The following is a 71,937-nucleotide window of genomic DNA, read 5'->3' on the forward strand; positions in this document are numbered from 1 at the left end:
AGAGTACTCCTGGTATAAGGCCCAGAGAGAACGAAGTATGGCACTCCTGAAATTTCTCTCTGCTTTTTGGGACAATTTCCTCCCTCATGATGCAGTTTTTATAACTGCGGCAATCCGCCTGATTATTAATTTCCTTTTAATAAACCCTTTCCTTTCTCACACCTAACAATGTAGCTTTTGCAAGCCACGGCCTACCGCCTGTGCCCAGCTCCTCTTAAGCTTCACTGCTGAACCTAAGTGAACCAGTGCTCGGGTTTAACACTGTCTCAGCTTAGCCCATACCTTCTCCGGTATGAATTTCCTTTATCCTTTAATTATTCCATGGAGCTCCAAACCAGCAGTGTCTCTTCCAAAAATCCTTTGCCGTTTCTCAGTCCCGCGTTGGTTCGCCAAATGTTGTGTCCGGCCAGCAGATCACAGCCTGGGTTCTAGCTTGGAAAGGCATTTTGGAAACCTGGAAGAGAAGAGGGGCTAGGCGGCGAGAGAAAGAAATGTAGCTAAGACAACATTCTGATCAAAGCTCAATTTTACTTTTTTCAAACACTCAGTTATAAAGGAAGGGGGAGGGAACCCGATTTCCCGCCAAGTAATTCGGGGTCCAGTAGCAGGACGAACACGTGTGTGCCTCCAAGCAGCAAAGCAGCAGGGTCGAGCAGTGGGCATGGCAGGACGAATGAGCAGGAAGCTCCACCCTTGAGCAAGCAGGATCTAGGGTGGGGGAAGGGAAACCACACTTGGGTATCCTAAGTTTTGGGCTAATATCCACTTATCAGTGACTACATATTGTGTGAGTTCCTTTGTGATTGTGTTACCTCACTCAGGATGATGCCCTCCGGGTCCATCCATTTGCCTAGGAATTTCATAAATTAATTCTTATTAATAGCTGAGTAGTACTCCATTGTGTAAATGTACCACATTTTCTGTATCCATTCCTCTGTTGAGGGGCATCTGGGTTCTTTCCAGCTTCTGGCTATTATAAGTAAGGCTGCTATAAACATAGTGGAGCATGTGTCCTTCTTACGGTTGGCACATCTTCTGGATATATGCCCAGGAGAGGTATTGCTGGATCCTCCGGTAGTACTATGTCCAATTTTCTAAGGAACCGCCAGACTGATTTCCAGAGTGGTTGCACAACCTTGCAATCCCACCAACAACAGAGGAGTGTTCCTCTTTCTCCACATCCTCGCCAGCATCTGCTGTCACCTGAATTTTTGATCTTAGCCATTTTGACTGGTGTGAGATGGAATCTCAGGGTTGCTTTGATTTGCATTTCCCTGATCATTAAGGATGCTGAACATTTTTTCAGGTGCTTCTCTGCCATTAGGTATTCCTCAGGTGAGAATTCTTTGTTCAGTTCTGAGCCCCATTTTTAATGGGATTATTTCATTTTCTGGAGTCCACCTTCTTGAGTTCTTTTTATATATTGCATATTAGTCCCCTATCTGATTTAGGATAAGTAAAGATCCTTTCCCAATCTGTTGGTGGTCTTTTTGTCTTATTAACAGTGTCTTTTGCCTTGTAGAAGCTTTGCAGTTTCATGAGGTCCCATTTGTCAATCCTCGATCTTACAGCCCAAGCCATTGCTGTTCTATTCAGAAATTTTTCCCCTGTGCCCATATCTTCGAGGCTTTTCCCCACTTTCTCCTCTATAAGTTTCAGTGTCTCTGGTTTTATGTGAAGTTCCTTGATCCACTTAAATTTGACCTTAGTACAAGAAGATAGGAATGGATCGATTCGCATTTTTCTACATGATAACAACCAGCTGTGCCAGCCCCATTTATTGAAAATGCTGTATTTCTTCCACTGGATGGTTTTAGCCCCCTTGTCGAAGATCAAGTGACCATAGGTGTGTGGGTTCATTTCTGGGTCTTCAATTTTATTCCATTGGTCTACTTGTCCGTCACTGTACCAGTACCATTCAGTTTTATCACAATTGCTCTGTAGTAAAGCTTTAGGTCAGGCATGGTGATTCGACCAGAGGTTCTTTTATCCTTGAGAAGAGTTTTTGCTATCCTAGGTTTTTGTTATTCCAGATGAATTTGCAGATTGCACTTTCTAATTTGTTGAAGAATTGAGTTGGAATTTTGATGGGGATTGCATTGAATCTTTAGATTGCTTTTGGCAAGATAGCCATTTTTACAATGTTGATCCTGCCAATCCATGAGCATGGGAGATATTTCCATCTTCTGAGATCTTCTTTAATTTATTTCGTCAGAGACTTGAAGTTCTTATCATCCAGATCTTTCACTTCCTTAGTTAGAGTCACGCCAAGATATTTTATATTATTTGTGACTATTGAGAAGGGTGTTGTTTCCCTAATTTCTTTCTCAGCCTGTTTATTCTTGGTGTAGAGAAAGGCCATTGAATTGTTTGAGTTAATTTTATATCCAGCTACTTTACCGAAGCTGTTTATCAGGTGTAGGAGTTCTCTGGTGGAATTTTTAGGGTCACTTATATTTAATATCATATCATCTGCAAAAAGTGATATTTTGACTTCATCGTTTCCAATTTGTATCCCCTTGATCTCCTTTTGTTGTCTAATTTCTCTGGCTAGGACTTCAAGTACAATGTTGAATAGGTATGGAGAGAGTGGACAGCCTTATCTAGTCCCTGATTTTAGTGGGATTGCTTCCAGCTTCTCACCCTTTACTTTGATATTGGCTACTGGTTTGCTGTAGATTGCTTTTATCATGTTTAGGTATGGGCCTTGAATTCCTGATCTTTCCAAGACTTTTATCATGAATGGGTGTTGGATATTGTTGAATGCTTTTTCCGCATCTAACAAGATGATCATGTGGTTTTTGTCTTTGAGTTTGTTTATATAATGGATTACGATGATGGATTTCCGTATATTAAACCATCCCTACATCCCTGGAATAAAACCTACTTGGTCAGGATGGATGATTGCTTTAATGTTCTTGGATTCTGTTAGCGAGAATTTTATTGAGGATTTTTGCATCTATATTCATAAGGGAAATTGGTCTGAAGTTCTCTATCTTTGTTGGATCTTTCTGTGGTTTAGGTATCAGAGTAATTGTGGCTTCACAGAATGAGTTGGGTAGAGTTCCTTCTACTTCTATTTTGTGGAATAGTTTGAGCAGAACTGGAATTACATCGTCTTTGAAGGTCTGGTAGAACCCATCTGGTCCTGGCCTTTTTTTGGCTGGGAGACTATTAATGACTGCTTCTATTTCTTTAGGGGATATGGGACTGTTTAGATCATTAACTTGATCCTGATTTAACTTTGGTACCTGGTTTCTGTCTTGACATTTGTCCGTTTCGTCCAGGTTTTCCAGTTTTGTTGAGTATAGCCTTTTGTAGAAGGATCTGATGGTGTTTTGGATTTCTTCAGGATCTGTTGTTATGTCTCCCTTTTTATTTCTGATTTTGTTAATTAGGATGTTGTCCCTGTGCCCTCTAGTGAGTCTAGCTAAGGGTTTATCTATCTTGTTGATTTTCTCAAAGAACCAACTCAGCGTTTGGTTACTTCTTTGAATAGTTCTTCTTGTTTCCACTTGGTTGATTTCACCCCTGAGTTTGATTATTTCCTGCCGTCTACTCTTCTTGGGTGAATTTTCTTCCTTTTTCTCTAGAGCTTTTAGATGTGTTGTCAAGCTGCTAGTGTGTGCTCTCTCCAGTTTCTTTTTGGAGGCACTCAGAGCTATGAGTTTCCCTCTTAGAAATGCTTTCATTGTGTCCCGTAGGTTTGGGTATGTTGTGGCTTCATTTTTATTAAACTCTAAAAAGTCTTTAAATTCTTTCTTTATTCCTTCCTTGACCAAGGTATCATTGAGAAGAGTGTTGTTCAGTTTGCATGTGAATGTTGGCTTTCCATTATTTATGTTGTTATTGAAGATCAGCCTTAATCCATGGTGGTCTGATAGGATGCATGGGACAATTTCAATATTTTTGTATCTGTTGAGGCCTGTTTTGTGACCAATTATATGGTCAATTTTGGAGAAGGTACCATGAGGTGCTGAGAAGAAGGTATATCCTTTTGTTTTAGGATAAAATGTTCTGTAGATATCTGCTAAGTCCATTTGTTTTATCACTTTTGTTAGTTTCACTGTGTCCCTGTTTAGTTTCTGTTTCCATTATCTGTCCATTGATGAAAGTGGGGTGTTGAAGTCTCCCACTATTATTTGTGAGTTCTAATGTGTGCTTTGAGCTTTACTAAAGTTTCTTGAATGTGGCTGCCTTTGAATTTGGAGCATAGATATTCAGAATTGAGAGTTCCTCTTGGAGGATTTTATCTTTGATGAGTATGAAGTGTCCCTCCTTGTCTTTTTTGATAACTTTTGGTTGGAATTCGATTTTATTCGACATTAGAATGGCTACTCCAGCTTGTTTCTTCAGACCATTCGCTTGGAAAATTGTTTTCCAGCCTTTCATTCTGAGGTAGTGTCTGTCTTTTTCCCTGAGATCGTTTTCCTGTAAGCAGCAAAATATTGGGTCCTCTTTGTGTACCCAGTCTTTTAGTCTATGTCTTTTTATTGGGGAATTGAGTCCATTGATATTAAGAGATATTAAGGAAAAGTAATTGTTGCTTCCTATGATTTTTGTTGTTAAAGTTGGCATTCTGTTCTTGTGGCTGTCTTCTTTTTGGTTTGTTGAAGGATTACTTTCTTGCTTTTTCTAGTGCATGGTTTCCGTCCTTGTACTGTTTTTTTTTCTGTTATTATCCTTTGAAGGGCTGGATTCATGGAAAGATAATGTGTGAATTTGGTTTTGTCGTGAAATACTTTGGTTTCTCCATCTATGGTAATTGAGAGTTTGGCTGGGTATAGTAGCCTGGGCTGGCATTAGTGTTCTCTTAGTGTCTGTATACCATCTGTCCAGGATCTTTTGCCTTTCATAGCCTCTAGTGAAAAGTCTGGTGTAATTCTGATAGGCCTGCCTTTACATGTTACTTGAACTTTTTCCCTTACTGCTTTTAATATTCTATCTTTATTTAGTGCATTTGTTTTTCTGATTATTATGTGTCGGGAGGAATTTCTTTTGTGCTACAGTCTATTTGGAGTTCTGTAGGCTTCTTGTATGTTCATGGGCATCTCTTTCATGGGAAGTTTTCTTCTATAATTTTGTTGAAGATATTTGCTGGCCCTTTAAGTGAAAATCTTGATTCTCATCTACTCCTATTATCTGAAGGTTTGGTCTTCTCATTGTGTCCTGGATTTCCTGGATGTTTAGAGTTAGGATCTTTTTGCATTTTCCATTTTCTTTGATTGTTGTGCCGATGTTCTCTATGGAATCTTCTGCACCTGAGATTCTCTCTTCCATCTCTTGTATTCTGTTGCTGATGCTCGCATCTATGGTTCCAGATTTCTTTCCTAGGGTTTCTATCTCCAGCGTTGCCTCACTTTGGGTTTTCTTTATTGTGTCTACTTCCCTTTTTAGGTCTTGGATGGTTTATTCCATTCCATCACCTGTTTGGTCATGTTTTCCTGCAATTCTTGAAGGGATATTTGTGCTTCCTCTTTACGGCCTTCTACCTATTTTGCAGTGTTCTCCTGTATTTCTTTAAGTGAGTTATTAAAGTCCTTCTTGATGTCCTCTACCATCATCATGAGATATGCTTTTAAATCCGGGTCTAGCTTTTTGGGTGTGTTGGGGTGCCCAGGTGGGGTGGAAGTGCTGTGTTCTGATGATGGTGAGTGGTCTTGGTTTCTGTTAGTAAGATTATTATGTTTGCCTTTTGCCATCTAGTAATCTCTGGAGTTAGTTGTTTTATTTGTCTCTGGTTAGAGCTTGTTCCTCAGGTGATTGTGTTAGCCTGTATCAGCAGACCTGGGAGACTATGTCTCTCCTGAGTTTCAGTGGTCAGAATACTCTCGGCAGGCAAGCTCTCCTCTTGGAGGGAAGGTGCCCAGATATCTGGTGTTCGAACCTGTCTCCTGGCAGAAGTTGTGTTTCACTCACCAGAGGTCCTAAGATCCCATGGAGAGTCCTCTGGGGACCTTGGGGGTGTCTGCAGACTCTGCTTTTCCTCATTTTTATCTGCACCATACTTCCATGTGGCTTTAATTCCTCCTTTGAAGAGACAGAAGCCACTGTGCCCATAAGTTCCATGTGGGTATGGAGCCTCTAAGTATCCCTACAGAGACAAAGGTTCAGGTCTGTTTGGTGTTCTGTTCCCAGTTCTGTATGATGAACAGTCAGAGGTTCTCTTGGGTTACCAGGAAGTAGATTGGGATACAGGAGATGTTCATCCCTCCTCTCATGCTGCTCTGACTGGTGTCTTGTTTCTTTCCTCCTCTTTTTCATCATTCTGTGTGCAGTGCTCTGTTCTTCAATCTGTTTAAGATCCCACTGTCATCTTCTCTCAAGGTGTTGAACTCACACATCCTCTCCCCACAGCTCTTGACACCAATGCATTTGCCTTTCCACCTCTTCCAAAGTCACCCTTCTTGTCTCTAGAAAACAGGAGAAAACTTCTCTGAAATGGAAAGTGCAGAAGGTAGTGATATATAATCTGGAAATGGCCCTTCTAACGTGAAGGACAGATACTACACATTGTTTTGTGAGTATAGCTGCAGTTCTTCTCTTTCCTGTAGTTTATAAATCCCTCAGGGCCAGGCTTGGGTTCAATACCCACCTTTTTGCCTTCTTTTCTTTTCCTTTGTTCCCTCAGAGTCTTGTTATGTACCTGCAGTAGTTCGAAGGAGATTGGCCTCATAGTGTCATGTACTTGGTTGCTTAATCACCAAGAAGTGTTACTACTTGATAGGGATTAGAAGGACTAGGTGTGGCCTTGATGGAAGAAGTGTGTCACTGAAGGTGGACTTTGAAGTTTCCAAAGCCCACCTCAGAATCAGGCGCTCGTTGCTCTCTCTCTCCTCTCTCTCTCTCTCTCTCTCTCTCTCTCTCTGCTTTTGGATCAGGATGTAGCTCTCAGCTCTTTCTCCAGCACCATTCCTTCTTGCTGCCATATTCTCTGTCATAATAATAGACTAAGCCTCTGAAACTGTAAGCCAGCCCTCAATTAAATGCTTTCATTTATAAGAGTTGCCTTGGTCATCCACCAAGAGATTGGGAAAGGATCTTTACCAATCCTTAATCTGATAGGGGACTAATATCCAATATATATAAAGAACTCAAGAAGCTGGACTCCAGAAAAATCAAATAAACCTATTTTTAAAAATGAGGTACAGAGCTAAACAAAGAATTCTCAACTGAGGAATACCAAATGGCTTAGAAGCACCTGAAAAAAATGTTCAACATCCTTAATCATCAGGGAAATGCAAATCAAAACAACCTTGAGATTCTACCTGCACCAGTCAGAATGGCTAGGATCAAAAATTCAGGTGACAGTGAAAGACCCCAAGAGGAGTCCCGAGCTCAGGCCTCGGGATAATAGAGGACCCCAAAGAACTCATGAGAGACCAAGCTTGATGCAAACCACATGAGGCTTTATTCGGGGAAAGCCAGAGTTCTGGGGACAACTCATATCCCACGCAGGGGTAAAGGAGTCTACCTCGAGGGGAAAGGGGTCCCAGTTTTTATAGGCCCTCAGTGGGGAAAGGGGAAGGGGGGAGTAGGGGATTTCCAGATCTAAACAATGCCTATTCTCAAAAAATGGGTATGGGAGGGGTACAAGGAAAGAGTCTGTGCAGGTGTAGCAACTCCAGATTGGCTCGGCTGTGGTTGCTGGGGAGATTTTCCGACTCTTCCCCAGCAACCAATATCACAAACACCTGGCAATGGGTTTCATCAGTGGGCACACACATGAATTCAAGGAACAGTCAAAACACTGGCAGACACACGGGTTCAAGGAGTGGCCAGAGCATTGTGCACCTCTATTTTTCTAAATCAGTGAAGCTAGTTCTGCTAACAATGAAAACTATTTTGCCAATTTCAGGGCTTCTGTGAAATTTTACATTCTGTCAGGATCTTTCCTGGTGAGGATGTAGAGAAAGAGGAACACTCCTCCATTGATGGTGGGATTGCAAGCTGGTACAACCACTCTGGAAATCAGTTCTTGGTTCCTCAGAAAATTGGACATAGTACTACTGGATGATCCAGCAATACCTCTCCTGAGCATATACTCAGAAGATGTCCCAACTTGTAATAAGGACACATGCTCCATTATGTTCATAGCAGCTCGATTTATAACAGCCAGAAGCTGGAAAGAACCCAGATGTCCCTCAACACAAGAGTGAATACAGAAAATGTGGTACATTTACACAATGGAGTACTACTCAGCTATTAAAAAGAATGAATTTATGAAATTCTTAGGTAAATGGATGAATCTGGAGGTTATCATCCTGAGTGAGGTAACCCAATCACAAAAGAACACACATAACATGCACTCACTGATTACAATACTTAGATTACCCAAGATTCAATTTAAAAAACACATGAAACTCAAGAAGAAGTAAGACCGAAGTGTGGATACTTTGTTCCTTCTTAGAATGGGGAACAAAATATCCATGGAAGGAGTTACAGAGACCAAGTTCAGAGCAGAGACTGAAGGAATGAACATCTAGAAACTGTCCCACTTGGGGATCTGCCCCATAAACATCCACCAAGCCCAGACACTAGGCAGATGCCAACAAGAGCCTGCTGACAAGAGCCTGATATAGCTGTCTCCTGTGAGGCTCTGCCAGTGCCTAGAAAATACAGAAGTGGATGCTCATAGTCATCCATTGGACAGAGCACAAGGTCCCCAATGAAGGAGCCAGAGAAATACCCAAGGAGCTGAAGGGGACTGTTGCCCCATAGAAGGAACATCAATATGAACTAACCAGTACCCTCAGAGCTCCTTGGAACTATACCACTAATCAAAGAAAACACGTGGTGGAACTTGTGACTTTAGCTATATATGTAGCAGAGGATGGACTAGTCAGTCATCAATGAGAGGAGAGGCCCTTGGTCCTGTGAAGGCTTGGTCCCCAATATAGGGGAATGCCAGGACCAGGAATGGGAGTAGGTGTGTTGGGGAACAGGGTGGGGGAGAGGGGATAGGGGATTTTTGGAGTGGAAACTAGGAAAGGGGATAATATTTGAAATGTAAATAAAGAAAATATCTAATAAAAAAAAAAGAGTTGTCTTGGTCATAATGTCTCCTCACAGAAATAGATAGTAACTAAGTACCTCAGGTTAGCCTTGAACTTTCTGTCCTCCTCCCTCAGCTTCCCAAGTGCTGGAGACCGCCACTCCTAGCCAGTGCTCACAGTATATTCAAGCATGATATCTCACGAAGTTCTGTACGTATTATGGTTAACTACTAGTAGACACAGGCTGACTTTGTTATGGAAAAACAAGTTTGGACTGCAGTTGCAGAGAGGATCTGAAGGGACAGGCACAGTAGAGGTTCTATCATGGCTCCTGGGGATCACAAAGATAAGGTGATAGAACATAAAGAAACCAACCTTAAATTTCTATATTCCTGAGCTCTGGCTGGCCCAGAGGGTAGAAACTCTGGGTAGCTTTCTTCTATCTGTGCCCACTGGCTCTGCCCCTGCTATTGTCTCCAAGTTTCCTCTGAGTGGCTTTAATTGCAAGCTCGGGGACTCTGGTTCCAAAGCGGGCATTTGTTTGCTCTCATAAGACTTTTTTACTCAGTCTTTGTATTAAGCTTCTACATGGACAAGAGGAGGCAGTTCTGCAAGGCAGGTGAGAAACATGTTAGGGGGCCATGGGCAGGCAGCCATCAGTAAATGGTCTTTAGTTCTTAGATGCTGGTTCTGACCCATCACTACCATCTCACTAACTCAGTCTAATTTCTCCTCCTCTATTCCTTTGCTTTGATGCATAATAATTATACATATTTGTGGATCTGAGTATAATATTTAACATACACAATATATAAAGATCAGATTGTGGAAAATGGTATATCTACCACGTCAAATATTTATTATTTTCTCAACTTTCTCCTCATGAGAAGATGCTGTTTATTTGAGACACACTGATTAGAGTTCCCAGGATGGTATGAACACCCACAGCCTGGCTGAGAGTTTGGTGCAGCTGGGGAAAGAGATCAGATCTTCGAAGAGCAGCTTCTTCCTGTCCTCTTTCACCTAGTAAGTACAAGCACAGGAAAAGGACAATGAAATTATTTTAGTAGAAGTTCCTGCATGGGGTATCTGTGTTCATTTTCTGTGTTGTTTTTTCTACAGGAAACCAGACAAAAGGTGAGTGCTGGACTTTTTCCTGCTCCCACCCCCTAACACATGCTCCCACATACACACAGACATTTTCCCTTTTTAAAAAATTCCTATTACCAGTATTTGGTTCATTTTCCTCCTTTCTATCTATATATTAGCATATCCTCTTCCTCTATCAAGGGCTTGTTGCTGAGTTTTTCTTTGTTTTCTTGATTAATTTATTAATTTACCTTATATCCCAATCCCAGCTTCCCCTCCTAGTCTCTTTCTCTCACCCTCTCGTCCCACATTTTTCTTTTTTTAATGAAAGGGGGGGGGAGAGATTGCTCTTTCCAGAAAGTGAGATAAAATTGCAGCTTAGTGAGTTACATTCATAACACCAGAAAGAAATGCAATTGTATTTATTTTTCATTCCAAATGCAAGTTTCAGTCTGGGATAAGATTCAAGAGAAATGAAATTATTTTGGTAGAAGTTCCTTCACTGAGTATCTGTGTTGAATTTCAGTGTTAGGATGGGTTAATATGTCTTTGTCTATGTTTCAGATGACCCGGTACAGCAGCTGAGCATGGCCATGTGGTTGAACCAGTCATCCACAGATGACTTTATCCTCTTGGGCATCTTTTCCTACAGCCCAAGAGATCTTCTTCTTTTCTCTGTGGTCATGCTGGTCTTCACAGCAGCATTGTTTGGGAATGCCCTCCTCATCCTCCTCATCTGCACTGACCCCAGACTCCACACCCCCATGTACTTCTTTCTCAGTCAGCTCTCCCTCATGGACATCATGTTGGTCTGTACCAATGTGCCAAAGATGGCAGTCAACTTCCTGTCTGGCAAGAAGTCCATCTCCTTCATAGGTTGTGGCATACAAATTGGCCTCTTTGTCTGTCTTGTGGGGTCTGAGGGGCTCTTGCTGGGACTCATGGCTTATGATCGCTATGTGGCCATTAGCTACCCACTTCGCTATCCTGTCCTCATGAATCAGAAGGTCTGTCTGCAGATCATTGGGAGCTCTTGGGCCTTTGGGATAGCAGATGGCCTGGTGCAGATGGTAGTGGTAATGACCTTCCCCTATTGTAGCTTGAGGGAGGTGGACCACTTCTTCTGTGAGATGCTCTCCTTGCTGAAGCTGGCCTGTGTGGACACATCCCTATTTGAGAAGGTAGTGTTTGTTTGCTGTATCTTCATGCTGCTGTTTTCCCTTCTCCATCATTGTAGCCTCCTATACACGCATCCTAGGAACTGTACTCCATATGCACTCTGCTAAATCCCAGAAAAAGGCTCTGGCCACCTGTTCCTCCCACATGATAGCTGTCTCTTTCTTCTATGGAGCAGCCATGTTCATCTACCTGAGACCAAGAGGATACCGGACCCCAAGCCAGGACAAGATGGTGTCTATCTTCTACACAGTCCTTACTCCTATGCTCAACCCCCTCATTTATAGCTTGAGGAATCGTGATGTGATAGGAGCACTGCAGAAAGGGCTGGACCGATGCAGGGTTGGCAGCCAGCCCTGAGCTCTGGAGTTGGACTCTGTCTTATCATAGCTGTGTTATGGCCAGTAAATAATTTCCCATCTGTGTTTAATCACACAGTTTAATCATAAACAATGAGGTGCTTGACACCTGCTATCTTGGACAGAAATTTATAAACCCTAAACCAGTACTAACTGTATCTCTTATGATAAATGGATTCCTCCCCCCTCCCCCTCAGTCTTTTGCAGATTTCTTTCTAAGTACATTATAGAGGAAGGGAAAGCTCTGTTAACTCAAGCGCTGCAGTACCAGGGCATTGAGATGATATCGTTTATCACTTAAAACTGGAGTGTTTTCTTTCCCAGAAGACTTAACCCTTCTCACTGATGTTCACAGAGTCTCTTAAGTTCCAGGCGCCGAGGCCTATATTACCATTTTCTCTAATTTACATAATGGTCTTGCACATTACTTGTTTATAATGCTACCACTGTTCTGTTATTTATATTGTACAGCTTACCATTAATGGCAAAAATGAAAAATCTTCCAGATGGCAGAAAGCAAGATTCTAGAATTCTTTTTAGAGATTTCTCATCTTTGTACTGTGAAACCTTATTAAGGTTGCTTCAAGGAATAAAAATGGCACATTGCACTACTCAAGAGAAATAGGGTAAAGACTGGTTTATTTTCTTATTCTGTATGTGGGACCTAGAAGATACACATGGGAGTAATGGATGCACATGATCATATAATGATGGATGCACACGGTCCTATAATAGATGCACACAGTCCTATAGCAAAAAATGTGACTGTCTATCACTTCTGTTTCTAATTGTTCTTGTTATTTTTGCTTTGCTTGAGGCTGAATCTGAACATAATGCTTAAGATAACCCCAATCATTTAGACACTCACTGCAGGTCTCTTGCCTCGTACTTTTGACTGTATAGACTAACCTGCTTCCCCCTTGAAGTAGAAGACCTCAGCAAAATTTGAACTTTTATTCAATGTCATTTACATTATGACTATAAATCGGGCTCACATCCATTTTGCTGAGCTAGGCATCAGTTATTGGTCCCCATTTGTAATAAAATTATTTTTTCCTGAAATTCCAATGATCTTTTTGAAAGCAGAGAGCAGTGGGGGAGGAGTGGCAGGAGGGAGGGTTTTAAACTAAGTTCTGGAAGTTTTGCCCCAGGAAGCTGCTTGCTCAGTCTCAGGCTCTGCTCATGGAGAACAACAGCATTAATAAATACAATTCTTAAGAATCGGGATGGGTGAGATGGAAGAATATCTGTTTAGCGTGTGGGGGATGCTGAATTCAATCCAAGAGAGACAGAGACAGAGACAGAGAGACAGACAGAGAGACAGAGAGAACACAGATGGAACAAACAGACAGACAGAGAGAGAGAGATGGAGAGAAACAGAGAAGGCAGAGACAGAGACAAAAGCATAGTGCTGCCATGGGGACAGGCTAGACAGCCAGCTGAGTTAAATTCTCAAAACAGGCATTTTGTAGTGAACATGCCTATTTCAAAGAACCTTACTGGGGAACTTCCTTCCCTGGGAACCCTAATTGCCAAAGGAGATCTCCAAGGATTTGTGAAAATAGAAGCCGTGTGTCCTTGTAGCTGCCAGAATTTCCATTGTGTGGGCGTGTGTAACTTACTTTGCTGATGATCTCTTGCTGATGCCTGTTAGGTGGAGCCCAAGCCAGCAAACTGATTTTAGTGTTTATAGTACTAAATATCTTTCTGGCTCCTCTTCTCTTCTTACCCCCAAACATCTGCCTTGTCAAAATTTTAATCTGACCAGATACTCTTCTTCCAGAAAGTGTTCTTGTTTAAACTCATGCACATTACATCTCCCTCGTAATTTGCAAGCATCAACCCATACATATCATGTACCAACCAGAACTATTCATCCATAAGCATTAACATGTAGAATTAATTCATCCCTCTTCCAAGAAAATATGAATTATTGCTAACAAGTTTTGGATACCTGTACGTGAAGGTGAGGATTTGTAGTCCCAGATACTTCTGGGGCAAAGAGTTGCTTGATTCTATGGATTATTGAGACTCTATCAGTAAATAAAAACGAAATTTTGAAAGATGTTCTGATTTAAACTGGGTTTGGTGACAAATGTCTATCAATCTGGAACTCATTCAGTGGAATCAGAATGCTCAAAAGCTTAGTATCATCCTCAGTTGCACTGCAAGTTCAAAGCCAACCTAGCATGCATAAGAAAAAGATTGGGCTGAGCACATAGCTCAGTTGATTAAGGACCTGCCTGGTATACACAAAACCCTGGGTAGAGTAGTACATACTATAATCCTAGCACTTGAGAGGTGGAGGCAGGAGGATTAGAAGTTCAGCACAGCCTTGAATACTTTTTTCAATTTTAAAATAAATAGTTTCTCTTTAAAAAAAAACAGCATTAAAAATATTTTTCTAACTTTCACCTAAGTCATAGTGATTTGGGGGTGTTCCTTTTTTCTGATCTTTTAGGGCATATACTATGTTTCCACTGCCTTGCCTGGATGTACTGGTTGGTTTTGTGTATCAACTTGCCACAAGCTGGAGTTATCACAAAGAAAAGAGCCTCCCTTGAGGAAATGACTTCATGAGATCCAGCTGTAAGGTATTTTTCTCAATTAGATCTCAATGATCTAGGGTGGCCTCTCCTATTGTGGGTGATGCCATCCCTGGGCTGGCAGTCTTGGGTTCTGTAAGAAATCAAGCTAAGCAAGCCAGGAGATAGCATCCTTCCATGGCCTCTGCATCAGCTCCTGCTTCCTGACCTGCTTCCAGTCCTGACCTCCTTTGGTGATGAACAGCAATGTGGAAGTGTAAGCTGAATAAACCCTTTCCTCCACAGCTTGCTTCTTGGTCATGGTGTTTGTGCAGAAATAGAAACCCTAACTAAGACACTGAACAAAAGCCAGTTTGCTGCTATTATGTTTGCAGCACCCAGCACCTGGATATGCTACACAAAGATCTACCATGAGTCTTAAACCCAGGATCTGGAAAGGCTGTACAAAGATTTACCATGAGCTGATAACTTAATTCCAAATCAGGTTTTCAATTGGCAGATATCTATTGATCAGCTACTATCCCCCAGACATTTGGGGAATTTGGGGTCACAAGAAACTTCCTTTTGTCCAGGCATACAACTCAATTAACTGGACAATGTGTCTTATAAATTGAAAGCTATAAAAATAAACAGACTCAGAAAGGAGAACATCATGGGTTTGTTTCTGTCTGCAAAAATGAAGGTTTTTGAAAACAGGGTTGAGGAGGCTACTTGGAAAGAAAGTGGAGGCCAACAGGAAGAGGGAACAGGAGAGATGCACTCCCTGCTCTCTTGAAATGTCTAGCTTAGCCTTAGTAGATCACAAAACACACACACACACAGAGAGAGAGAGAGAGACAGAGAGAGACACAGAGAGAGAGAAAGAGATAGAGAGAGAGAGAGAGAGAGAGACTGCACTACAGGTGCTAGGCAATCAACATACCGGGTCATGAGGGAGATTCTGAGTTCAGGTCATTTATTATACAAAAAATATGATTGTCTTGTTATGTGTTTGGGTGTTTTGCCTGCATGTAGGCCTATACTTAAGAAAGGTGTTGGCTACAATCTGTCCTGCCTGCAAGACGTACTGATGCAGTGATGGTGGTGAGAGTGGCCAACCATGACTGGTCCATGCCTCAAGAGGGAGCCTACGTCCGACACTGCCTGGATGGCCAGGAACCAGAGGCAGGACAGTCCAGAGGCCCAGGATAGAACCAAACACGACAGGAGTGTGGGAGGGAGGTCAATGAAATGATTTCTAATCATATTCTGCTATGCTCATTGATTGGTACCGAGCCCAACTGTCATCAGAGAGGCATCAACCAGTAACTTATGGCAGTAGCTGCAAAGCCCACAGCCAAACACTAGGTGGAGCCAGGGGACCCTTCAGTGTAAAAGTATTGCCATCTCTGAGGCTTATTGCCTCCATCTGCTAAACCTGAGCCTGGTCCTGGAAGCTTCTAGCTTCCATACAATCTTACCTAGGCCTAGAATGTTTTCAGCCTCTGAAACTTGCTGCTGAATAAGCTCACCCTTTCTTGTTCTTTCTGATCTCTGGCTGGCTGATTGCAACTCAGCTGTTCTGACTCCAACTTCAGTCCTTGCTGACTAATTCAGTGTGCTTCTTCCCCACTCCCTCCCCACCCACCCCCGCCCCCGTACTCTCTGATGCTCCTAAATTGTTCTGCTTGACTTAAAACTAATTCTAGCAATCTGTTCTAATCTTCTGGCTCCTCATTCTCTGGCTCATTCTCGTCGGGGTCATGGGGTACGCAAATAATGAAGAAGACCACCAAAGTCAGAAACAAACCAAAGGCAACTTTATTCACATCTGGGAAACAATTCTAACTGGACAGGGTCACAGTCAGGCTCAGGAGCTCACAAAGCAACCTTGAAGGTCAGGGACAGTCTCCTTTGGAAGCACAAGCCCATAGGCAGATAGATGTTCAGGGGATAATAAAGAAGGATTTCATAAATTAGGGGTCAGTTCTCAGGCCCAGGGTGTAGCGGGTAGCAGGATGTTTGTGCAGGGTCAGGGCTATTCTAAGACATCAGTCTTACCTCAACGTTTATGGGGCTAAGGCAGGCCAGGTGGTTTTACTGCAGCTGAAAAGAATGTAGTGCTTGGGGACATGCACTGAGATGGGGGCAGCAGACCAACGTCTGGAATTACTCTGGGCTCTTCAGTTACTTCTTTACCTTGGTCTAGCTTGTTCTCTCTTCAACCTGTCTCTATAAAACTCTCCTGGTAAAACTTCTCTCTCTCTCTCTCTCTCTCTCTCTCTCTCTCTCTCTCTCTCTCTCTCTCTCTCTCTCTCTCCTCATGAGAGCTGGGCATATACTATTCTGTCAAATCTTTCTCTGATTCATCACTTTCTCTGCCACTCAGTAAGACATGACTTTCAAACATGGCTGCTTCCTTCTACAAACTTTACCTTCGTTGTTTGGGATTAAAGTTGTGCCTGTATTCCAGCTAGCGGGATTAAAGGTGTGTGCTAAGATTCACAGCATGATCAAATATCCTGCAACACTGTAGAAGACAGGTAGGGAGGATTGTAGATGCCAGAGAGGTCAAGAACACTATGAGGACTCAGCCTACCAATCAACTAAGCAAGGCTCAAAAGGACTCAGAGAAATAAAAGTGACAAACACCGACCCTGTATGGGTCTGAGCTAAGTCCTCTTCATATAGCTTGTGGTCATGTAGCTTGGTGCTCTTGTGAGACTTCCAACAGTGAGTGAAACAGTGCAGTTGGGACCGATTTCCTCCTACTGGGTTGCCATGTGCAGCCATGATATCAGGGTTTGTGCCCAGTCTTATTGCATCTTGTTGGGCCACATTTGATGGATATCCCTGGGGAGGTCGGGGGCAGGGCTGGTTTTGTTGTTGTTATTCTGTTGGTTTGTTTTTTAAAGGGAAAAAGAGGAGTTGATCTTGGGGAAAGGGGAGGTGGGGGGAGGTACTGGGATAAGTAGAGGGAGGGGAAACTGGAGGAAAGGTAATGAAAGAGAGAATAAAAAGCTTCCATGTGGATGTTGGCAACTAAATCCAGGTTTTCCAGAAGAGCAACCAGTGCACTTACCTGCTGAGCCATCTCCCCATCCCCCATTAAGTGTGTGTAAACTGGGCCACGTATATCAACTCCTATGGATCCTGATTCTTCAGTTTTCCTGTACTCTGATGCATTTTTTTCCCTCTCCATTATTTGTTCATAATTTTCTAAGTTTGCAATCAGGGACACTAACATTAGTTATAAAAGTATTTTATTTTTCTTAGCATATATACATTGTAAGAAGTGGGGCTTGTTGCGACCATTTCACACTGTCAAACACTGTATATTTGTTGTGCAATTCCATGAGAGCAGATGTTTAACCTTTCACAGTCACCCTTGTCCCATACTCCGGCCCTCGCATAAGCCTGGAGGAATCTCTGCTCTGGGGAAGTAGAGGTCACAGGGTAAAACATTAGTCTTCCCAGACAGGATTGGTCAGTGAGAAGGTAGACTTACATGTGTGGAACATGTCAAAAAAATTAAAACTTTGACCATAAAGTTTATTGTAAATTCTGGGACACTTTTGGGGTGAAACACAATGGAGCAAGACTAGAGAAGGATGGCGGGCACAAAAGATGTGCACTCTGGTCCTCCACGCTTACCCTATGAGGGATGGCAGCCATAATGGGTGTAGACCTACAAAGCAAACCTCCTGACCAGACAGAAATAGGCCACAGGGTATGGGATGAATCCCAGACATTCGTGAGTATGAACGCTGTATTCCCTATTCCCTCTCTCTGGGTCAGTGAAGACTAAGGAGGGAGTTTGGGTCACAGGGAGTAGTTCTTCCCTGTCCCTCTCCTAGTAAGAGCAAGCAGGGGAAGAGGGAAATGGTTATTTTAATGCTAGAACTCCCTCTAAAGGTAGGTTTTCTTCAGGACACCCAACCAAAGATAACTGAGAGTCACTTCCCAGTTATCCCATCCTAACTTCACAGTTTCTATGCCAAGCTGATGGTTCGTTTTTCAGTTTCTATTTGTGAACTGGCACATCCCTTTCCTCCTATTGTCTGTTCTACTGTTGTTGGAGGAAAGGAGAAAGTGAGTCATTTCCCATTCTTTCTTGTCTTATTTATTTATTTATTTATTTATTTATGTATATGAGTACACTGTCATTGTCTTCAGACACACCAGAAGAGGGCATCAGATCCCATTACAGATGGTTGTGAGCCACTATGTGGTTGCTGGGATTTGAACTCAGGACTTCTAGAAGAGCACCCAGTGCTCTAAACCACTAAGCCATCTCTCCAGCCCTTCTTAATGTCTTATTGATGTTTCCTTACCGAATTTCTCTCTGTCTGTGAGACCATCCGTGGGTCCCTGAGTTGAAGTATTGTGTGCAGTAGGAAGGCACAAACGAAGACAGTGAAAGTGGGGATCAAGAAAAGTGCTGGGCGGTGGTGGTGCATGCCTTTAATCCCAGCACTCGGGAGGCACAGGCAGGTGGATTTCTGAGTTCGAGGCCAGCCTGGTCTACAGAGTGAGTTCCAGGACAGCCAGGCTACACAGAGAAACCCTGTCTCTGAAAAACAAAACAAAACAAAAAGAACAGCAACAAAAAAAACCAAAACAAAACAAAAAAAAGTGCTGATATGGGACACAGAATATGTTTTCTCCCAAGAACAGTGTGGGGATGAAGCAGCTTCTTAATGCTCTCTCATCCAAAGGAAGCAAAACAAAACCACCGCCTAAACACCCAGCACACAGAGTTGAAACATGTGAGCCGAGACAAAAATTTTTTTTCAATAAACCATTTATTTGCAAATAAATAACATCAATGCCATTCCTAAATAAACATTTAAGAACTAATAATACACAAGGTACTATATTGTAAATCGGGACTGAAGCTGCCCAGGCTGCCGCACTGCCTCCTATTTAAATGCTGTCATGTGGGAGGAGTGTTCTTGTCTCTGATGCTTTAACGCAACATTAATACAAACTATCCTTTGCTCCCTCTAGCTTACAGGTTTGTTTCTATACTTAGACGTGACCCTTCAATCAAAGGGAAGATGCCTGTATGACTCAGGAGATGAATCTACATGGATGGAGGAGTCATCTTAGAATGAGCTCACTTTATCCATGTTCTGACTCCGTCTTTCTGAATGGGCTGCTTTCTAAACCTAGCCTGAGTACAGGCCTGAAACACGGGCAACCACCAGGAACCACGGAGCTGAGGCAAAAAGGCGCTTCTACCGGCCTCAGGCTCTTCAACCTGGGACAAACTGCAACACTTGTGCCACACCCCTATGACAAAAAGCTGAAAATGCTGGAAAATAAGGTGAGTGTTTTCACTTACATATCACCAGATACAATTCATGCCTTTAAAACTGTGTGTGCGTGTGGTGTGCTCGTGCGTGCGTGCACACCATTTGGAGATCAGGGGACAACTTTGTGGAACTGGCTCCCTCTTTCTGGGGGTTCCAAGGATCAAATATGTGTCAGTGGGTGTACACAGCAGGTGCCTTTAGTGGCTGAGTCTTCTCTGCAGCCCACAACTCACACATTTTAGATTGCTACAGAGTTTCAGAACTTCAATAACTTAAATATACAATCCTTCACATAGTCTTTAACTCTTTACATGAAAGACACTAAATAAATTAAATGTTCTTATTATTAACAACAACAACAACAAGAAACCCCAGACATCAAGTACTTATGTAGCCCCTGATGAGGAAGGCCCACCATCATCCGCAGGAGACGGAAAGGACTTCTCACATACACTTCCAAAATCCTCCCAAGTGGAGATTATTTAAAATATAAGGAAAATATAAACAGCCAATGCAAATTACTTAAAACACAAATATAAAATAATCAAGTGAAATTTCCCTAAAAGGAAGAAAACATTCACCTTATTTATTCTCCAGGATAAATTATAAGTGAATTTTATGTGGACTAAGACAGTTTTCTGGCTTTAATGTATAAAAATAATACCCATGTTGTCTAATTTGGGGGTTATATAGTTAGAAATATAAAATTCTATTTTTGTTAGCTAGTTGAAGTAAGTTAGTACAATCATTTGGATTGGCTGTCTGCACACTGGGCAGGGCTTGTTTCTTTTTTTTAGCTTCTTTGCACACGTGAAACACGACATGAGGTGTCCAGTCTTGCCGTGGACAATGCAGCCATTTTTAGGCCGCCCCTGGCAGATCACACATGGTTCGACAGCATTCAGGGAGAAGCTAGATTCCACACTCTCCTCTTTGTCCTGCGTTTCCTCCCTCAACTCTTTCACGCTTTCTTGGCTGCTATAAACAATGCTGCTGGAATAGTCGTCACTCTCCTGGGACAGGGGCGTCTGTTCGGCCTTCTCCTCGCTGTCCTCCTCAGCACATGGCTCCTTAGCATCATTCTCTGTCAGCTTTTTGCCATCAGGCACATCCAAGCCTTCTTCTGCCTGAGCTGAGTTTTCCAGTTTGGCTTTTTCAGAGATTTCCACTTTCTCTTTCCCCTTATCTTCTGGAAGCCAGTTCTCACGAAGGGTCCAGCACCTTTTGCAGTGTGATGGAAGGGGAGGATTCATTTCACTGCATGAGGTACATTTCCAATAGTCAGCTAAGGAAATCTCAGGATCTCCCTCAAAAGAGTCTGTATCGCTCTCTCCTGTCTGATAGACTGTGACCCGATAGACCTCATCATCCTCGTCTGAGAGCTCGTGCCCTTCGTCACTCAGGCTGTAATCTTCCGAGTCGGGAGACTCAACTTCAAATTCCACACTAAACTGATCAGAAACTGAATCCTGATCCAGGCAATCACCAGAATGCTCACTTACGCCATCGTCAAGATCCTGATGCGAGGGCGTCTCTGTGGACTCGCTGCTGCTGCTGCTGCTACTGCTGCTGCCACCGCCACCGTCACAGCATATCTCCCTCAGCTCACACAGACCCAGGCTCGGATCAAAGGACAGGGACCTGCGGCGCTTCCGGTGCCGTTCACCAGGTAGCTCACCTGTGTTCTCTTCTGTCTCACTAATGGATCTCCTTCTAGATGAGGTAGACCGTCTAGAAACTAAATCAGAAGATGAAGGTTTCTCTTCTGGTGGCGCTTGCACAGCGTCCTTCAGGTCACTCCCACCTTCAGGCTGACATCTGCTCTCTCTCAGTGATGTGCCAGAGTCTTGCTGACTTACAGCCACTAAATTTCTGTAGATCATTGCATATATTTTCCTGTGCTCCTTCACAGAGAAACTCGGGACTCCAAACACATCTCCTAGGAGATCATTTGAACAATACACAATGTGCTGCTGCTTCTCGTCATATAACCTCTTAGTCATAATATACTGGCCAATATAAAATATAATCTCTTTCATAGTGTAAGTATCATTTTGTGCTCCAACGGACTTTAACAACTTCAAAAGCAATGGTTTTGGTCTAACCAGAGTTTCTTGTTCCGAAGCTGGAATCTGTGAGGTGCTTGCAGCACCCTCGGTAGACACAGACATGTTGGTATTGCACATTGGCCTAGAGGCCCGCAGGAGAAGCGCGGTGATCCGAGAGGGTCCCCCGGGGGTATCCGGTCCGTCTCCCGCTCGCCCAGCAGACGGCTGCTACTTCCGGCGCATCTTCCGACCCTTCACAGGGAGCGCGGAGGCCCCGCGGCCGGAGCCTGAGCGACCATGGTCGCTCCAGAGCTCGAGCGACGAGATGGCGGCGGCTCCTCACCGGCCGCTCCTAGGCTACGCTGGCCCCGGAGGCCAAAAATTTTCACAAGGTTGTTCTGGATAATATAAATATTATTCAGCCAAAGAATATTTGCTGAGAACTTAACAGTCACTTCGTTAAAAGCCTAGGATCTGTACAGTATTCAAAAGCAGCATCAGGAAACATAAGTTCTAGTGAGGACCAGAAGTCAGCAAAATTATGTAGATAGAACATACCATATACTGGTATTGCTTGCCAGGCCACACAAGGCAGAAAAGAGATGCAGAGTGGAAGAAAAACTCATCTTTAAATAGGGTGTGAGGGGAGTGTTCAGTGAGGACTGGAGATGGCGTGAACATGTCTGGGAAAAGCCCTCTGTGTGATGTAACACTAGACGGTCAAGGCCTTGAAGCTGTTGTCTGTTTTCAATGTTGGGAGAACACGTGATGGCCAATGGGACTGGACATGAGAGAATTACAGGGGACCAGAAGGAAAGCAGGACTGTGTTGCAGTAAATCTCCAATCCAAATATGCCCCAGCAATGAAAACACAACTCAATTAATATGAATACAAGCTGTGCCTATGTAAGATTGACAATACTAATCCTAATTTTATATGAATAAAAATTTCATACCAATGAAAACATTAAATTTGTATCAACTAAATTCCGTAGCAATGTAAGATATAGCTATGTAATAGAACCGGGTGTTAGATTACAGGTGATACTGCTAGGCTCCTCCCAGGGACTTACCAGTGGCTTACATCACCACCTGCCACAATTATCTGCTGCCAGATGTGGGTTGCACACCAGTAGCGTACAAAAAAAGACTGCTTGCAACTCCAGTTCTCAATCTCTCTCCCTCTCCTTCTCCTCTCCCATCTCCTTCTCCCCCTCCCCGTTCCCTGTCTCTCCTCCCATATGTTTGTTCATGGCTGGCCTCTCTTTCTCTCTTTTGGTCCTTCTTTCTGTCCTCCCGTGTTCCCTCTTCACTGACCTTAGGGTTCTGCTCCTGTCTGTCTGCTCTACCCCTTCCTCTCTTCCTCTCTCCAGTCTGTCCTCTCTCCCCCTCTCTTTTCCAAATAGACCTCCCTTATATCAGGTCTGTTTCAAGGCATGATTTCTCAGGGGGGCACCTTGGCATGGGCCCACCAGGTACCCCTGCCCATCTCCGCATTACATTTTATAACACTGGGTGGTGATGGGGGTGGGGTTTCTGATGAAGGTCTTTCATAATAAATTTTTCATTCTTACAAATATAGAGTCAATATCCTGGGATAGGAACAGGCTATGCAATGATGGGAAAGCCAAACAAGGAATTCCAGAGGTGCTGGCATACACAACAGAACTAAATTAGGTTAACCCCGTTAGGGAACATTGCCACCCATGCACAGTAACAGTGACAAGTGCTGGTGTCCGGTGGGAAGTGGCAGTTGTGAAGAAGTTGGGAATGGGAATTTTTTAGAAGGGTCAGCAGGAGTTTCTGACAGACGGACGGACGGACAGAATGACCAAGTTATCGAAAGCTAGGCCTTGAAAGTAACTCCCGTGCAGTAACCTGCAACCAAACAGACCTGTCACTTACTGATGTGGGAAATGGGGTGATGTTGTCCCATGGACGAGGAAGACTTGTTCACGGCACTTTACCTAGGACAAGTTCATTAGATGGCCATAGTGAAGGATTGTATTGGAATTCAGAGGCTCACAGTAGTCTCACCTATTATGAAAGCAAACAGCCACATGGGGGCAGCAGAGAGCCAGGAAGCAAGAACCAGGCCTGCGAGTAAGAAAGGGATCTGGCTTTGAGTGTGTTTGCTTTGGGTTTTTCGTTTTTTCCTTAGTTGTATTTTGGGTTGTTTGGTTTGGGTTTGGATTTGGAGGGAGGGGATCTTACACAGCCCAGTTGTTACTGGCACCAGGATGACCTTGAACACCTGACCTTCCCGTCTGCCCTTTTTAGAGCTCTCCCCAGCCGTTCTTTATTGTTGCTATGGCTTAATACAGAAACCTCCCCCATGCATGGTCTCCTACTTTGAATGCTTGCTGCACCCTTCCCCGCCGCTGCTGTCATTTCAGGAGGCTCTGGGTCCTTTTAGAGGTGGTTCCTAGCTGGTAGAAGGAAGTCATCAGGGATGGCTCTTTGAAGGTGACAAGCCAGCCACTGGTTCTGTCCCCACTCTTTCTAATTTCTGGTCCACAAAGATGTTAACAGTCTGCCACACAGATCTGCCTGCCACACCAGGGACTAAGCCACTCTGCCCAGGCTTCTGTGGCTTCTCTCACATCAGGCGCTCAATTAACCTCTCCTTCCTTAAGCTGTCTTCTTTCGATACTGTTGCTAATTTATATGAATGCTTCCCAAAAACTCACCAGTCCGTCCTTAGTCAGTTGCAAATAGTATAAAAATAACTTTCATCTGTGTAATCTATGGAATAGTACAGCCAAGCCAAGCCTACTTAAGTTGCTAGCATGCATTTGCTTACAGTTGGATGAAATTGTCTTACAGCCTGGTATACGGTGACATGTATGCTATCTCGTGTAATATGTTACATATCTGTATGCAAAAGGAGAAATGTGCAGGTAACTGTACAAATAGCCATGTGCCCTCGTGCTGCTAGGCGGGCTGAGAGGCGTGGTCTACTGTGGCTGACAATCCTCCCACCACCACCACCCCCCGGCCCCGCCCAAAAGGACCCAAATTCAACAGCTGCCTCACTGTTTCTGCGGGATTCTCATCACTTCACAGCACTGTCCAATGGAACCGCCATAATGGCTGAGATGTCTACAGTTATCATGACCACCGTGGTCATGTTGGGATTTGTACAAAGTGGGCTCTTCAGAAAGTAGTGAAAACCCAAGGCAGAGCATGTGGGCCACAATGGTGAGGACCTCAAAAGCCGGAGCAAGCAGCCTGTACAGGATAAAGTGGAGAAGAGGGAACCGGGCTGCTCTGGACCAACCTGCTGGTCAGACTCTCCTAAGGTATGTATACATCGTTTGTTTCTGCTGGCTTCTGCCACTCACAAAAGTTGATTCCAAGCTCTAGAGTCTGAGAGGCTCTCTAAAGGCTGCTTTCACCTGCTGTCCCCTCCACGTGGGACACCTCTCTTGGTCCTGCAGCCTGCTAATACCTCTGACCTTCTACACCCACGTGGACATCTCCCTTTTCTCCTAGTCTCTCCCATCTCCTCCTCTACTGCAGGAGCTGCAGGGCCATCTGCAGCAGTCTGGGACCCTTCCTTGCTTCCTCCCACTTGGAGCTCCGTAGGTTTCTCTATGGCTCCTGGAACCTGCTACTATGCCCGTTAGTACCCCCCACCACATGGACAAATTTCTATGCCCGATCTGATCTGAGTCTCTGTACTAAAGACACTGGCTCCCTTTTCCCCTGCTCTCTCCTAGCTCCTCCCCACTCCCCTAGGAACCACAGCCCCCCTGCAGTCCTGGCTCTCAGCTCCCTCTGTTGCTTATAGGAACAACCCTTCCCCCTGCACCCAGTGTTCTGCTTTAAAGCCTGTGGTAGAAAGTCACATGTTTGTTATACCTTAGAATGGAATGATAATTTGACTATAGAAGTGTGTCTATGTATCAGCAGAGAGACAAATATACAAAGACAAATAGACATGTTTTGTCTGGAGGACAGGGCATTATGTGCATGTGAGGAGATCTCTCCCTGTCACCACAGGTAGGTGGCTTGGTCTGAGAGATGTACAGCAGGTCTGAGGCTGTGGCATGGTGTGGCTCGGCTGCTTGTGTACACAGGGATCCCTTCTCACACCACAGCTGTCATAGGGCTGGCGTGGAACAGAATGCAAAGAAATCAGAGATAAAAATTTCCCAGGAAGATCCATCCCATATACAGCTACCAATCCTGGATGTTATTGTGGATACAGGGAAGTGCTTGATGATGGAAGCCTGATATGGCTGTCTCCTGAGAGGCTCTGCCAGCACCTGACAAATACAGAGGCAGATGCTTGCAGCCAACCACTGGACTCAGCTCGGGGGTCCTGGATGAAGGATATGGAGAAAGGACCGAAGGAGCTGAGGGGGTTTGCAGCCCCATGGAAGGAGCAACAGTGTCAACTGGCCAGACACCAGGAGCTCCCAGGAACTGGACCACCAACCAAACAATACACATGGATGGATGGACCCATGGTGCTGGCCACATATGTGGCAGAAGATGGCCTTGTTGGATATCAGTGGGAGGAGAGACCCTTGACCTGAGGGTGTTCAATGCCGCTTTATAGGGGAATGCCAAGGTGGGAGAACAGTAGTGGATAGGTGGGGGAGCACACTCACTGAGGTAGGGGGTGGTGGGATATGGGGTTTCCAAAGGGGAGACCTGGAAAGGGGAAAACATTTGGTATGTAAATAAAGAAAGTATCCAAGAAAAAAAATATATATATTAAAAAATATTTCCAGGAAGTAGAAGTTCAAGACAAATGGCTGGCAGCAGCAGTGTGGTAGAGAGTTAAGTCCAAAACAAAATCTGAAGATTGTTTTAAGACTTGAAGGAGCAGGGAACAGGGAGCAGAGAGAAGGGAGCAGAGAGTAAGCTAGCTAGATGAAGGAATAAAGCAATTTGGAGCGAAGGTGGGGAAAAGCTTGTGCATAGGAAACCTTCCATTTTTCAGATCACTGCTGAGAGTTTTATTAAAAAGTGCCATTAAGTGGCCATTTTGAGTTATTATCTAGTGGGTATTAGGGCAAAATTTAGTATGTGAATTTGGAAACCTTTAAGACCAGGGTCCCAGTGGGGAGCCTGGAAGTAATGGCAAAGACATACCCAGTGAGTGAAAGTAGAAGTTAATCTATCACTGGCACCAACCCAAGGATAAATGTAATAACTGAGAGCCATTGAGCAGTTAAACTAGATTACCAGGTCCTCATGCAGCAACTACGAGTGAGCTTTGGGTCAGTGCCCAAGGGAGAATGGCTTACCCAGGCCTAGGATTTTCAAACAACCAGAAAGAGAAAGATAGAGAGAAACCATCTCCAGGAGAGAGAGAGAGAGAGAGAGAGAGAGAGAGAGAGAGAGAGAGAGAGAGAGAGAGAGAGAGAGAGAGAGAGAGAGAGAGAGAGAGATTACCCAAGGGAATAGGTCCTAAGATGAGGAGTCAGTGAAGTGAGAAGGGCTAGTCATGTGGACTGTGAATACTTCCATCCTCAAGGACACCGGAGGACAGCTGTGAGCTCAACAGCTCTCCCTTGGGACTAGGGGCCTTTTACACTGACTAGTGTGTGGAGGGGAATAGTGGGGGGAACTTACCAGTTTGCAGGTGTTTGGATGAAGAGGTCTAGCAATCCAATGGCTGGAAAGTCCATGTGGTGGGAACTGTGAACCTGGGAGTTTGTAAATCCGAGTCTCAGCACCAATATGTTTTGTAAAGCCAATGATGTTTTGTAGAGTGTGGTATGGTGCGGTGTGAGGAGGTGCCTCAACTGGTCCCATGCTGAGGCATCCCTCCCCTCATCCAGGGGACCCAGCCATATGAATGGGTCTATTATAGAACAAAGTTTATTTGGGAGCATGAGAAGGGGGGTGAGAAGGGAGTAGAGGCAGAGAAAGAGAGGGGACAGAGAAGAACAAAGAGAGAGGTAGAAACAGAAAGAGAGAGAAGGGAATAGGGCAGCTGGGAACACGTGAAGGGAGAGGGGGAGGTGGAAGGAGAGAAAGGGAGAAAGGTGTTAGAAAGAGAGGAAAGGATCAGAGAGAGAAAGAGGGCAGAGAGAGAGGCCAAACAGTCCTTTTATAGCAAGCCAGGCCTACCTGGCTGTTGTTGAGTAACTGTTGGCAGAGCCTAGAAGGAATGTTAGCATGGTAACACCTTCCCCTATTGAACACCAATTAAGAAAACGCCTTACAGATGAATCTTATGAAGGCATTTCCTCAACTGAGGCGCCTTCCTCTTTGATGACTCTAGCTTGTGTCAAGTTGACACACAAAACCAGTCAGTACAACGAAGACTTCAAAAGTTTAGTGTTAGAGGATGGTTTTGTGTTCTGTGTATCCAGATGCAGATTTCCATGCTCAGACATCTGGTTATGGTCCTGATGACGGCAGGGCCAACCATCTCTGGTCTCTATCTTATGTAAACATTGTTTTCCCTTATCCGGTTGGTTAGTGAATGCAGGACTTCTGATCCCAGAGGCTGGCCATGAGCCTGTAGGAAACATGACATGCAGGTCACCAAGGGTTTCACCCTGAGGACCCACATGGAGCAGAGCAATCCCCAGTGAGTCTCAAAGACTGCGAGTGATGCAGGGCCTGTGCCTGGGATGTACATAGTTTAGAAGGTTAGAATAGATGAATATCTGCCCTCCCATAGTGCTTGAAACGTATTAATAAGCTGAATAGTCCAATCTGCATACACCCATCCTTCTGGACAAAGAGTGCTTTTAAACTAAAACTTTTCTGAGTCCCCAAGTTTTTACTATGACTATGACTCAAAGTCTACTGTAGACTCAAAGTCTACAGTGTTGATTTCAGTACAGATTATAAACAGTGGTAACTTTTAAATCTCTTCTTATAAACTTAGAAAATGTCTTGTAAGCTTCAGGGCGTCAACTTGAATCCAGCTCTTGCAGGTCAAATGGACTCCAGATAAGTACTCCTGTCAACAAGCATCCTAAGTTTTCCTGCCTACTGCCTATTCATAAGGGCGGTGACTCTCCCCTTTCCCCTGGTCTTGGGACTCCCTCCCCAACTACCAGAACTGTGGGTCTAAAAGTTTCAAATGTACACCTAGATAAAAAAAGTTCTCCCAAACTTCTTAAATTTACCCTCTCTCCCTAGTCTACCTGTCCTAGAAGATTTAAAATCAATTACAGACTGCTCCAGTGCCAGCTCCAGGTACCCCCTTAAAAAACTCTGCACCCAGACAGCTTCAAAGCTTCAAAGCAGCTAGCACAAGGTGGTCCAGTCTCACAGACTGCTAGAAAACGCTACTTGCACTTTCTTTGTCTCAGATGGTCCTTCTGGGCCTGGTCGGGAAGTGAAACAACCTTCTCTTCCTGGATTTGGTCAGCATTCCAGCTTCTTTGCCCCACCCTCATCCCCAACCTACCAATCAGCACCAATGTCAGCAGGAAGTAGAATCAGCTCCTTATTATCAACCAAAAGGCTGGTATGTTAACATTTCAAAGTGGATCTGACCACCAGGTTTTCCCTGAATCCCTCAGTCCTGCCTGTTACTGGGCTGGCATACTACCCCACCACCCACTATCACCCTCTGCCCCATGACCCCACCACCAACTCTCAAGCTTAGGGGGCTGGGCCACTCTTCCCTAAATAATTCAACTCTTTTGGTTACCCTCTCTCTTTGCACCTTTAGGCCTCCTGGTTGCTACACCTGGATGCTTCTCCCTGCTCTCTTACATTCAGCACAGTATGGTCTTACCACTCTGGACTCTCCCAGATGTCTCTGCCTCTGACTACAATCTCCCTTTTATCTACAATAAAATTTCTCCTACAACTTACGTAGGACCAGCCAGTTATGTTGCTTTCGTTTTTATTTCTGTTTTTCATTCCATTGATTTTTGCCAATCTTTTCTGTCCTGCTCTGATCCTTATTTCTCCACTTCCTCTCAGACTGATTTTGTTTTTCTGTCTTCAAATTTGTAAACTGTGTGGTGGGGACGTGGCGGGGGGGTACTGAACCCTTTTAAAGCATCAGGGCTCTTTACCAAGTTCACCTTTTCTTGTATTTTTTTAAAATTAGGTATTTTCTTAATTTACATTTCAAATGCTATCTCAAAAGTCCCCCATACCCTCCCCCACTCTTGTATTTTTAATACGGTCATTTAAAGCTATACATTTCCATCAGGCCTACCTCAGCCGTAGTACATTCATTTGGATATTATGTGATTCACCATCATTTGGTTTCCAGTTCCCTTTTTGATCCTTCTTTGACCTTGTAGACCCTCGTGGGGAATGAGACAGAGGAGAAGGGGGAAGAGAAAGAGAGAGAGTCCACATGCAGGGAGAGAGATGGGGAAAGAGAGACCAAAATGTCTACATTATATAGGGAAGAGCTTCAGGGGTAGGGATAGGGGAAGCCCAGCCCCTCAGCTGGAAAGTTCAAGGCAGAGGGCAGGTATGCCAGCCAGGTCCCATAACAGGTAGGGACTAAGGAATGCTGGGAGAACCTGGAAGCCCCTTGTCCTGGGTCTGAATCCCAACACATATGTCATTAAACTTTATTTTCATCCATTCCCCTCCCCCATTGCCATTCCCATGACCCCTTCCCCACAGCCAGTTCCCTCCCTTTCCCCAGTTAGTTCCAATTTCTGCTTTTGTATTGTGTGTATTCCACTACCATCTCTATTTCCCACTGGCCATAAGAGCACTTCCCCTTTCATGATCCCCTTTCTGGTTTCATGACCAACAAATGCATCCTCACATGTAAGTGCACACACACACCATTTTAAATCTAGGCTTCACAAATGAGGGAATCACAATGTCTAATAATGATGTTCTCTCATATGCACATCACAGTTGAAGCTGGCCTTCCCAGAATGCCTCAGGAAAGGGCTTGAGATGACTCTTCAGCAGCCCTCTCTTACAAGTGAGCCAGATGGGACACACGGACCACATGTCACTCTACTCCAGCAAGCTTTCCTCTGGTGTTTTTTGGATCGTGTCCAGGCTCATCTAGCTAATCTAATTCTTGTCTTTACTTTTGCCAAATTGTAACAGGCACATGTTCAGTGCCATCTAATTCATTTTTTAATTTTTGTATTTATCATTGCTGTTGTTATTACTTGTGTATGTGTTTTGTTTGGGGGAAGGAGGTGGATAGTTGTGCCATAGCACATGTGTGAGATGGGTAGTTGTGCCATAGCACACGTGTGAATGTCAGAGAACAATGTTGTGGGGTTGATTCTCTCCTGCCTCCTTTACATGGGTCCAGGGATTTGATTTCAGGTCTCCAGGCCTGTGGGGCAAATGCTTTTTACCCACTGAGCCACCAGCTGGCTAACTGATCTTTCAAAACCCCTCTGACCCTCCATCAGACCCTGAGGAGAAAAAAATGGTATACCACACCTGTCCCCTTAGATGACGCCTTCTAGCTTCTCCTTGTAAGTGTTTCATTACAAAAAAAACAAACCCAACCCTTTCACACCCTCCAGGAAGAGAGCACTGAACAGCCATGTGTTTCTCCACCACCTTGTTTGGAATTCCAGGGTGATTGCCTTGAAATGGAGAGACTGTGGCCATGTCTCAGGCCAAATGAGAAGAAAGGACAGGTCCTATCTAAGTTTCTGCTACACTCACCACAACAATGTCAGCCTCAAGAATGGGATTTATCGGTGAACTTGCATCTGAGCCTTAAGTCATAAAGGAAAGACACTTCATCCCAAAGGCAAAAGAAAAAAAAAAAAAAACAATTCGATGAGTTACCGGTATTGAAAAAAATGAAATATAAAGTAGAAAGGTCCAGCTCAATCTCTCCACAGTGAGACCTGGAAGTCGGGGTGTCTCCAGGGTGCCAAGACTTTGATCTCACTGTGTCCACTCACCCTACTCAGCCTAGATCATCAGGATTCCCCCTACCTCAATTATCACATTATTTACACCCCTCCTTCTAGTCAGTATATGCAGGAAGATCCTGACTATGTGAATGTAGCTAAACCCCAGACCCCTCTCCTCACTTCAGCTCTCTCCACTCCTCTGTATGCCTGCCAGGGAGTGGGGATGCTACTCCCCAGATCATTTAGGGGTCAGCAACTCCATACTCCATGTTTATTCCAAAGCAAATGCTTCTGTTTCCATCACTACCTCCTGAACCCCGACTACCATCATGACCTCCTCTGGGATGATGACAGAGACTCCTGGAGGTGAGAGCTCAACCTTGATCTCTCCACAGTCAAGCATAGCGATCCTCCATTGGAGAGCTCTGCCAGGCCATTCCTCTACCCAACCTGCTTTCTGCCTCCCTTGAGGAAAAAAAAGTAAACTCATATCATATGTTAGGCCTTCTTGGAAGTGACTCCAGTTTCCTTTCTACCTCTCTTCATCCTCTGATTTCCCCTACTTTCCTTAGTTCCCATCAGATTGCTGCCGTTTTTACAACCAGCTGTTCTCACATTAGTGTGCTGTACTCCTAACTGCAGATTCCACCTTGACCTCTTACGCATCGTGTTCTTTCCTGGGTCTTCTCCTATGTCACTACTCCATCTTGTCACCACCTCCTGGGCATGTTACACTTTCCCACAGGAAAATTTGTAGTATGCCTTTAAATGTGTTCTCATATTTATAGACCATTCTTTATTTCAGCGAGGAGGGTGTTGAGATGATAAATGAGAAAGAATTAGGAGATAGTGATGTCTAAGTCTCATCTTGTTATTACAAACTTTTTTATTGGTATAAATGAATCAGAAACAGGTTATCTCTTAACACAGAGGCAGGTGGTATGTTATTGCTGACTATTATCAAGAATAATAAATCAATGAACACAGGAAACAGGGTATGAGCAAAAAAAAAAAAAAAAAACAATTCATGCATGGTAGTAATCTCTAAAGAGAAGCAATGGACTTCCTTCATGGGATACACTTCTGTGGAGCTTAGGGAAGAGCTGGCCTGGGAGTTTGGTGGAAGGACAACTAACCCCATTGCCAATTTGGACACACAATTTGAAATCCATTCACTGTTTAGCTAGGCAACATTTACTGTTTCCATCTTTCTCAAGAGATGTTTAGCATCGTCAACCACTATGTTAAGGAACTGTGTGCGCCTATAGTAGACTTTTAAAGCCTGGATGGCAGAAGATTCAGGGCCTCCTTTCACAGCACAAAAAGCTTCAGCAGCGCTCGTAGCTTGTGCTATTATGCTGTTATCCTTTACAAGGGACCAGAAATCCAAGCACTTAAGTTCCCCCTTGATGTCTGCCAAGGGTGCGCCCAATTTTTCAGCAATCTCTTCAATCGATTGATCATCCAAGCCAAAATAGCTTCGGTAATCCTTCAAGCACTGTTCTTGTTCAGGGAAATCAAAGCCCTTAAAGAAAGTCATGAAGGGGATGAAGCTCACAGCTGCTGACTTCAAGGCCTCCAGCCAGATCTTCTCCCGAAGAAAATGTTTCTTTAGCTCAATGGAAGCATCAGAGATATTGGGCAAGAGCAGGGCAAACATATGACGCTTGTGCCCAGGGAGCTCCTTTAGCAGAGTCTCCTCCAGCTTGGGGAAATCAAACATACCCAGATCAAAGTTGGAGATCAGGAAGATGCGTGGTTCAGTCACTCCAGTTTTAATGAGATTAGTCACACAGTAGTCTCGAATCTGCTGAAGGACTTTCTGTTTCTGAAAAGTTATGGGTTTGGCATTCTGTTCATTATATAAGTCACTGTCCACCTTGGTTCTAACAAAGTAGAACTTCTTCCCAGCATCTTTTATTTTCTGAGCCAGGAGAGCATCATTGAGGCTGAAGCGGGAAGAAGAAATGATGATGAAGAAGTCATAGTTGGCAAATCCCACTTTGTCTAGATAAGTGTCTGCGTGGAAATTGGGTGTCCCAGTCCCAGGCAGGTCCCAGAAGATCACTTTGGGATATTTTGGATGTTGATAGGGGGTTTTACACATAGTGGTCTCCACAGTCCCAACATCAGCGGATTCCTCTGCTTCGTGGCCCAGCCCTCGAAGGGCATTTATAAAACTGGACTTGCCAGTCCCAGACTGCCCGATCACAGCCACCTCCAGGACAGCATTCTCTGCAGCACTAATTGCTTCCTGAATCTGGCTCATGACATCAGAGAGATTTCCCTCCTGGAGGGCTTTGTGAATACCAGTGAGGGTTTCTGGAGAGAGCATGCCTCCTGCCTTACTGATTAATGTAGAGTAGTGAGGCAGAAACTCCTTAGCTAATTGTTGGAAATTATTTTCTGAAGCACCCCTCAGGAAGGCTGAGATGAACTGATCCATGGCAGTTACCGGGGAAGCTCTGTGAGAAGGGAGAAAGACCAAAGAGGTAAGGAGAGAGGATTGGTAAAAGAGAAACCCGCCCCTCCAGACATACTAGCCCCCATGAGTCACTCCTGTCCTCACAGGCTGGTTCATGCCACTGTAACTCATTTATATTACAGGAGAAGACACACTTATTCTCTTTCTGTGTCTCAGATTCAGGAGAGGGTAACCACCCTTGCACTGTCAGAATAATGATCCCAAAGATGTCCACATCAGCCCCCAGGATCTGTGAATATATAATTTACACAGCAGAAGTGAGTTGGCTGCTGTGAATAACAGTTTTCAGGTAGGGCTAATACTTTACATTAATCAGATAAACTCAAGCGCAAATTTAATTTTGAACTAATTTTAGATTTCTGGCTTCCAGAACTAAAAGAGAATAAATTTCTGTTGTTTCAATTGCCCCATAGTAACTGCCCATATTCATGGAGTTATAACAGGAGCTATATCCACACAAGTGCACAATGGCCAGTGGTAAAATCAACATACTTAACACCTCAAATCCACTAATACATTAGCGTTCCTAAGAAAAGACAAAGGGTTTATGAATGGAGAACAACTGTCTCCTTCCTCATGCAGATCCTTCAAAAACAATGTTTAGGACAAGAAAGAACTACTTTTAGCTCTCAAACAAAACAAAACAAAACCAACATATCAATTTTATTATATCCTATAACCCTGACTAGTCAGAAGGCTGAGGCAGGAAAGCAGCAAGTTCCAGGCCTGCCTGGCCTCCAGAAGAAGTTCACGAGCAGCTTGTGCAAATTGGGAAGATTACTGCAAAATTTAAAACATAAAAATCAAACCTCCCACTTGATGCTGAAAGTCACCCCTGTGATTGCCCGGGACAATGGAAGGCCTCCATTCCAGGCCAGGCTTTCCTCCATGTGTCTGTGCCAGGGCCTCTACCGACAATGCAGATCTGAATAAGGTAAGAATACTGGCTCACACGCATCAACTCTGCCTATGACTTTCTGAACAAGGAATGGACCCAGAAGCTGCTGAAACAGGAGGAGAAGCTGCTGAAGTGGGAGAAGCTGCTGAAGCAGGAGAAGCTGATCTTCTAAAGGAGTCCTACTGAGATATACCAAGCTCTGCAAGAAAAGCTGAAGGTTTCATTGCAGCCTAGAGTGTGCAGTGAGATGACTGCATGCAGTGGTGTGGAAGATGTTTCTTCTCAGAGGAAGTATAAAGCTGTGGTGGTGTAAGCTAGTGAGATGTGAGTGGCAGAGAAAACTAAAAGATGTATCTCCTGTGAGTCCTATCACTGTTTTCTTAATGACTCCACACCTTATTACTGTGTGTCATGTGTTCCTCCTTCATAGTGATAACCTGTCTGCCAGATGTACACCTCTACTGTACTTGAACCTTCTAATGATATTAACATTTCCATCATAAAACTGAGAACTTAATGTTCTCCACAGCTGTGGGCTCTGCTGCATTGGACTGAAAAGCTGACAGGATGCCAGAAACCACCTGTGAATTTTGTCTATTTCCCTTTGGGCTCCACAGTCTTACTTTTCAAGTTAAAAGCACAGAAAACATTTCTCCCACTCTGCTCTTTAGCAGAAAAATACCTACAAAAACCAAAAACCAAACCAGAACACCTTAAGCAGTTAACTGGTGTAAACCAGAACGTGCTTAAATTAAGAATGAAAACTTCTAGAAGCTTCTATTTTAAAAGCAATGTTAGTGTTGAGATTAGTGTTACTTGTAGTTTGAAACACCTAATCTATTGAGGATTTTAATAGTTCTTCTTTCTAAGCTTTATATCCATAAAAGCCTGACAGAATAATGTATAAAGTGAAATTTACAACATTCAAAACTCCTTTTTATGTCTATTGCATAAAAGTACACGGAATGCTTACCTAATAATTTTGTACTAAAAAATAAAGTTATTTTCATGACTTTCCAACTTTCCTCACCCTTCCAACTCCATCCCTTCTTTGTTTCTCCTTTGAGAAAACAGACAGGTAAATTAAAAAAGACAAACAAGGGTTTTTAAGCTCTACAAACTGACAACAAAAGAAGAGTAACTAAAAGAAATGCATGTGTGTGTGTGTGTGCACATGGGTAAACACACATACATCATAAAAGCTCAAATTTGTAAAGCATAATATACAAGTGGTAAGCGTTTTTTTTAAGGCCAAATAAAGCAATATGTGACAAAAGTAAGCCAGGAAGTTTCTTTTCTGTTGGCTATCTACACTGGGCAGACTCTTCTGGAGAAACTAAATTTTCCTTTTTGAGTGGTTGTTAACTGGAGATAGCTCTGTTGGGACTAGAGCCCATGCCTACTTCCTCATCACAGTGCTGGAAGCCCAACCAGCTTGAACCTGTGCAGGCTCTGTGCATGCTGCCACAGTCTCTGAGTTTGTGTGTGCATCAGTTCCTTTGTGTCTTGAAGACACTGTTTTCTTTAACCTAAATCTTGAATGGTTATTTAATCACAAAACAAGTTTCTTTTTTCATTTTTTTTAACTCATTCACTTTACATCCCACTCTCTGCCCCCCTCCTGGTCACCCCCTCCCACAATCCTTCCCCCATTTTCTCTCCCCTTCTCCTCTGAGCGGGTTTCCTTCTCCTTACTATCCCCCTATCCTGGCACTTCAAGTCTCTGCTAAGCTAGACTCTTCCTTTCCCACTGAGGACAGACAAGGCAGCCCAGCTAGAAGAGCATATCCCACATACAGGCAACAGCTTTTGGAATAGTCTCCCGCTCCAGTTTTTCAGGAGACCACATGAAGACCAAGCTGCACGTCAGCTACATATGTGTAGGGAGGCCTAGGTCCAGCCCATGTCTGTTCTTTGATTAGTAGTTCAGACTCTGAGAGCCCCAAAGGTCCAGGTTAATTGACTGTTGGTCTTCCTGTAGAGTTCCTATCCCCTTTCGGGCCGTAGTTCTTCCTCCTATTCTTCCAAAGAGTCCCCAAGCTCTATCTACCATTTGGCTGAGGGTGTCTGCATCTGTCTGAGTCAGCTGCTGGGTGGAGCCTCTCAGAGGGCAACTTGCTCCTGTCTGCAGGCAAAGGCATGCCATATTTTCTGAAGAAGCAAGAATGTTCAGTTCAGTAAACAAAAACCAATGAAGTATGCATCAGGAATTTTAAGCATGCCTTTCTAAAATAATAGTGTTTTTATTTCTATCCTAAGCTATAACCCACCAAAGTGATTTTTCAAAAATAAATTCTAGAAAATCCAGAAAAGCATTGGTTCAGCTTTGTTCTGTAACAGAATCTTGGTGGGTTTTTGTTTTGCAATACTAACCGGGTTTTAATCTGTTTTATTGATTCTTGAATTGTATATTAAGGACACCATTTCAGTGATGGTGGAATGGTCTGGAGAGTTGGCTCAGTAATTAAGAGCACACACTGCTATTCCTGAGGACCCAGATCAGCTCCCAGCACTCACAGTCTATAACTGTAGCTACAGGAGTCTGACGCTTTTTTCTGACCACACCAGGCACACACATACGCACAGGCAAAACACGTAAACACATAAAATGATAATAAATCAATCTTTAAGTGATGTTACAAGCATTCACTTTTCTTGTAGCATTTTGGTATAGTGGAGCTATTAATGAGACTTAGAATGTTTAAATAATCACTAGCAGATGCCCTACAGGAAGAACTAAAGTGGGCAAGGAAGCTTCCTGGAGACAGCCCATGGTTTAGCACAACTGAGAGGGATGTGCCTCGAAGAGGCACCGCCTGGGGGCGGGCTTCATCTCTGGATTACTTCTTGCTGCTACTATGCTTTCTCATTGCTATCTTCTTCCTGAATATTGACTGCATGGTGTGAACGGGCTTGGAGAGACCCTCCCTGTCCATAGTCCAGCGTGATTTCTTCATGGGAGACAGCCACTCTATTAGGCAACTTTCCTGCAGATCAATGAAGATGAACTTTCATAGAATAATGTTGTTTAGATGAATTAATGATCTTACAGAATCCCTGATTTGGTTTAAATAGTCATAGGAAGTTAGGGCAGTTGATAAGGGAGATTAAGGGAATAGTTTAGGATGTTTTGCCAGCTGCTTCCTAGCAGAAAACCTACGGAACACATAAAATTAAAAAACACATTCCTGGTTACTATGAAATGTTTGCTAAGCTCAAAAAACAAGAACAAAGCAAGCCTGGCTGCTAAGGCTCATGAGTTTCACCTACAGGAGACAGACTAATATTTGAGGTTCAGTCCCCACGGTCAAGACTGAGCTTCTATGTTTGTTGTAAAGTCTACTTTTCTGATCTTATAAGTTTTCTGATGAGTTCTTGGTGTGCACCTTGAGGACTTCATGCTGCGCAGCATGCAGACTGAAGAGATTTTTTTCCCATTGTCTCAAAGAAAGTAAAAAAATCTCCGACCTACAGTTCTCTAGTTAACTGTATGTTTACTTTTCTATGAAAAGAGTATAAGAATAGATACGTGGTTAACTATGTAGACGAACAAGAATTGTGTTGAGTTAGAATAATGTGATGTCTACCTCCTTTCATGCAACCGCAAATGCTGCCTGCCAAAGGGAATTGGCTGTTAAAAAGTATCTGTTAAAAGCTGAGTGATCAGATGTGGGATTTAGAATTACTTGTTTTTTTTTAAATATGAAACTTGTAATCACTTGTGTAATTAAAATTCATGATTAATAAGCCATTGTGTTGTGAGTTCCTTGCTTCATCCACCAAATGTGTGTGTGTGTGTGTGTGTGTGTGTGTGTGAGAGAGAGAGAGAGAGAGAGAGAGAGAGAGAGAGAGAGAGAGTCAGACAGACAGACAGACAGAGACAAAAGAGAGCCTATTTTATATTAGACACCAACCCTGGATTATTGATCTCACTGTTGGAGCTTGACTTTGACAAATGAACTTCTCTGCTGTTATTAAACAAGCATCAGCTTTTAGTTAAGTACAGTGCAAAATGCAGAAAATACTTGGGAGGTTGAAACAGAACTGTGAGTTCAAGGCCAGTCTTGGCTACATCAGCAACATAATGAAACCTTACCTTTAAAAATGGCTTTGGCCCAGTACAAGGGAATGCCAGGGCCAGGAAGCAGGAGTGGGTGGGTTGGGGATCAGGGTGGGGGGAGGTTGTAGGGGGCTTTGGGGATAGCATTTGAAATGTAAATGAAGAAAATATCTAATAAAAAATGGCTTTGGCTATTTTCATGTTTTTAAAAACTCATGGTGTCTCTAACAAAGAAACTGAAGGGTTACTCTCAACAGACCACATTAGGAGACAACAATTTGTGATCAGCATCTTATTTGTGATAAGAAAAGTGCACGGGGCTGGTGAGATGGCTCAGTGGGTAAGAGCACCCGACTGCTCTTCTGAAGGTCCAGAGTTCAAATCCCAGCAACCACATGGTGGCTCACAACCATCCGCAACGAGATCTGGCGCCCTCTTCTGGAGTGTCTGAAGACAGCTACAGTGTACTTACATATAATAAATAAATCTTTAAAAAAAAAAAAGAAAAGAAAAGTGCACACTGCACATTATTGATAAGACCAGAATGTATGATTTCTCTAACTACAAAATATATATGGACTTCTAGATCATTAGAGTTGATAGTCTTATTTCTGGTTGTGTAGATTATTTACAAATGAAACAAAAGAGGGGAATGTATTAAGAAAGTATCTTGTTTATAGGAAATTTTACTGTAAAAGTTCTTAAATGTAACCTATTTTAATGCACACTTAAGTAAAAATTTAAAAACCAAACAACACAATTGCCGTTTCTATCATGTGTCAGTGACCAAAGTAAAATCATTTTGTTGGTAATGAAAAGTAAAAACATGGCCAGGAAGATGGGTCGAAGGGTAAAACCACTTGTCCTACAAGCCTGGTGACCTTTAATCCCTGGGACTCACATAAAAGGCCAAATATGAGGCACATTGGTAATTTCCCCAATCCTCCTTTGAAATAAGAGCCTTAGGAGAGCGCAGCCTGAAGCCTGCAGGTTAGTTACCTAGAATCTACAGCATAGCCATGGAAACCAGGCACACCTGCCTCTGTAAGGTAGACAGAAAGTCTAACTCTCCAAAACTGTTCTCTGACCTCTGCACATGTGCCACAGTATGTGTGTGACCACACACACACATATGCACACACAGACAGACACATATGTATGCACACACACATACATAAATACATTTTAAAGTAAAAGTATAAAAAATGAAAGGGCTTGGAATGCAGCTTAGTGGTAGAGCCCTTGCATAACCCAAGGTTTATGATGCCAAAGGTCCAATCTCAGTACAAAGAAGAGGAGACAGAGGGTAAGGAAGGGGGTGCGGGAGAGAAGCAAGGGGGGAGAAATGTAGGGAGAAAGAACAGGAACGGGAGGAATAATTATTTTACTTCTGATTACTAATTGTGTGCAGTGAACATTAGAACAAATAGAGATCTTTCAGCATCTTAAAAAAAGACAGCCACACTTTCTCTCAAGTATGTTCTGTAAGTGTGAAGATGGAGGTTAACGTGCTGTCTCTTATGGAGCAGGATGGACATCCTTAGACCTCAGCAAATCAGCTTTACTCGTGTGTCCATGATGAAAAATTACTTAGATTTTTGTTAATTATGTTTGTGGTCTGAAGTGTTTAACTTTTGAGCTGGATTCCTTAGTAGACCAAATTAAGATGGCTTTGCATGTACTAGTCTTAGAAGTAAACACAAGTTAAAACAATTTGACTGAGGAATTCCCCAAGTGGCTTGTTTTCCAAAGTACCGAGAACAAAACCCTAAGTTTCCCTAGGTCTTGTAACTCAGCAAGGATTGTGAATGGAAATAACAGTGCCTGATCACATTCTGTTTAAAAGGTAAATACGGGACGAGAAGGGCTGGGCGGGATTGCTGGAGGGTCGTGGGCGGTGTGCAGGAGACCGCGGGCAGCAGCTGCAGCCAGACTCCCAGCTGGGCAACCCCCACTCACCACGTAGCCCTCCATGAGGCGTGCAGCTCCCGCCCAGGCACTACAGCAGCACCCCCAGAGGCACACACACAAACCAGATCATCTATGACTGGAAATTCCTGATGGAGTGTCAGAACTCACCTGTTGCCAAAATACCCCCAAAGGACCTGACAGCCATTCCTGGGTCACTAGCCCTACCAGCGGTGAGCCTCCCATGCAAGCCAGCCAGAGCCACCTGCACAGCAGCCCGGAAGATAAGCGGGCAGGCGGTGAAGTTTGAGATGGACATTTAAGGGACCATAGGACGCAGTGATGTTTCTGGGGCCCCTCGGGCCCTTGGAAAGAGAGCCACAGCAGTCAGGCCTTGTACCAGGCAGACACTGGGTGTGGATTGGCCACCCAGTCCTGCTCTACACTCAGGGCACCGGCTCTGCCTTCCATTTTGTGAACACCAGCACATACTTCCTTGTGCCTCTGTTGATAACCGAACTGCTACTGCAGGGGAATGACTCTCACCCACACCCTCCCTGCATCGAGCGCCAGCGAGTGGACACAGAGGAGTCTGTCAGAATGATCCAGCAATTCTAGCCCTAGCCTCCAGTGCACACCCACCTTTCCTTAGGTTGGGGTAACTGAGAAAACCACCCTTTTACTTCTTTCCCTGAGAGGAAATAAAAGCCACATTTACCCTAGGCCCGCAGCTGGACCCTGTCTAGGAAAGAAAAAGTAAATACAGATGAGATTTTTAAAAAGGGGTAGGGGAGGAGGAAGGGAGGGAGGGAGGGAGGGAGAGGGAGGGAGGGAGGGAAGGAAAGAAAAGAAAAGAAAAGAAAAGAAAAGAAAAGAAAAGAAAAGAAAAGAAAAGAAAAGAAAAGAAAAGAAAAGAAAAGAAAAGAAAAGAAAAGAAAAGAAAAGAAAAGAAAAGAAAGCAAAGCTGACAGGGTTATGCCGTACTCCCTGGTGGTGAGATCTGGCCACCTTACAGTGAGCACTGTACAGTTTCCTATGAGAGTCACCCAAAAACACTCTGCTCAGTCCAAACTTACTCAGAACTCTCACAGACCAACTGGCACCAAAAGGCAGTTCTAGACCCATGACTCCTATCTGTGATAGACCCGTGACATGACCTGCTGCCTATCCAAGCCAGCTCTGCCCTCTTCCCACAAAGCCAAAACCTAGGTCACACCAGATGCATAGGCTTTTCACACTCACCAGTTCCAAGAAGTAGAAAATACCGAGTCCGTTTCTCACTGCAGCCCACAGCACAACCACCACCAACGGCACGGGTCTGCCCTCCTTCAGGAAAGTCTGAAGCAATGAGCCCTAGTAGATAGAAAAAAAAAAAAGAACGTTATATTTGCAGGAAACAAAAGTGAAACTAAAGCTCTTTCTGTGTTTCCCCTGCAGCATAAACATTTCCAGGAAAAAGAGAAGGACTTCAACTTGGTCAGAGAATGAAAAGAAGACTGGAAGATTCAAGGCCAGGAAGACATTTCCACTTGGCCTGTGAAGGGTCACTTGGCCAAGACATCAGGGGAATGAGTTCTCTGAAGCCAAAGGATTCCTGGGGACAAGGAGGAAAGAGATGAGTAGTTTTTCAAAGACACCAGTGAATGACTGAAACACACTGCCCATCGGGAAGGACTGTGCCATGCGTCTGCCTCCTTGTCCTTCTCAGGAACACTGTGGCTGTCTAACCTCATTTCAGCCCCAAGGCACCCATGAACCTGGGGTCTCACAGGATCCAGAGCCACCAAGACAACTCAGGAAAGAGAGTAATGGATTCTTCCTAGTTTCCTTTCTCATTTTATCTACCTCAGGATTCCCTCATGAGAGCATAGTCTGGCACCAAGTGAAGATAGGCTTCCCAAAAACATCATTTGATGCAATGAGATAATCCCTCACAGGTTTTGTTGGTTTTAACGTTTATCACCATGGAGGAAAGACATTTGCTGCCATATTGGGAAAAGAAGCTGTTGCTGACATGTTCTGTCCTTGGTGAAGTCTGTCTCTGAACATGGATGGTTTGGGTTATATTGACAGTGTTTCTGCATAATTTTTGTTTTGTTTTGTTTTTTGTTTTTTGTTGTTGTTGTTGTTTTGTATTTTTGAGACAGGGTTTCTCTGTATAGCCCTGGCTGTCCTGGAACTCACTCTGTAAACCAGGCTGGCCTCGAACTCAGAAATACGCCTGCCTCTGCCTCCTGAGTGCTGGGATTAAAGGCGCGCGCCACCACGCCCGGCGTTTCTGCATAATTTTAACACATGTAATCAGATATGAAGAACAGATTACATGCTCCTGTTAATTCAAATGGTGTCATTTTTTTCCAACTCTGTGTGATTTGAGTTTATTCTCCTTTTGAGTGGCTGGGTGAGTGCAGAGGGTGGGAGGTTGATACCATCCATGGTCTATGGGTCCAATTTTTGATTATCTGAAGGCACACAGTGATTCTGTCTCCTTCTGTACACAGACTTTCACATGCTTAGTGGATTCTTGTATGAGAACCAAGTACATCTCTTTCTTGGTTTCTGTATGAGAGTCAAAATTTAGTTCTGAACATTGAAATCTTGGGGTATAGTGCCTGGCTTCCAGATAACTGAAGCCGTGACTCAATTATACAGCAATGTGTCACAGATTCACCATGAAGATACTCTGAGGTATGAAAAGGGGAGAAAGGGCACCATCTCTCTTTATCACTATGAGAGCAGGAGACTGGAGGAGAGCATTCCTCAGCATCATGGGCTCCCACGGTACAGTGGGACAAGAGAAGGGTGAATGAGCTGGAGGTCTGAATGTCCAGGAGAAACCAGATCTGCTTAATTCAGAGCTAAGACACCTGCAATGTCCCTGAGAAGGACACTATGGGTCTCTCTTTAGTTACAAAGCAAATGGTGAGTGACCTCATCATCCTGGGTCAAGGACAAAGCTGTGTGTTCATTCATGTGTACACATGCTGGGCCCATACATTCGTGCATTTATATGAGCTGGTATATGTGTCTATGTGTGTGATAGGTATGTGTTCCTATGACCCAGTAGACATAGCCAGTCACAGAACTCTGCATTTAAAATGTGTAGGTGTGTGGCACAGATCCTGCACCTCCTTGGAATAGTGACATGCTGTGGTAAATTGTTAATAATCAAACCATAAAAAAAAAAAAAACATTGTCAAACACATGAGGAAAGGGGCAGCCAAGAGAAACAGCGTGCTAGGCATTCTGAACTTGTTTATCTTCCACTCTCCACAGGGGGCCTCTGCAGTGCCATAGAAAGAAAACAGACACAGTTGTGCTGTCAACTCTCAAGTTATTTACTTTCCTTTTGCTCCTGCTATCAATTTTGAAAGCAGGGTCTTGGGTGTTTCAAGCTGTGTGTGACTCACAGAGGGTGTGTGTGGCACAAACAGAAGTGGGTCAAGGTTTCTGAGTGTGAAATGCTCTCATGCTAAACATGACTTGATCACTAGTCACCTCCATCGGCCAAGCACTGTTCAGAGACAAGACCCAAGAAAAGTCAGAAATGCTGAAGCCAGCTCTAGTGGGAGTGGTGTATCCTGATTAGTGTTGTTGTGTTACTTGACACAAGCTAGAATCATTTGAAAAGAGGAACCACAACTCAGCAAATACCTCCATAAGACTGGCCACTAGGCAAGTGTATAATGCATTTTTTTCTTTTTTTTCTTTTTCCTTTTTTTTGTTTTTCTTTTGTTGTTGTTTTTGAGACAGTATGTCTCTACATAGCTCTGACTGTCTTAGAACTTGTACACCAGATTGACCTTGAACTCACAGAGATACCTCTCTGCCTCCTGAGAGCTGGGACTGAAGGTATACCTCACAATGCCTGTCATGCATTTTTAAATTAATGATTAATATAGGATAGTCCAACTCATGATAGATAATGCCTCTCCTGGGCTAGTGGTCCTGGGTGCTATAAAAAGCAGACCAAGCAATCAAGGAAAGAACAAGCCAGTGGGTAGCACTCCTTAATGGCTTCTGTTTCAGTTCTTTCCTCCATGTTCTTGCCTTGAGTCCCTGCCCTGGCTTCTCTCCATGATGTGGAAGTATAAGGTGAAATAGACCTTTTCCTCCCTAGGTTGCCTTTGATCATGTGTGTTATCACATCAGTAGAAACCCTAACTAAGACAGGGTGAGTACCAGTGTGGGTGCTAGAAGGGTTAAGGGTTAGACCCCCTGTACATACACGTGGAAACAGATAATTGGGCCTGGTTGACTATAGTCTATAGTACACTGAATTCTCAAAAGGTAGAAATAATCTTTTGATCTTGTACTTGTCCCTCCTCTGTACTGTTGAAGATAGTCACTTCTTCAACTGACAAACTGGCAGTGACAAGCAAGAGGAAACCGCAGCTTCAACTGTGGATGGAGAATAAAGCTAGCTATTGCATAAAAGAGGGATAAGCAAACCAATCCCTGGCCATCCAACACCATCTGATCTCCACCCCCACTTCCAAACTCCACGTCAGTATTATTGACTCGCCCCATGACCAGCGAGTCAAAGTCTCTGTGGACTGAAGGGTATTCCGAAAACACTGGCGCATCCAGAAACTCTGGGAATTTGAGCTCAGGACTGGAAACAAAGCATATTTCATTTTTATTGTTAAAGCAAAATATAAAATGATATCTACAGTTGGCTTCAGAACATCCAAGAACAGAGAAGGAGAACACCTGGTGTTACACCTTACTTTTGCTCTTGTAAGAAGAGCCAAGAAGACCTACCCCCGGGTGTTTGCGTTTTCCAGACACAATATGGACAGGCCAGGGAATTCTCTCCATGTCCTTGTTCTCAAGTGTCTTCACTTATAAAAGTTCCTATAACTCTTCCTAGAAAAATCCCTTGTGGGAAGAACATTTTCTACTCTGCCCCACCCATAGTTCACAATAAGTTCACAGCTTCCTTACATAGGTTCCCACACAATATTCTTCTTGTAGGTTTAGCAAATAAGTGTGTTACCTAGTTACGTAGCAACACTGTGGGGCTGTGGGGGTGGCTCCATGGTAAAGAACTTATTTTGAAAGACAGAAACAGAAATGGCTGGAAACCTCTTGAGTCTGCACCTCACTCTCTTGCCCCATCTTACATCCATACATAGTCACATGGAACTCAACCATTGCCTGCCTCATTTGACTCTGGTTTATGTCTATTCTTGAATGACCATGCAGAACACTGAGCTCAGATGAATGGACTATGGGCCACTCTATGGCCACGTCTGCATTTTCTGGACCTCCTGACTTCTGATTATGTCCCCAAGGACGATAGGGAGTATAGACTTTCAAACTCTGCTTCTGGGGCTGTAAGTAAGTTATGAGTGATTAAACATGTTCTACCTTCTGAATTAATATATTTAAAGAACTCAAATGTGGAAAGATTAGTGAAAGTCCTGTAATGTTTAGTATGATGAAATTCTAGCAATTTATGTTAGGATACAAATATTTGTGCAGTGTCCCCTCAGCGCTGGGTTCTTATATCTAATGAGATAATATGGAAGAATGGAGAAACCAAAAACCGTTTCCAAGGTACCACCAAATAATGGGGCAGGAACAAACAAACAACAGTGGGAGGAATCTGAGTTATGAGTCAGGACTTAATAGAGCTTTAAGGACTTTGCCTCACTATGAATATTTTGTTGTGGCTTTCACATCCCTGGGAGGTGTTGGTGATGCTAAGTACCGAGAACAGCAGTACACAAGGCAAGCATGACAAACCAAACCTCAACCATGTTCAAAACAGACTCATACCTAAAAAAGAAAAAGAAGAAGAAACCCTGACTGAAGGAAGCAGCTATAAAAATATTCGTTTTTTTTTTTTTTTTTTAAGTAATGAAGGAGAGAAGGTGATGACTTTAAGCTCACGGCCTTCCCATCTTCCTTCTACAGGGAAATGACTCTTGCACACTTCTAAACAATTAACCATGTGCAGATAACCCATACATGTGGGACCACTGAAGAGATTCAACATACTTCCCACTGAGACACATGGTTCAGGGCCAGGGTTCTGACCAGCCATTCCTCATTGCTCCTATGTTTTCTTGTATGAAGTCTTGAGCCAGGGCTCACTGAGAAGTGTCATGGTGAACAATAGGTTTGGAGCATAAATTTGCTGTGTTAGGCTTGTTTTTAAAAATGTTTTTAACTTGTATAAGCCATGAGAAGGTTGTGCCTACCTGGAACTCCCTGTCGGCTATCCAGAGCTGAAGCACTTCCTGGTGCAGTTGGGCTGTTCTTGAAAAATTGCTAGTTGCTGAAAAATATTTTGCTGCCCCAGCTATTTCTACAAGAATGAATGGCGAGATTAAACAGGCTACCTGCAAAGCTTTGCTAACTGGCGAACTCCCTGCTTGGTTGCTTGCATGCTTGGTTGGCTAAGGCACCTGCTGGAGGTTTGGTACAGAATCAAACCTCGCCCAAACCCAGACAAGAATGAGTTAATTTATCCAAAATATTAGCTTTCTGGGCTTTCCCTGTATAATCCTTTAGCTGGCAATAGTTGAGGCCTTAGCTATAAAATGCTCTGGTTTTGTCTTAGCCAGTCTCTTTTTAATAAAAAGGCTCTAATTTACTAAAACCAAAACTTAAGTCAGACTGCAAAATCTCTAAACCCAAGACTCACACCAGGACAGTTTTCCCAGATATAGAAGATATCACATTAGTTAGCACTTTCCCAGAGGAATCCAGAGGGCAGAACAGCTTGGCTCCTTTGTGACCTTATCTACAGAAGAATTTGGGAAGTTTCCACTTGATTCCAACAAACTAGCCATTTCCAGGAATAGAAACTGAAACCTACTCTGACTACAGCCTCCCTCTTTGGTGGTTTAGATAAATAGGCCTCAGATCCAGACAGAAAAGTGTAGATAGAGAGCAAGGGCTGTGTGTGGACCAGTAAGGACAAAGAAACTCAGGGAGATCCTGAGTTTCTATGTGCAGTTCTTCCTGGGACACCAGAACTCCAAGCCTCACATTTCTCTCTCCTCTCCTCCCCTCCCCTCCCCTCCCCTCCCCTCCCCTCCCCTCCCCTCCCCTCCCCTCCCCTCCCCTCCCCTCCTCCTCCCCTCCCCTCCCCTCCTCCTCCCCTCCCCTCCTCCTCTCCTCTCCTCTCATCCCCTCCCCTCCCCTCCCCTCCCCGCCTCCCCGCCTCCCCTCCCCTCCCCTCCCCGCCTCCCCGCCTCCCCTCCCCTCCCCTCCCCTCTCCTCCCCTCCCCTGAGAGGAGATCCATCACAGAAGTGTTATTGTCACCAGATCAAGGTCACCACTGCTGAGGTTAGGGTGTCTAGGTTCAGCTTGTTCAATAACCCAAGATGTGTGATAACATGAGGAGTGCTGTCCTGACACCAGGAAAGGAGAGCTCAGGGCTTTGTACTCAGGGAGGATCCTGGACCCTCAAGGGCCATCTTCTCGACCACGGAGTATCCCAAAGCAGAGAAGGCAACCCCTTCCTCCCACCTGTGTGTTGTGGACCATGCTTGTCTTCTGGAGCAGTCAAGCTTGGAGAAAGATGCCAGGTTGGGATACTCAGATGCCCTTGGAGTCCGGGTTGTAGGCTCTTCTTTTGTCCCATGGAGATAAAGTCCCAGATCAGAAACAGCCACAGACAAGCTCTGGCAGATCATGTTAGACCCTCTGGTTTTCAAAGATTCTAATGCCCTCTGTCACTTGTTACTCTGAAGGGCATATTTTGTAGTTCTTCCTGTTTCTCTCTTGCAGTGTGCAATATGATTTGCTTAATACATTCTGGATTTTCACTATAGTATGACTTCAGGAGTTTCTTTTTCTGCCCTGTATATCTGAAGTTCTACATGCTTCTTGTATCTAGATGTGCCTTGCTGTCCCTTAATTTGGGGACATTTTTGCTAGGATTCATTGAATATATATTGTATGCTATGGGAAAGGAGTTCTTCTACTTCTTCTATTTTCTGGTGTTCCAAAGATTACACATGGTTTATTCATATGTTTTTAAATTATTATGGCCAAACTTGAACAAGTCTTCCAATACTATATTATCTATATATACCTAAAACTTCAGATAATCTCTCTTTCAGGTGATCCATTGTGTTAATATGCCTTTCCATTGAGCATTTGATTTACAAAAAAAATAATTTTAGCCTCATATAAGACACAAGTTTCTTCAGTATTTCTTTTTATTCACTTCCATTATCATGCCCTTTGTTGACCCTGATTGTCATTCATCTGACTGAGTCCTTTTTCCTTGATCATATTGATAATCATCCTTTTGAATTCTTTGTCTGGACCTTTACCTGTGTCATTCTCACAAAAACTGGAAGAATTTCCCTGCACTTGTAGTTTTTAGAGGAGATCAGCTGTCTTTGCTTTTCATGTATCACTTGGCTTTGTGTTCAAATCTGATGTTATGAGTTAGATCACTTGTTGTGGTTCTGAGGTGTGCAGGAGAAGAAAGCGAAACCCTGCAGGATATGTTAAAGCTTAGCAAGCATCAGGGAAGGATAGTCTCTGATAGAATGAAACCCACAGAGGCTTACAGAAGCAGTTTCTTTGATTACCACACACACACACACACACACACACACACACACACACACACACACACACACACAAAAGCCATTTAGGAATTCAGCTCCCACAGACCAAAACCTCTTGCTTGATCTAGGAGTTGTCTGAAGGAATCATTACCTGAGCAATTCTCAGGCACACAAGGCTTCCTGGTTTGCCAGGTGAGTCTTGGTACTGAGGACATGCTAAGGTTCTGAAATTCCCAAGAATCAGCAACCCCATAAATCTCAGATAACTGTCACTGATTGTTTTCAAGAGCTTAAATTCACACTGTAAGTGGCCATCACTCCAAGTAAATGCCAGGTGCAATGGCTCTTCCAGTTTGCCCACTGCATCTCTCTTTTGTTTAAGCTCTATTCAGTTACCTTGAGAATTAAATTTATGTTGAAGATCATGCATCCTTCCAGTAAATACAGTGTTTTCTCTATCATGCTGTTTCACAACCTTGCACAAAGGAGCCAGTAAAGCTAAAAGTAAAAAGATAAGGATAGCAGTTGCTAGACCAAGGAATCTATTTAAATGATGCACAAGATTGGATAAAGCTAAAATATCTACACTGTTTTCCATAACATTCACCCCAGTCATTTCAGGCAAGCTTTTAGAAAACATGTCCTTAATTTCTTCTTGAAAATTAGAAATCATTTAATAAGAATGAGGGTGGCCCATCAAATGCATTTTAACCATTTTTCTAATCATACTTGTTCTCGTTGAAATTTAAAAATAAAATACAATATATAACATGCCATCACATTTAAACTGCGCTTGTTCTTTGACTCTCTCTAACTCTAATTAGAATTAGAGCTTGTCTCAGATCAGCTATTTCATTAGCCATGTCACTATTTTATTGTGTTGAGTCCAAAGTTCTGCAGAATGTTTATGCCAGTCCCTCATGAACTCAGCAGTTCAAATTACTTTATGAACCACTGATCTACCTGTAGTATATCAACAGTAGCTAAAGCAATAATTCCCATAGCTACAGCAACAAACACCCCAGGCATCCTACAAGTTCTTCTTAATACTCATATCAAGTATTAAAAATCATCACAGGTGAATTGTGCCATGGCCTTCTCACCGCCTTCTGGACGGCTGGCCTTGCTCTAAGAAAGCACAAACTTTCTGAAGTGACATTTAAGGACATACTAGAATTATCACAGCTATGAAGAGTCCAATAGTCACAATGGATAGTATAATCATTAGGCTGGCACTGTATAGACCTTTCCAGTAGCAAATTAGGGAATGATATCCATACTACAAAGGGGTGACATAGATTTAAGCTAAAGGTCAAAGATGACAAACCATCATTAATGTTTAAACTCCTTTTCCATGCTTTAGGAGGGTAAAAGGCACTTGTTAATTTCCAGAAATCAGTCTACAATGGGGGGGTCAGATTGCAGGAGAAGACCTGACAGTCCAACTCCATGCCATCAAATATGTTCATTAACAGTAGAACTAATTTCCACAGTTCCAATTGAACTCTACTGTTGCAGTCTAAATTCTGAGTAAGAACATTTTCCTGAGGAAAGCCATAAGAGCTCCAATCAATGGTTTCTTCAGGGGAGATATCAACAAGCATCCAAGGGTGCTCCCTTTAACATTACTGCCTCTGTATCCAATCCAATGCCTTGTCAGTAATCCACATATCACAAGGCGAAATGCCAGATTTATGGAACTGGTAGCAATAATCGTCGATAATCCTCTAAAGGCATATAAAATTTATTATAAAAATTCTAGGTAGCATCAACTATGGACAACCATAACTTGAAAAGTTCTATATAGAATTTAAGTTCTATTTATCCATAAAATAGGAGTTCCTTGCACTCCCACAGTATGATTTCTGTACCCTCCTCCATAGGCTTAGCACTTCTCCAGTTGTCATAAGGATCAGGGAAACAAAAAGATTGATTAACCACCAAGGGAAGATCTGTATCCCCCACCCCCCAATTTACTTCTATGTTAATTGTAGAATTAGGAGTATAGGCCCAATGTGTATGCTTAGTCCCCATTTCTGTATAACTTCCACAGACAGCATACCAAGGAACAAAGTTGTACCATTCAAAGGTTAGTCAAATTTTTATCAATTCTGATTGTGACCACAACACTTGGTTTCAATTCTGATGTCAAAACATAATAATTATTCATCAAACATTCATTGTAAAAATAAAGGATTGCAGACTGTTCTCATAGGCCCAGCCACATCTGAACAAGAAAGCATGAGAAGTGTCACAGAGACTGTGAACAATGCGATGTGTCTTTGTACGTATGTGTGTGCAATGTGTGTGTGTGTGTAAAGATATATATTTAGGCTTGGGTGGCTATAACATAGAATACATACATATTGTATCTAATACATATTACATGTAATATATTGAGTGGCTCTTACTCTTTTCACTACATTTTTAAGGACAGTCACTGTCAGCCCCTTCCCATGAGAAACTGCGAGCACCAGCCAGGAGACAGCCCAGGTCCAGCTCTGGATAGGGAATACTCCTAGCTCTGCACAGTTGGGCTGTCCTTAAAACATTACTAATTGTTCAAAACCGTTTCACTGCCCCTAGATAGGCCTACAAGGTAATGGGTCACAGATGAAACAGGCTAATGTCTAAGCCCTGCTGTTGTGTGAACTGCTTGTTGGAAATGCTGGGGGTTCTGCTGAAGGTTTCTTACAGAATCAAGACTTGCCAGTGTTCGGGCAGGATATAAATTAATTTGATCCCCAAATAATAATTGTGGTTATTCACTCTATAATTCTTTAGCTAACAATATCTGGGACCTTACTTAGAGAATTCTCTCTGGTTTTGTCTTGGTCAGGCTCCTTCTTAGTAAAACACCTCTAATTTACTGCAACCAAAACTCCAGTCAGATTAGCGACTGTCTGAACAACCACAGACCCATAGTATCACATAGGAAAATGTTGGAGCAAGGAAGAACAATGGATTAGCCTCCTGTCCCTACAGTCTGTGCCTGGTGTGGCCAGGAGTGGGGTTAGTTAATACCACCTTGGAGTCATTTGGATAGAGAGTGGACTTCTGTGTGGGATCAGAGACCGGTACTCACAGTGAAGATGGAGGAAATGCTTCTCATCAAAATGCAGTGCAAGGGGCAGGGAAGATGAGCCACAGTGTTCTCAGAGGTTCAGGGCAGCAATGCAGTTTATAACCCCTAACATCTGTGAAACAGTTTTGAAAAATTATCAAATTTTTAAAAATAGCCCAACTACACCAGGAAACATTGCATCCGGCTAGCTAACTGAGTGCTTTCAAAGTAGGAGCAACTTCCTCATGGCTTATACAAGATAAAAATGAGTTTCTTTTTACAAAATGTAGCACACTTAACACATTACTCACAATGTTCACCATTTCCATGGATTTTTCTATGAGTGGCTAGGGAGATAATCACAGGATAAAGTAACTGTCTTTCAAAGAGAACGTTATGAGTTGGATGCCCAGAATCTACATAAAAGACAGGCATAGTGGAGTGAGTTTGTAATTCCAGCACTGAAGAAGGAGGGAGGTGGATCCCTGAAGCTCACTTGTCAGACACCCTTGCCTAATTGGTGAAATATAGGCCAGTGAGTGTGTCTATCCCAAAATAAGGAGCATGATATCTGAGAAACAACAGCATCTACACACGCATGTCCACAGAGAGAGAGAGAGAGAGAGACAGAGACAGAGACAGAGAGAGATGGAGACAGAGACAGTGACAGAGAGACAGATACAGAAACAGAGAGAGAGAGATGAGCAAAATAATATCAACAGAATAAGGCAGGGTTACAGCAAGTGTCTGCAATCATTGAGTCATGGGTTCACTGGGTCTGAAAGGCAGTACTGCTCAGCAGTAGATAACATCATCTGACAAGAGGATCTTAAGGTAGGGAAACAGAATGGTCAGTAGGAGGGAGCCCTGACACTGGAATCAAAGGAGGTCTCCTGGTACCAGGGCAGAGGATCTTCCATTATGGCTTATTTCACTCAGGGGTTGTTCACAGAAAGGCACTTCTCTGTCTTCTGCACCACAGAGCACCCCAACCCAGACAGCAGCAAAGTTCCATAACACCCACACATCCTGGGTCTGTTGATCTTCTGATGCCATCCTGAACTTGGAGAAAGTGGTGTATTGTGGGGCCATATTCCTCAGAGTCAATGCAGGGTCCTCTTTGGGATGGAGGGTGGTTGTTGTAGTTTTTTGTTCTTATTTTTTATTTTGGCTTTGGTTTCGGTTGAGACTGATCACAATGTGTGCCTCTTTTTAGAGTTTTGAGCACTATTTCATAAAGGTCATTTCACCAATAAGATCCTTTAAAAGAAAAAAAAAAGAGGACGTGGAGGAGGAAAGAGAGAAACAAACAAATGAACAAAGAAAATCAAGTGCTTGCAGCCCTGTGGATTTATATCCGTATTGTCTGAGCTCTCCTGCTTTTTATCCTGTCTGGTAATCAGGCCATACCATGTGCTTTTCTTACTGTGGTTCTGAGGCAGAGCTTGAACCAGGACAGTGATGTCATCAGTATTTTCCCTGCCTCAGGCTTGCGTTGTCTGGGATCTTTCATGCTTTCAACCTAATATTAAGACTTTTTTTTCTATTCCTGTGAATGATGGCATTATAATATTGATAGGAATTGCATTGAATCTGTAGATTAATTTTCATATGCCAGCCATTTTTATGACATTAACTCTTCTAATCCTATGGGATGAGTAGTATTTCTTTTTTAGTGTACTCCAATGTTTTTGAAGCTTTTAAAGGTTCAGTTATTCAGGGCTTTTCCTTTCCTGGTTACTCTTATTTCAAGGAAGGTTATTTGGGGAAAGGTGGTGGCTAATTGTATAAATGAGTTTGATTCTGTTTTCCTCTTTAGCATGTTTGTCATTGGGATACATGACGCAACCAAGATTTTTAAGTTAATTTTGAGTTATGTCACTTTCGTGAAATGATTGTAAGAGTTCTCTGAGGAAGACTTGGGGTTCTATTATGAATAGAACCTTATATTATCTTTGACTCTTGCCTTTTCTATTTATAGTTTTTTCCACTTGTTTTTTATTGTCCTAGCTAAGACTTCAAGTACTGAACTGAATAAAGAATGGATAATAAAGGAGGTTTTCTCATTTGGCACAACGTGGGCCATATGTCTGCCATATGTTGATATGTTGAGATGTGTTCTCTCCTTTCCCAATTTCTTTAGGAACTTGTCATGAAGAACATGTTTGATTTTTGTGTCAGATCATGGGCTCTTAGGAGAATTATGAACTTAGGAACCGTGTCTGGCTGAACATCTAATATTTTTCTATTTTCCTATAAAAGTACCATCATATATAATCAAGCACTAATGGGCCTTGGGACTGCACTATATATGAGTCATATCTTCCCATTTGGGATATCCAGGACACAGATACAGCTCTGTGTTACTGGAATCAAGAGGAGCAGAGAGGAGACCTGCATCTGCAGATGATGTTCTCAAGAAGACTCTATAATTCAACTCTTAATATCAAAAAAATGCTGGTTTTTCATCTTACCTTTTCCTTAACTACCTATGATATAGGTAGAATATTCTCATTTCTGCATAGTTTAGGTCAAGATTCTCCACAGGAGCAGAACTGCTAGCTAGAATCTACGTGCATTGAAGAAGATTTAATAGAGTGGCTAAGCACCTGTGATCTGGCCAGTCCAACAGTAGATGTCTCCTGAAGGGAAAGCCAAGAACTCAGTCCTTGAGGCTGCCTGTTACAGCCGGCCTTCAGTGTACACTGGAAGCCCTAAGAAGTGGGCTCTAATACCAGTGAAAGAATGCCACCGCAGCAGAATAGATAAACTTGTCAGCTTAAATGAGAAGAAGCAAGCAAAGAAGAAATATCTCCTTCCACCATGTCCTTTTATGTGGGTTGCCACCCAGGATGTAGCCCAGAATTAGAGTAGATCTTCCAACCTCAAATGATACCATTTAGAAAAATGCATTAGAGGGGTGCCCAGCTACTTGGGTTTCAGTAAATTCCAGATGGAGACAATTTGAGCACCAAGATGACACATCACTTGGGGTTTGTTAAAAGACAATTTACAACACTTACTTATGTTGGGGTCCAGGAATTGGCCTACAAACCACACCATACACCAGTCTCAGTCAGCCACGGATAGTTTATGGAGCATTTGCCCCAGGACTGACCAATCAGTGCCACAGAGCAGACTTGGGAGCTGATTAACTCTGAGCCAGATTCATAGAGAGCTTTGAACTCTGAAATCAACAAATCTCTGTGCCAAGTTATTCCACTAATCTGTATTTAGGGATAAGAGACTTCCTAAACAACAAATATTTGTGGCATGCTTCTCCTGTTCTCATTGGTTGGGTGACCAACTGTGGCAGGGTGACTTGACTTGTCTAGCTTTCATGTCCCAACTTGCCAACCAGGGTGTCAGTTACCTCTGCACAAGCATTTGTGGCTAACTATATAAAGCAGGTCTCATTGACCTCTGTTATGATTGGTTTCCAAGAACAATAAGGCATAGAACATAACATACTTTGGGTTAAGAGTTAGCTCAGGTAACAAAACATTCCTAGTAACAGTCGCAACAACATATGAGAAAGTTTACTTGTACTAGTGTAACATGAATGGCTAGAGAGGCGGTAGATACCCAGGCCATAACAACTTAGTTTTCCCACTACCTAGTCTTCCAGCACCTGCACCACTATGGAAAATGACACGAAAACATTTCGGCCAGTGTGTGTTTTGTTTTGATTTTCCAAGACAATGTTCTCTGTATAACAACACTGGATGTTCTTGAACTCACTTTGTAGACTATCCTGACCTTGAACTCATCTGCATGCCTCTGCCTCTGTAGGCCACGTTCTCCAGGCACACACACAGATACACACACACAGTTTTGTAAGATTAGCTTCATCCTGTGAAAGCCAACATGTGCTATTTGTGACTCTGAGATCCATATTCTTTTCTCTGAACAACAACTTCCAATTACACTAATTTTTTTCTGAAAAGTTCATGGTTTCATTTTTCTTCACAATTGTATAGATGTTTATTTTGTCTATGTTCCATAATTTCTTTGTCCATTCATCTACACTGAGTTGATTTCATTGTGATCATTAACACAGCATCTCTAACCACGGATGTGCTTGCATCTGTGTGGTCTGTTGACTAACAGTCTTTCACGTTGAAGTGAGTAGTGTACCTGGGACAGTGATCAATATCTGATCAATATCTGCACCAACTTTTAACAGTGAGTGCACTTCCTCTTTTCAACATTTGTTGTTGGTAGTGGTTTCTTGGAGGTAACTTTCATTGAATTTCCCTTTCTCTGATAGTTCAAGAAATCGAGTAAATTTTCAAGTATGTATTAGCCATTTCATGTAGTCTCTTGGCTGTCACTATCTCTCATTGGACCACTAATTGACTGAATGATTTAGTTTTTTACTGTTTCAGTGATTATTACATTTTCAAAATACTCCACCCCTCCCCCAGATCTCACATCATTTGTTGTGTCTTCTACATCACACTAAGCCTTGGAGGGGGTAATTGAGATATCACATTTAGGACTGAGCATTCAAAAGTCACTTATGCACATTTCTTTGACCATCAAGAATTAATCTAAAGTTACTCTTACTCACTATACAGAACAGCTTCTATGACCAAAGTTAAGAGCCATGCTAATTCGTGGATACAAACATGAAAATGTAAATGACAAATTGATGGCCATGCCATGCCCATTTGACAAAATAACCATAGCAGCTTCCCCACCAGAGCCTATGACCTCCACAACCAGAAGGTTTTAATTGCCACAGCAAAGGGTTTTCAGCACCAAAGAGTGAAAGAACTTTTGTAGATATCAAAGTCACAAGAAACCCAGTAGATCAAGAGTCTCCACATCCTTAGGATGCCTTCTGACCATGAGTTGAGCTCTCCAATTGAATTTGCTACCATTCATGTCTATTATTGAAGTAAAACTGAAAACCTGAATGTTAGTGTGCATGTCATAATGTGACCTTATCTGGAAAGGCTGACAGAACTATAAACTTGGGTAACATCTTTTTCCAGACAAAAATCTGGGCATCTTAACCCAGGCTGACTTCATACTTGTGATCCATAGCGCCGCCTCTCTAGTGCTGCTATTACAGGGTTGATTTTTATCTGGAAGAACTAAAAACATTGTAAAGAAGAAAATAGTCAAAGGTTAAGGAGTGTGAGTCAAACCAAAATTTATACCTACAGCCAGGAGTAAGTGCTGTCCTGTCCTGCACATTTGATTAAAGGGAAGAAAGTCTCTATAATGTAGGGGCAGATACTAGACCCTGAGCTCCCATTGGTTGTTCTTGCTGAACTAATTTGTTGACCCTTTTGGTTTGTTCCTCACTTAGGTATCATCGACATTTGCCAGGAATGGGTCAGACTTCCTCTTAGACATCCCCTCCAAAGGAGGATCCTTCTTTGACCTTCCAGATGAAAACCAAAATCCTGTCTCAGGAAATAATCGCCTTCATTGAATCATCCCTAGAGAATGGAAAGCTTCAGGAAATAGTTTCTGCAATCAGCAGTGCTCTGGGAGACATAGAGAAAGCCCCACTGAACATTGCAATGATCGGGGAGACCAGGGCTGGAAAGTCCAATCTCATCAATGCTCTGCAGGGAGTGGGGGATGATGAAGAAGGTGCAGCTGCTTCCACAGGGGTGGTACATACAACCACTGAGAGAACGCCATACACTTACACAAAGTTTTCCAATGCAATACTGTGGGTTCTGCCTGGCATGGGTAACATGGGGTTTCATCGCATTCAACCTCATGACTATCTGAAGAAAATCGAGTTTGAGGAGTATGACTTCATCATTATTGTCTCTTCCAGATGCTTTAAAGATAATGACGCAGAACTTGCCAAAGCTATTGTGCAAATGAATAGAGGTTTCTATTTTGTTCGAACATGCACAGAGGATGAAAAATTGTTTGGATGTATGAGATTCAATAAAGAGAACACATGAAGAATCTTTAAATTCACATACAAGTAAACTCAAGGAATGTATCCACCAGGAGCCTCCAGTCTTCTTAGTCTCTAACTTTGATGTGTCTGACTTTGACTTCCCAAAGCTGGAATCCACCCTTCTGAGCCAGCTCCCAGCCTACAAACATGTTCATGCTCACTTTGCCTATTGTTACAGATTCCACAATAGACCGGAAGAGGGATATGCTGAAACAAAAGGTCTGGAAGGAATCCACAACTCCAAGAGCATGGGCTACCATGCCATCCCTGGGACTGACCCAAAAGGACATGGAGATGTTGCAACAGACTTTGAATGACTATAGATCTTCCTTTGGTCTGAATGAGGCATCACTGCAAAACATCGCTGAGGATTTGAACGTGACACTGGAGGATCTCAAGGCAAACATTAAGTCTGCACATTTGTCTCAGATGAGCCAGATACATCCTTAACAGAGAAACTATTGAAGTACATTGGAAATCCTTACTTTTCAAATGTTTTCCACTTGCAAAATTATTTCATTGACACAGTTGCGAGTGATGTTAAAATTATCCTCAGGAAAAAAGAGCTTTTCACAGAGCAGGTGAGCTCGTTCAACTCCAAGGCCTCTCTATATCGGGAGGAGTCCGTGGGGAAAGTGTTTCCAGTTGTTCCAGGAAGCACCTTTCTATTTCACTTCGTTGAGGTGTTTCAAAGTGACTCTGACAAACTGTCATGTCCATGTTCTGCTCCTGTTGACATCCTGGGGTCTCTCTGGTGAGACAGCTACATGATGCGCTCCTAAGGCTTTTCGTTGTAAATCATCTCATTTCTCTGGTGTTTATTTGCTTTGTATTTAAGAAGTGTCTCAGTTAGATGGCAAGCTACTTGTCAGTTTGCTTTTGATACCCTATGTGTGACAATCTGATGAAGTTTTTCATACCTGTTTCCCTTTAAGAGGTTCAAGGTTTTTATCTTACAGCAAGCTCTTTGGGCCACATAGGGTTGTTTTTTGTATAGCATGAAGGGTGAGTGTCAAGGTTTAACCTTTCCTGATGTCCAGTTTGCCCAGTTTGCCCAGTTCCATTCTTCAAACTATGTGCCCTTTATAAAGCATGAGCATTCAGAAGCCTTGATGACATATTGACTGACTGTAGATGCAATCTGTTGCCTACACAGTTATGCATAATGATGGCTCTGCTCTTCCTGTCAGTTTGTTGGTGTATGAGCCTGTCTTCATGCAGCTATTGGACTGTTTTTTTTCACTGTGGCTCTGTGCTATACTTGAAATCAGGCATTACAGTGACTCCTAGCCCCGTTGGTTTTGATCAATATTGTTTTGGCTATTTGCAGTCTTCTGTGTTCCCACGTGAGTTTTGTGATTCCACAGTCCAGTTCTAAATGGCATTGATGTTTTAGTTGAGATTGCATAGAGTCTGAAGATCACTATCTGAAGTATGGACACTTTGATAACATTGATGTTTATAAACTGTAAACGGGAATCTTCGCATCTTTTATTGCCTTCTTTGAGATTTCTTTCATGTCTGCTTTGGAGCATCTCACTTCCTTGGTTTCTTAATGAAACTTGACTGATTCCTTCCTTGCTTGCTCTCTAACTTCCTTTCTTCCTACCTTCTTACTCTGCCTTCTTCTCTCGTGTGTGTGTTGTGTTTATTGTAAATGAACTTTCAAGATTTCTTTCAAAATTTTACATTTCTGAATATCTAAGACAAATCTTATATATTTACTTTAATTTCATTCATCAGTATTTTCCTGGTTCTCATTGAGGTTTTTTCTATTTCATTACATTTTAAGTGCACATACAACATGGAGAGTTTCATTAAGGCATTTCTATACATGTATGCCATTATACATTGTCATTCAGTCTTATCTGTCCTCATTCATTCATTTGCCTGCTGCCCTCTGCCATTCCCCGCCCTTATCTAGCTGCTTCCCTTAATGTCCCTTCTTCTTCTCATTCACATTCTGTTCCTCATCAGATACATTTCCTCCTTCAACATTTCTTGCCTCTCATGTGATTGATTTTTTTATTATTTATGAAGTATTTGACAGGAATTTAATCTACTACAATTTCTTTGGAATCTTTAAAAATATTTATTTATACATTTACTTTCATGTATATGAGTCTTCACATAGCCTTAAAACCAAGAATCAGATCTCATTAGAGATGATTGTAAGCCACTATATGGTTGCTGGGAATTGAACTCAGGACCTCTGGAAGAGCAGACAGACCTCTCAACTGTTGAGCCATCTCTTCAGCCCTCTTCAGAATCTTTTATTAGAGAGTTATGATCCTTTGTGTGCATTGTTGCCTTGGCTATTTTGAATAGTTACAGTGTTCTGTGTAGCAATGTGTGCTTCTGAATGGAGATAGCTACCAATTATATCGAATGTCCTTATTAAGAAAATTCTCCACAAAAACATGTCTTATGAGGTTGGGTTGTTATGTAATATTAAGTTTATTTCCAGCTGGCCATCACATTGTAGATGCCATATCACTATTCTGGTGGCATCTAGTGAGTTTTGGCTCTGTCTATTCCATATCAGGATTGTTGAGAACCATTGTTTCATAAGGTCACACAGGACTGGGACTCTCATACACTGCACGCAACTGTGACATAAATAGGAGAGTATAAATGATTCATTGTAGATGAATATAAGTTCATTTCTGTGGTCACAATTACTAAGAGTTCCTAATAATACTTCTACTTGTAAATCAGTTAGGGCATCCCAGCACCAGTGAGACAGAGATGGGAGGACCTTTGGAACTCATACTGTATGCATGAGCACCTGCACACGTGCATGCAGCATCACATACAAATTGTCAAGTAATTACCCTGGGAGTTTTGATATCTTAATATATTATTCCTAGTGACAGTATTATATATACGGATGCCCTCCTTTCCCTTACTTTTATTGGTGACATGGGTTCCAACAAGATAATTAACTGACTCAAGAAAAAATTCTGTCTAACTGTAGCTTCTGTATTGAAATCTGCGTACCACATTATTAACACCAGAGTATCAGAGCTAAGTGAAGCCAATCTCTCATGATTTCTTACATTCACCTTGTGTTCTAATTCTAATTCCAAAGTTCTATATGTGTCTGAAACACCAAGTGAAAAGGATATAGCTGTGATTCATACTCTTCATCCCAATGTTCTGGTATTTTTAGTACCAGTATTGATAAACTTTGACCTACACTCATAGCTGTAATGAAGGCTTGTTTTTCCACAATTCATGAAATACACATAGTTTTAATGTTCTTCTAAGATTATAATAAAGTAGGAGTATCAGACAAAAATTGATGTGGCCTAAATGACCAAAATATGTAATATATGGACATATATGTAATATGTGGATTCCTAAAGGAAACACATCTGACCTTTAGTTTGTTTCTTTGGCCTAAAGAACTGATGGTTCCTCAAATAAGGTCTTTCATGGAAATAGTTTTTTATTCAGGCTTATTTATTTATTTATTTATTTGGGCAATGACTCTTTTTCTATTCTATCATATTCTTTAAAATTTATAAATTATTGTAACAATAAAAATGAGCATTATAAAGGTTGTTTGATATAAAGCAAAAAATAATTGAACAGTCTTATGTAGATGCTTGTCTACAGTAATACTGAAATACATACATTTTTCTCAATATGAATTTTAAATAACTCCAAATATGTTAACTGTATGATATTTTAAAATAATATATTACTGTTAGTTGTTTTAAATGAACATAGATAAAGTCTTTTTGTTTGTTTGTTTTGTTTTGTTTTTTTTATATATTTTTATTACATATTTTCCTCAATTACATTTCCAATACTATCCCAAAAGTCCCCCATAGCGCCCCCCACTTCCCTACCCACCCATTCCCATTCTTTTGGCCCTGGCATTCCCCTATATTGGGGCATATAAAGTTTGCAAGTCCAATGGGCCTCTCTTTCCATTGATGGCCGACTAGGCCATCTTTCGATACATATGCAGCTAGAGACAAGAGCTCCGGGGTTCTGGTTAGTACATCATGTTGTTCCAACAATAGGGTTGCAGATCCCTTTAGCTCCTTGGGTACTTTCTCTAGCTTCTCCATTGGGAGCCCTGTGATATATCCAATAGCTGACTGTGAACATCCACTCCTGTGTTTGCTAGGCCCCGGCATCGTCTCACAAGAGACAGCTATATTTGGGTCCTTTCAGCAAGATCTTGCTAGTGTATGCAATGGTGTCAGCGTTTAGAAGCTGATTATGGGACGGATCCCTGGATACAGCAGTCTCTAAATGGTCCATCCTTTCATCACAGCTATGAACTTTGTCTCTGTAACTCCTTCCCTGGGTGTTTTGTTCCCAATTCTAAGAAGGTGCACAGTGTCCACACTTTGGTCTTCATTCTTCTTGAGTTTCATGCGTTTATCAAATTGTATCTTATATCTTGGGTATCCTAAGTTTTGGGCTAATATCCACTTATCAGTGAATACATATTGTGTGAGTTCTTTTGTGATTGTGTTACTTCACTCAAGATGATGCCCTCCAGGTCCATCCATTTGGCTAGGAATTTCATAAATTCATTCTTTTCAATAGCTGAGTAGTACTCCATTGTGTAAATGTACCATAATTTCTGTATCCATTCCTCTGTTGAGGGACATCTGGGTTCTTTCCAGCTTCTGGCTATTATAAATAGGGCTGCTATGAACATAGTGGAGCATGTGTCCTTTTTACTGGTTGGGACATCTTCTGGATATATGCCCAGGAGAGGTATTGCTGGATCCTCCGGTAGTACTATGTCCAATTTTCTGAGGAACCGCCAGACTGATTTCCAGAGTGGTTGTACAAGCTTGCAATCCCACCAACAATGGAGGAGTGTTCCTCTTTCTCCACATCCTCGCCAGCATCTGCTGTCACCTGAATTTTTGATCTTAGCCATTCTGACTGGTGTGAGGTGGAATCTCAGGGTTGTTTTGATTTGCATTTCCCTGATGATTAAGGATGTTGAACATTTTTTCAGGTGCTTCTCTGCCATTCGGTATTCCTCAGGTGAGAATTCTTTGTTCAGTTCTGAGCCCCATTTTTTAATGGGGTTATTTGACTTTCTGGAGTCCACCTTCTTGAGTTCTTTATATATATTGGATATTAGTCCCTTATCTGATTTAGGATAGGTGAAGATCCTTTCCCAATCTGTTGGTGGTTTTTTTGTCTTATTGATGGTGTCTTTAGCCTTGCAGAAGCTTTGTAGTTTCATGAGGTCCCACTTGTCAATTCTCCATCTTACAGCACAAGCCATTACTGTTCTATTCAGGAATTTTTCCCCTGTGCCCATATCTTCAAGGCTTTTCCCCACTTTCTCCTCTATAAGTTTCAGTGTCTCTGGTTTTATGTGAAGTTCCTTGATCCACTTAGACTTGACCTTAGTACAAGGAGATAGGAATGGATTGATTCGCATTCTTCTACATGTTAACAACCAGTTGTGCCAGCACCATTTGTTGAAAATGCTGTCTTTCTTCCACTGGATGTTTTTAGCTCCCTTGTCGAAGATCAAGTGACCATAGGTGTGTGGGTTCATTTCTGGGTCTTCAATTCTATTCCATTGGTCTATTTGTCTGTCACTATACCAGTACCATGCAGTTTTTATCACAATTGCTCTGTAGTAGACCTTTAGGTCCGGCATGGTGATTCCACCAGAGGTTCTTTTATCCTTGAGAAGAGTTTATGTTATCCTAATTTTTTTGTTATTCCAGATGAATTTACAGATTGCACTTTCTAATTCGTTGAAGAATTGATTTGGAATTTTGATGGGGATTGCATTGAATCTGTAGATTGCTTTTGGCAAGATAGCCATTTTTACAATGTTGATCCTGCCAATCCATGAGCATGGGAGATCTTTCCATCTTCTGAGATCTTCTATAATTTCTTTCTTCAGAGACTTGAAGTTTTTATTATACAGATCTTTCACTTCCTTAGTTAGAGTCACGCCAAGATATTTTATATTATTTGTGACTATTGAGAAGGGTGTTGTTTCCCTAATTTCTTTCTCAACCTGTTTATTCTTTGTGTAGAGAAAGGCCATTGATTTGTTTGAGTTAATTTTATATCCAGCTACTTCACTGAAGCTGTTTATCAGGCTTAGGAGTTCTCTGGTGGAATTTTTAGGGTCACTTATATATACTATCATATCATCTGCAAAAAGTGATATTTTGACTTCATCTTTTCCAATTTGTATCCCTTTGATCTCCTTTTGTTGTCGAATTGCTCTGGCTAGGACTTCAAGTACAATGTTGAATAGGTATGGAGAAAGTGGACAGCCTTGTCTAGTCCCTGATTTTAGAGGGATTGCTTCAAGCTTCTCACCATTTACTTTGATGTTGGCTACTGGTTTGCTGTAGATTGCTTTTATCATGTTTAGGTATGGGCCTTGAATTCCTGATCTTTCCAAGACTTTTATCATGAATGGGTGTTGGATCTTGTCAAATGCTTTTTCCGCATCTAAGGAGATGACCATGTGGTTTTTGTCTTTGAGTTTGTTTATATACTGGATTACGTTGATGGATTTCCATATATTGAACCATCCCTGCATCCCTGGGATGAAACCTACTTGGTCAGGATGGATGATTGTTTTGATGTGTTCTTGGATTCGGTTAGCAAGAACTTTATTGAGGATTTTTGCATCAATATTCATAAGGGATATTGGTCTGAAGTTTTCTATCTTTGTTGGGTCTTTTTGTGGTTTAGGTATCAGAGTAATTGTGGCTTCATAGAATGAGTTGGGTAGAGTACCTTCTGTTTCTATTTTGTGGAATAGTTTGTGAAGAACTGGGATTAGATCTTCTTTGAAGGTCTGATAGAACTCTGCACTAAACCCATCTGGTCCAGGGCTTTTTTTAGTTGGGAGACTATTAATGACTGCTTCTATTTCTTTGGGGGATATAGGGCTGTTTAGATCATTAACCTGATCTTGATTCAACTTTGGTACCTGGTATCTGTCTAGGAACTTCTCCATTTCATCCAGGTTCTCCAGTTTTGTTGAGTATAGCCTTTGGTAGAAGGATCTGATGGTGTTTTGGATGTCTTCAGGATCTGTTGTTATGTCTCCTTTTTCATTTCTGATTTTGTTAATTAGGATGCTTTCCCTGTGCCCTCTAGTGAGTCTGGCTAAGGGTTTATCTATCTTGTTGATATTCTCAAAGAACCAGCTCCTTGATTGGTTGATTCTTTGAATAGTTTTTCTTGTTTCCACTTGGTTGATTTCACCCCTGAGTTTGATTATTTCTTGCCATCTACTCCTCTTGGGTGAATTTGCTTCCTTTTGTTCTAGTGCTTTTAGGTGTGTTGTCAAGCTGCTAATGTGTGCTCTCTCTAGTTTCCTTTTGGAGGCACTCAGAGCTATGAGTTTTCCTCTTAAAAATGCTTTCATTGTGTCCCATATGTTTGGGTATGTTGTGGCTTCATTTTCATTGAACTCTAAAAAGTCCTTAATTTCTTTCTTTATTCCTTCCTTGACCAAGGTATCATTGAGAAGAGTGTTGTTCAGTTTCCACGTGAAGGTTGGCTTTCTATTATTTATTTTGTTATTGAAGATCAGCCTTAGTCCATGGTGATCTGATAGGATGCATGGGACAATTTCAATATTTTTATATCTGTTGAGACCTGTTTTGTGACCAATTATGTGGTCAATTTTGGAGAAGGTACCATGAGGTGCTGAGAAGAAGGTATATCCTTTTGTTTTAGGATAGAATGTTCTGTAGATATCTGCCAGATCCATTTGATTCATAATTTCTGTTAGTTTCACTGTGTCCCTGTTTAGTTTCTGTTTCCATGATCTGTCCATTGGTGAAAGTGGTGTGTTGAAGTCTCCCACTATTATTGTATGAGGTGCAATGTGTGCTTTGAACTTTACTAAAGTTTCTTTAATGAATGTGGCTGCCTTTGTATTTGGAGCATAGATATTCAGGATTGATAGTTCCTCTTGGAGGATTTTACCTTTGATGAGTATGAAGTGTCCCTCCCTGTCTTTTTTAATGACTTTGGGTTGGAAGTCAATCTTATCAGATATTAGAATGGCTACTCCAGCTTGTTTCTTCATGCCATTTGCTTGGAAAATTGTTTTCCAGCCTTTCATTCTGAGGTAGTGTCTATCCTTTTCTCTGAGATGAGTTTCCTGTAAGCAGCAAAATGTTGGGTCTTGTTTGTGTAGCCAGTTTGTTAGTCTATGTCTTTTTATCGGGGAGTTGAGTCCATTGATATTAAGAGATATTAAGGAAAAGTAATTGTTGTTTCCTGTTATTTTTGATGTTAAAGTTGGCATTTTGTTCTTGTGGCTGTCTTCTTTTAGGTTTGTTGAGGGATTACCTTCTTGTTGTTTCTAGGGCGTGGTTCCTGTCCTTGTATTGGTTTTTTTCTGTTATTATCCTTTGAAGGGCTGGATTCGTGGAGAGATAATGTGTGAATTTGGTTTTGTCATGGAATACTTTGGTTTCTCCATCTATGTTAATTGAGAGTTTGGCTGGGTATAGTAGCCTGGGCTGGAATTTGTGTTCTTTTAGTGTCTGTATAACATCTGTCCAGGATCTTCTGGTTTTCATAGTCTCTGGTGAAAAGTCTGGTGTAATTCTGATAGGCTTGCCTTTATATGTTACTTGGCCTTTTTCTCTTACTGCTTTTAGTATTCTATCTTTATTTAGAGCATTTGTTGCTCTGATTATTATGTGTCGGGAGGTATTTCTTTTCTGGTCCAGCCTATTTGGAGTTCTGTAGGCTTCTTGTATGTTCATGGGCATCTCTTTCTTTAGATTTGGGAAGTTTTCTTCTATAATTTTGTTGAAGATGTTTGCTGGTCCTTTGAGTTGAAAATCTTCATTCTCATCCACTCCTATTATCCGTAGGTTTGGTCTTCTCATTATGTCCTGTATTTCTTGGATGTTTTGAGTTAGGATCTTTTTGCATTTTACATTTTCCTTGATTGTTGTGCCGATGTTCTCTATGGAATCTTCTGCACCTGAGATTCTCTCTTCCATCTCTTGTATTCTGTTGCTGATGCTCGTATCTATGGTTCCAGATTTCTTTCCTAAGGTTTCTATCTCCAGTGTTGCCTCATTTTGGGTTTTCTTTATTGTGTCTACTTCCCTTTTTAGGTCTAGTATGGTTTTGTTCATTTCCATCATCTGTTTGGATGTGTTTTACTGTTTTTCTGTATGGACTTCTACCTGTTTGATTATGTTATCATGTTTTTCTTTAAGGATTTGTAACTCTTTAGCAGTGTTCTCCTGCAATTCTTTAAGGGATTTTTGTGCTTCCTCTTTATTGTCTTCTGCCTTTTTAGCAGTGTTCTCCTGCATTTCTTTAAGTGTGTTATTAAAGTCCTTCTTGAAGTCCTCTATCATCATCAGGAGATATGCTTTAAAATCCGTGTCTAGCTTTTCCGGTGTGTTGGGGTGCCCTGGACTGGGCGAAGTGGGGGTGCTGGGTTCTGATGATGGTGAGTGGTCTTGGTTTCTGTTAGTAAGATTATTACGTTTACCTTTCGCCATCTGGTAATCTCTGGGGTTAGTTGTTTTCGTTGTCACTATTTAAAGATTGGAGCAGAAGCTGTGTTCCACTCACCAGCAGTCTCTAAATCCTGCGGCGGGGGTCGTGGGTAGCTGAAGGTACCCCGGTGCTGGTCCAGCCGGAAGAGGCCTGTGGTCCTACTCAGGCCGTTTTTCTGCTTCCCTAACTAATGCAGTCTCTGGTCCCGCGTGCAATTGGATTGGAGCAGAAGGTGTGTTCCACTCTCCAGAAGTCTTAAGATCCTGTGGTGGGTGTTGTGGGTAGCTGGTGAGTGTCAGCCGACCCTGCGCCCCAGCTGCCCTGGTGCTTTTCTGACCGGAAGAGGGTTGTGGCCCTATGTAGGCCGGATTTCTCTCTCCCCAACCAGAGCAGTCTCAGGTCCCGCGTGATTGGACTGGAGCAGAAGCTGTGTTCCACTCACCAGCAGTCCCAAAATCCTGCGGCGGGGGTCGTGGGTAGCTGGCGGGTGTCAGGCAACCCTGCGCTCCCGCTACCCTGGCGCTGATCCGGCCGGGTGAGGCCTGTGGCCCTACTCAGGCCGGTTTCTGCTTCCCTAACTAATGCAGTCTCAGGTCCCGCGCAATTGGATTGGAGCAGAAGCTGTGTTCCACTCACCAGCAGTCCCAAAATCCTGCGGCGGGGGTCGTGGGTAGTTGGTGGGTGTCAGGCAACCCTGCGCTCCCGCTACCCCGGCGCTGATCCAGCCGGATGAGGCCTGTGGTCCTACTCAGGCCGGTTTCTGCTTCCCTAACTAATGCAGTCTCAGGTCCCGCGCAATTGGATTGGAGCAGAAGCTGTGTTCCACTCACCAGCAGTCCCAAAATCCTGCGGCGGGGGTCGTGGGTAGTTGGCGGGTGTCAGGCAACCCTGCGCTCCCGCTACCCCGGTCTGATCCAGCTGGATGAGGCCTGTGGTCCTACTCAGGCCGGTTTCTGCTTCCCTAACTAATGCAGTCTCAGGTCCTGCGCAATTGGATTGGAGCAGAAGCTGTGTTCCACTCACCAGCAGTCCCAAAATCCTGCGGCGGGGGTCGTGGGTAGCTGGCGGGTGTCAGGCAACCCTGCGCTCCTGCTACCCCGGCGCTGATCCAGCCGGATGAGGCCTGTGGTCCTACTCAGGCTGGTTTCTGCTTCCCTAACTAATGCAGTCTCAGGTCCCGCGCAATTGGATTGGAGCAGAAGCTGTGCTCCACTCACCAGAAGTCTTAAGATCCTGTCGTTTGTTTTGTTTTTAGTAGAGCTTAAAATCTTGCTGTTACTGTGGCACAACCCCAAAATAAGAACAATTTTTAGACATTGGAGCTCATTATAATAAGGCTGTACTTCAATGTTCCTCACATCACCAAAGGATTTTACCTCCATAGTAGCTAAGAGTTAACAGTTCTGCTGCACCAATGAATGAATTGTAGGTTTGATTTTGAATACAGAGTTCCTGTTGTGGTCAAAGCTATTTGATTTGAGTGATTGTCTTCATTCTCGGTCCACAGGGAACATATTACATTCATTTAAGAAATGGTGTGTGTATTAAGATGGTCCATCCATGAAGTAATTCATCAACTGTTTTAATGAACAATGATTCCTCCTTGGAGGGTGGCATAGACATTGGGTGAGGCTACGATACTGGTTCATTGGCTGTGATGATTTTGAAAAGCATTCAACTCAGAAAAAGAGTAACTTATAAACTCTTCTTCAAAATTGATACAATAACTATAAATATCAAGTAAAGCACTCAGTCTCACTCTTTGTTGTTCTCTTACAAGCCACCTCCCAAATTGATTGTTTACTTCTTTTGGCTGTATAAATAATTTTGAAATATGTCAGCTGTTCTAAAAACCATAGTGTAGTGTAAAAACATCAAATAAACAATCCTACTAACACAAAGGCTAAGATAGGAAAAGCATGATTTCAAGACCATTATGTAGTACACAGAAGATACTGTTACCTACAAATAAGCAGAAAGTGTATATGGATTGTACAATATTGGACATATTTCTCCAGTTACCAAATTAGAGAGACCAGTGGATGACATGCAACAAATTTCTAATTCCTCATATTTTTAAATTCAATCGATTAGGATATGTTGTTAATATTGATTTTCATATTAAGAGATATTAAGGAAAAGTAATTGTTACTTTCTGTTCTTTTTGTTGCTAGAAGTGGAATCATGTTTGTGTGGGTTTGTTGAGAGATTACTTTCTTGTTTTTTCTAGGGAGTGGTTTTGATCCTTATGTTGGTGTTTTCCATCTATCATCCTTTGTAGGGCTGGATTTGTGGGAATATACTGTGTAAATTTGGGTTTGTCATGGAATATCTTGTTTTCTCAGTATATGGTAATTGGGAGTTTTGCTGGCAAAACTAGTAATTAGTAGCCTGGGCTGGCATTTGTGTTCTCTTAGGGTCTGTCTGACATCTGCCCAGGATCTTCTACCTTTCATAGTCTGTGGTGAGAAGTCAGGTGTAATTCTGATAGGTCTGCCTTTAGATGTTACTTGACCTTTTTCCCTTACTGCTTTTAATATTCATTTTTGTTTACTGCATTTGGTGTTTTGATTATCATGTGACAGGAGGAATTTCTTTTCTAGTCCAGGCTATTTGGAGTTCTGCATGCTTCTTGTATGTTCATGGGCATCTCTTTCTTTAGGTTAAGGAAGTTTTCTTCTATAATTTTGTTGAAGATATTTGCAGGCCCTTTAAGTTGGGAATCTTCACTCTCTTCTATATCTGTTATCTTTAGGTTTGGTCTTCTCCTTGTGTCCTGGATTTCCTGGATGTTTTGGGTTAGAAGCTTTTTGCTTTTTGCATTTTCTTTGACTGTTGTGTCAATGTTTTCTATGGTATCTTATGCCCCCAAGATTCTCTCTTCTATCTCTTGTATTTTGTTGGTGATTCTTGCATCTATAACTCCTGATTTCTTTCCTAGGTTTTCTATCTCTAGGTTAGTCCCTCTTTGTGATTTCTTTATTGTTTCTACTTCTATTTTCAGACCCTGGATCGTTTGGTTCATTTTGTTCGCCTGTTTGATTGTGTTTTCCTGAAATTCATTCTTTAAAGGGTTCTACCTGTTTACATGTGTTCTCCTGTATTTCTTTAAAGGAGTTATATATGTCCTTCTTAAATTCCTCTATTGTTATCATGACAAATGTATATAGATCCCAGCCTTGCTTTTCTGAGTGATTGTGTATCCAGAACTTGCTATGGTGGGATGGGAGTATTGGGTTCTGATGATGCCAGGTAACTTTGGATTGTGTTGCTTATGTTGTTATGCTTGCCTCCCACCATCTGGTTATCTCTAGTGCTACCTCCCCTAACTATATCTGACTGGAGCCTGTCCTTCATGTGATCCTGGTTGTGTCAGAACTCTTCAGAGTCCAGCTGTCTCTATGATCCGGTGATTCTGGGATCCTGAGAACCTGGGGGTGTCAAAGGTCCTAGGAGTCAAGATGTCTCTTGGACCCTGAGATTCTCGTGTGATCAAGCTCCTGTTATCCTTGGATTCTGGGCATGTTAGAGACCTGGGAGTGGAGCTTCCTCTGGGTGTTTTGGGACTCCATGTGGAGTTTGCACCCAAGGTCTTCTCAGGGAACCAGCCCAGACAGACCATAAGGAACCCATGCCACTGTCTGGAGGAGTTCCTTCCTGTCTGCCTGTTCCCAAAGGTGCCAGTTACTCCTGGTGTTGGGACAGATAATGTGTCCTCCTCACCTCTTTTATTCAGGTTTCTTTACTTTTAAAAGAGTAATTTTCTTCTTTTAGTGGCTTCTTTAACATCTCTTCCTATATTTGTTTCTTCCTTCCTGACTTTCCTCTGTGTCCATTTGGGATTTACATCTTTCTGGGTTGTTTCCTTGAGGCTTGTGGATTGAACACTAGAAAACAGGGACACAGAGAATATCTTAGGAAACTTCTTACAATGAGATGATCCCCTACCTCCCCAGCTGTGAAATAAAAAAAGCATATCTCCTTTCAAATAACCCATTTTAACATCTACTTTTGAAGATTCAAATAAGCACACATTGCCTGCTATGAATTCGCCCTCAGTTCCCTTGTCCCCCATACAGATTCACTTCGACTTTCATGTCATATCTGCAATATAACTTTTTTATCTATACAAAATCTAAGATGTGAGAATGAGAAAATGTATTTGTCTTTCTGAGACTGGCTTTATTGTCATAAAGTGACTACCTACAGTTATATCCACTTTCCTACGAAGGAA

The 71,937-nt window shown here is 42.6% G+C and overlaps 1 protein-coding gene, 1 long non-coding RNA gene and 3 pseudogenes across 4 annotated transcripts; 3 read left to right on the plus strand and 2 right to left on the minus strand.

Moving 5' to 3' along the window:
• The first annotated feature begins 10,672 nt into the window (after nucleotides 1-10,672).
• On the plus strand, nucleotides 10,673-11,621 carry LOC110288310 (olfactory receptor 2V2-like; annotated as a pseudogene).
• A 7,778-nt stretch (nucleotides 11,622-19,399) lies between these two features.
• Nucleotides 19,400-21,938, minus strand: LOC110304469 (E3 ubiquitin-protein ligase Mdm2 pseudogene; annotated as a pseudogene).
• A 10,233-nt stretch (nucleotides 21,939-32,171) lies between these two features.
• On the minus strand, nucleotides 32,172-52,354 carry LOC110305385 (interferon-gamma-inducible GTPase 10-like). Of its 3 annotated transcripts, none has more exons than XM_021177336.3 (3): nucleotides 52,283-52,354; nucleotides 41,899-42,009; nucleotides 32,172-33,770 (listed from the first exon to the last, which is right to left on the minus strand). In XM_021177336.3, the coding sequence occupies exon 3, from the start codon at nucleotides 33,749-33,751 to the stop codon at nucleotides 32,489-32,491; it is 1,263 nt and encodes a 420-aa protein (XP_021032995.1). In that variant the 5' UTR covers nucleotides 33,752-33,770; nucleotides 41,899-42,009; nucleotides 52,283-52,354; the 3' UTR covers nucleotides 32,172-32,488. The 3 variants fall into 3 exon arrangements, with proteins under 3 accessions (XP_021032995.1, XP_021032996.1, XP_029339594.1); XM_021177337.3 differs by lacking the exon at nucleotides 52,283-52,354 and adding an exon at nucleotides 42,315-42,332; XM_029483734.2 differs by lacking the exon at nucleotides 52,283-52,354 and having other exon boundaries at nucleotides 41,899-42,097.
• Nucleotides 40,182-42,998, plus strand: LOC147001544 (uncharacterized). Its single transcript, XR_015045078.1, has 2 exons — nucleotides 40,182-40,594; nucleotides 42,094-42,998. It is a non-coding gene; the product is annotated as an uncharacterized LOC147001544 (long non-coding RNA).
• A 5,249-nt stretch (nucleotides 52,355-57,603) lies between the features above and the next one.
• LOC147001545 (T-cell-specific guanine nucleotide triphosphate-binding protein 2-like) lies at nucleotides 57,604-58,967 on the plus strand (annotated as a pseudogene).
• Nucleotides 58,968-71,937: the final 12,970 nt, after the last annotated feature.

Source organism: Mus caroli, unplaced genomic scaffold, assembly GCF_978045245.1.
Source record: "Mus caroli unplaced genomic scaffold, Mus_caroli_1 scaffold_13, whole genome shotgun sequence".
Taxonomy (NCBI): domain Eukaryota; kingdom Metazoa; phylum Chordata; class Mammalia; order Rodentia; family Muridae; genus Mus; species Mus caroli.

Excerpts from the sequence above, each read along its gene's own strand:
- LOC110305385 (XM_021177336.3), bottom strand. The coding sequence starts at position 33,751 with ATGGATCAGTTCATCTCAGCCTTCCTGAGGGGTGCTTCAGAAAATAAT.